General features: G+C 36.5%; 3 protein-coding genes across 4 annotated transcripts; 2 read left to right on the top strand and 1 right to left on the bottom strand.

The window, feature by feature from the left end:
• The first annotated feature begins 1515 nt into the window (after nucleotides 1–1515).
• On the top strand, nucleotides 1516–5225 carry LOC131536813 (uncharacterized). The gene is made up of 4 exons (XM_058769947.1): nucleotides 1516–1655; nucleotides 1839–2115; nucleotides 2198–2524; nucleotides 4330–5225. Exons 3-4 carry the CDS (start codon nucleotides 2464–2466, stop codon nucleotides 5223–5225), a joined length of 957 nt encoding a protein of 318 aa, XP_058625930.1. The 5' UTR covers nucleotides 1516–1655; nucleotides 1839–2115; nucleotides 2198–2463.
• A 30996-nt stretch (nucleotides 5226–36221) lies between these two features.
• Nucleotides 36222–44143, top strand: LOC131542209 (CMRF35-like molecule 1). 2 transcript variants are annotated; one of them, XM_058778669.1, is made up of 6 exons: nucleotides 36222–36318; nucleotides 36499–36822; nucleotides 38803–38898; nucleotides 42781–42885; nucleotides 42974–43008; nucleotides 43105–44143. In XM_058778669.1, the coding sequence occupies exons 1-6, from the start codon at nucleotides 36270–36272 to the stop codon at nucleotides 43441–43443; spliced, it is 948 nt and encodes a 315-aa protein (XP_058634652.1). In that variant the 5' UTR covers nucleotides 36222–36269; the 3' UTR covers nucleotides 43444–44143. The 2 variants fall into 2 exon arrangements, with proteins under 2 accessions (XP_058634652.1, XP_058634643.1); XM_058778660.1 differs by lacking the exon at nucleotides 38803–38898.
• A 2889-nt stretch (nucleotides 44144–47032) lies between these two features.
• Nucleotides 47033–70319, bottom strand: LOC131536720 (B-cell receptor CD22-like). The gene is made up of 12 exons (XM_058769775.1): nucleotides 70265–70319; nucleotides 65474–65818; nucleotides 65127–65375; nucleotides 55760–56014; nucleotides 55481–55671; nucleotides 52776–52847; nucleotides 52572–52652; nucleotides 50702–50773; nucleotides 50535–50615; nucleotides 48667–48738; nucleotides 48500–48580; nucleotides 47033–47044 (listed from the first exon to the last, which is right to left on the bottom strand). Exons 1-12 carry the CDS (start codon nucleotides 70317–70319, stop codon nucleotides 47033–47035), a joined length of 1566 nt encoding a protein of 521 aa, XP_058625758.1.
• Nucleotides 70320–72089: the final 1770 nt, after the last annotated feature.

Genomic DNA, 72089 nt, shown 5'->3' with positions numbered 1-72089 from the left:
GCCTCTTCAAGATTAATCGCTCTATGTATTCCCCAATTGTAAGTCGCTTTGGATAAAAGCGTCTGCTAAATGACTAAATGTAAATGTAAATGTAAATGTAATAATTCATGTACCTTGTTCATGTAAGGGTGATGAACGAAATACTTCATGTTTCATCACAGTTTCACAAGTTAATGAAATAATTCTCTTAACACTTCTTCACTCTTATGCCATCTCAAATAAGTTTTACTGTTACGGTTTTTACAGTTATTGTTGTACTGTTATTGTTGTACTATTTTTACCTTTGATGTTATTTTTTGTTTACAGTTGTAAATACACATTTCATTTACTCGATTTATCAACATCAATTATAATTCCTTGAAATTGGAAAAGTACACAACCGTGAATAAAACAGTGATCCATCTGACATCTTCATGTATCCCTTCATAAATGCAACAATAAAACCTGAATCAATTTAGGATTGCATTTGTCTGAATTCTTTGTTTATATTGGAGTGTAGTAATCCAACTGAAAACATTTTGTCAGAGCATGAATCAGACTAGTATTTACCTGAAGGCATTTAAAGGCACAATTTGTAAGTTTTTGCCGCTAGAGGTCGCATGTTCAAAACAATAACAAAGGCGAAGCTTCAAGCTTGATGACGCTATGAAGAGGGGTGGAAAAAGATGTATGGAATTCATGAATCATGTTCACAGATGAGATAATGAATAATTTTTTTATTACCTGTACACCTTCCAGTTATTCAAACAGCGAATAACTTTTACAGAGAAAGCGAGCAAAGAACATTTAACATTATGACTGATTTCGATCTAGAGCGAGTTTAAGCACTTTAGAAAAAAACTCCCCTTGTTATCAGCAAAGCTCTCTGTACACTGTTTGATGAATGAATCTCTTACTTACAAAATGCATTTGCACTTTTTTTATGATGAGAGAATTTCAGCGTTTCAGCATTGACTCATCTGACGCTTCTGATTGGCCATTGCATTCGTTAGCTCAACTGTGTGATTGGTTATAATGCGCAAAATCATTGATCAGATATAAATTTAATGCTGCTGTCAACACTTTTCATTCCAGCCGTAATGGATTTACTTTAACTGTGCAGCGGGATTTTTGTCCACGCTTGTAGACTTTACAGAGGATAGCGCGGATATTACGTCATTGATAGGCGACCATGACCATGGTACGAACAGGGACGAGCAGATTTTTACAAGGTTGGGAGTTGATATTTCTTTAAAAGTATTGTTAGGAAACGGGCCAAGGCAATCAAGAGTACATGAAATATTTTTGAAATACCTGAAAAACACAGGAACCATAGATAGAATCTAGGTTTTTTTTTGTTGTTTTTTTTTGTTTTTCTTTCTTCCAAATCTATGTACACTCCACACTCCAGATCAGTAGGTGGCGGTAATTAACTTTTTTGTGGGTTTGCCAAACCGCCATAAAACACCAGAAGAAGAAGAAGAAGATGATGAAGATTTTTACAATTGGAATGTTTCTAGATTAACAAATCCTTGGGAAGTTTTGGAATAATGTAAGTACACAACTGAATGAAATACCACAGTGTTTTGGATATTTTATTAGGGGAGGATTCCTTTGAGATAATCAGCAAGTCGGTCAGAATACATCAACAACATTTTTCTGAAGCAATGTAGAAGGTGATGTTTAAATTACAAATGAATGCATGTTTGCTTGTCAGCTTACATCCTACAAAAAGGTCTAAGTCTGACATTTATGAAGAGTCTTAACACTAACGCTAAGGGCGTGTTGCAAGAACAAACACGCTGTATCAAAATTATGTGTCTCAGCCATCTTGTAATATGTTTGCAATTTCTCTGCAGCACGTCTGATACTTAGCGCTAGCATCTGAGATGGTCTCAATTGCCTGCAAAATGTTTTGCTGCTGCTGATGGCTCAGATTGATTCTGGGTTGGTCCACAACTACAGCTGGAAAATGATCTTCGTCGTCATCAGTCACAGGGAAGTTGTCTATGCCATGTTGTGCCAAAAGCTCTTCTAGAGTGTGTGTGCTGTACGGATCTTCACCAAAAACATTGTTGATGGCTCTGCAGTTTGCCTCCATGTTGGAAAGCATGCCTGCAGTCCAGATTTGGACAGGTGTTTTGTTTTTTTCTGTTCTCAGTTTGTGGTGATTCCATCCATTCCTAAACAGATCCAATCTCTTTTGTATCTCTGGCAGGAAAACAATTTGCAGAGACATCTTGTGTACGTCATCATCTGGATCAAGAACCTCAGAATCCTCCAGACTGTGGAACAAATTGTAGAAGTACTGAAGCACATGTAGGAAAACATCTCTCCAAAGGCGCTCTATGCGCTGATTGTGAACAGATTCTCCTGTTATGTGACTCCTCCGTTCCACCCCTTGAACGAGATTCATGAAGAGGGCAATTTGTGAATTTTCCCCCCCATGGTCAGATCGCACTCGCGAAGGAAGCCCATAAAGACATGTTGCCTTCACAAACTGGGTCAGCACAGTGGAGGCACGGTTATTTGTGTTGCAGCCCAGGTAGGTTATAAGGCGAGATTTCCCATCGATGCCTCCATGTACAACAAAGCCCCACCTTGAATAAAATAAAGCATAGAAACAACACGAGGTTAATTAAGCCAAAAAAGTGCATCTATAATAAGTTAAAAAGGACTAGTAGCTCCTAACCATAAATTAAAATGGGGGCAGATCCTGCGTCGTAGCAATAGATAATGATGAAGTACTTGTGTTGTAGATTAGCGGAGTGTGATTTTTGACAAAATTTGACTTATTGACACTTTCAGGGATTTTGTCGATAACAATAATTACACAATATTTGTCGTAGAGTGTTTTTTTTGTGCTGTTACCTGTGTGTTTGGTTTAGGCCTGTCATTGACAGCAAAAAATTAAATATATTATATATTTATATTTTTACACATGTGATTACAAATATTAGAACATTATTATAAACACCTACATTATATTAATTTAAATTGTGAATTTTAACCTGTAATAATAATATCAGCTGACATGGCTCCCTGTATGTTTACAGCAGTATTTGTGAGAATATGGGTGGGTAAATGTATATTTCAGATCTAATGGACAATGGAGACAATGGAAAAACATATGGAGAGCAGCAGCTTTCGTTTAACCCTCTGGACCTCTTCATTTAGGAGGCACACTCGGCTCCTTCGCGGTCAAAAGTGACTGAAGAAATTTTTTCAATCAATGTGATACATTTTTTTTCTGATAATTTTGAGGGGATTTTTTGATACTATGCAATATTTATACAATTTATATTACTATCTTATCCATTACAATTAATGTTTTTTTAAATAATTTATTTATCAATAAATGCACTATTTCACATTAAAACATAGTGAGAGCATTTAAAATCCATTTTTTGAAGTGTGAATTGTGACATCTGGTGGCATTAAATAAAAACATGTCATGTCGTGTAACCGCCATAGCTCCCTATATACATGTATAGAGGCTTTTGGACATGATTTCTTCATTTGATTGGGTTTTGCATTTAAGTATATATTTAGGCATTGTAAAATACTTTTTGTCAAGGTTTAGATCAGTGGTTCTCAAACTTTTTATACAGAGTATCACCTCAGAAAACATTTGGCTCTCCAAGTACCACCATAATCACCAACATTAAAATACAGTAGCATAGTAGGCCTAGCTATTCAGCTACAGCTCTGCACAATTAAAAAATGAGGCAGTTTTATTCCTAATAAGAATATTTATTGTTGTCAGCCCCTTAAACATAGTAAATACACAGTTTGAACATTAACACTGCACAGTGAATGTGTTGTACCTAAAAGTTAAATAAAAACTGTACTGTACTTAAATGTAAAGAGAACTTCACTCAAATAAAAATTTAATTAAAATGTATTGTGTTTTAGCATTAATTTATATTTAACTTAGTGATACCTCTGCGTACGACTAGAGGGAGCCTGAGTACCACTAATGGTACTCGTACCACACTTTGAGAACCACTGGTTTAGATATTTTAGATGTAAATAGAAGTTTTTGCATTATGATTACAATCAAACATTAAAATTTTGTTAGACAGGGAACACATGGGAAGCATTTTTATTTAGATATCAGAAGACCCGTTAGACTAAGAAAAAACACAATAATTATCAAACAGTAAACTGAAGAAAAAGAGGGAAAAAATCTAAAAAGCCATAAATAAATAGAATTGTAATTATTTACATACAAACAGTAATTATTTTATGCATTGCTGCACATGCAACAGATAATAAATCTGTGTCTTTTGCTAACTGGAAGTTTTCACTTTTTGCAAAAACTGCCGATTTTAACATCCTTTGAACCAGCTGTGGACGGACCAGCTCTGGAGGGACCAGCCATGGACAGACCAGCTCTGGATGCACCAGCTCTGGAGGGACCAGCCGTGGACGGACCAGCTCTGGAGGGACCAGCCATGGACAGACCAGCTCTGGATGCACCAGCTCTGGAGGGACCAGCCGTGGACGGACCAGCTCTGGAGGGACCAGCCATGGACAGACCAGCTCTGGATGCACCAGCTCTGGAGGGACCAGCCCAGCTCTGGAGGGACCAGCCGTGGACAGACCAGCTCTGGAGGGACCAGCCATGGACAGACCAGCTCTGGATGCACCAGCTCTGGAGGGACCAGCCGTGGACAGACCAGCTCTGGAGGGACCAGCCGTGGACAGACCAGCTCTGGATGCACCAGCTCTGGAGGGACCAGCCATGGACAGACCAGCTCTGGAGGGACCAGCCGTGGACGGACCAGCTCTGGATGGACCAGCCGTGGACGGACCAGCCATGGACAGACCAGCTCTGGATGCACCAGCTCTGGAGGGACCAGCCCAGCTCTGGAGGGACCAGCTGTGGACAGACCAGCTCTGGATGCACCAGCTCTGGAGGGACCAGCCGTGGACGGACCAGCTCTGGATGCACCAGCTCTGGAGGGACCAGCCGTGGACAGACCAGCTCTGGAGGGACCAGCCATGGACAGACCAGCTCTGGATGCACCAGCTCTGGAGGGACCAGCCGTGGACAGACCAGCTCTGGATGCACCAGCTCTGGAGGGACCAGCCGTGGACAAACCAGCTCTGGAGGGACCAGCCATGGACAGACCAGCTCTGGATGCACCAGCTCTGGAGGGACCAGCCGTGGACAAACCAGCTCTGGAGGGACCAGCCGTGGATGGACCAGCTCTGGAGGGACCAGCCGTGAAGATCAGTAGGCGGGGAGTAGGTGGTCTTTTGTGGCTGTTCAAAGGCATTAAATCACGAGTGTCTACACTATGAAAGCAAACCAGTTGAATGCGTTTTTAACTACCTCTAGAAGTGGTCGTACGTGGACAAGTAAAAAAATGTTTAACACCCTGTTTACACCCGTGTTTAGCGTCATCCACTTCTGATCCAATCAACCAAAACACATCTTAATACCAGGAGTAAACAGGGCCTAGGACACTCTCATATGGACTCACTCCTTTGGGCAATTTAGTGTGTCCAGTCCAACTACCCTATATGTCTTTGTATAGAGTGGGGGAACTATGACATAAGAGCCCGGAAGAATAATTCACAGCAGGTTCCTTTGAGATTTTCATATGAGGTTATGTAATGGTGTTTTTCAATTCATGAGTAAAATTTAGCCTGTGGTAAACATAACTTGACAATACTTTTACTTTTTGTTATACAACGTGAATTACATACATCCATACCCAAAATACAAATTTTTAAAGCGTATGTTTTTTATAAGTAACTAGATAAGAACATTTGGGCTGTGAGTGTGTGCAGTGTACATTGTAGAACAAAACATAAAGGTATTGTCAAGTTATGTTTACCACATGCTTTATTTTATTCATAAATTGAAAAACCCCATTATAAAACCCCATAGTAAAATCTCAAAGGAACCTGTGGCAAATTACAATTCCTGGTTCTGACGTAGTTCCCCCACTCTATTGTGGTGGGGATGAATAATGCATTACCTAATCAAACGCATATTTCCATCTATGTGCCATAAACTGTTTGGATGAGGAACATGGTAGACTCTTCTGGCAATGGCACTACTCCACCTGCGTGCAGCTGCAGTTGGATCGATGTGGGTGAGGACTTCGCGGACCCTACGTCGCTGGACAAACAGCCCTTCTGCACGTAGCAGTCCCCTCATGATCTAAGAAATAATAATAAAAACACATTATTTTGACATTATGGATGCACAATAATGAATTTGACTTTCCTTTGCCTAACACACCTCACTTCCTGTGTTGGGATAGAGACTGTGAAGTCTTGTGACATGCTGTGTGAGCTCTTCCTCAGTCACTTGTGTTTGCAGTTTTCGTAAAGGAATTCCGAGCAGTTTACTTTTCCTATAAAGAAATGAAGACGAGCAGCCCAGAATCTTGGCCATCTGCTTAACGGTGTGACCTTGTTTCATTAGAAACTCTATTTGCTGCTTTGAAACATTAATGGAAGGTCTTCCACGCACACCTAGAGGACACAAGGATACAAATAACAATTGAACAACAATTAACAGACACTGCTGTCAATGAATGGATTAGTGATGGGTGAAACAGATTTTGATAATCCAAAAAAATTATCAGATCGCTTTGCAAGTTCAGTCACTGATTCAAAGTGCTCAAAACACTACACGCTGAAGACATTTTCTGTTCAAGATTGTTTAATTGAAATGAAAATTTGCAAAAATGCAATGAATGGCAAATTTTGTTGTTTTTATGAATTTTTTTTAATTGATAAGTACAAATGTAAATCACAATTAAAATCATTAAATTAAATATGAAGTATATGTAATTTGTAGAGCTTATTTTGCAATCAAGGTCAATGCAATTGAACTCATTTTTTATGTTGTATGTACGGTTGCAAAATTCTAGGAATTTTCAAAGTTGGAATATTTTCATGGTAATTAACAATAATATGTGTGAATAAACTGGAAATTCTCAAAATTGCAGGTTTGCCTGTAAGTGCACTTCAATGTAATTATAAAAAAAATTGTGCAGCATAATCTTGGTTAAAACAACTGGATCTAATGCATATTAAGCTGAATTTCACCCTGTGCATTCCTCATTTACATGAACATAACACTATTACTGCAGGGCTATTGAGGCCACACGCCCTGCACACACACACTGTGCATCCTCCATGTCATGAAAGTTAAACAAATCTTTTTCATGCATGTCTGTTTATCACCAAACAAAATGCTTTTATTTATGTTTGTGTATGATACTATTTGTATAAATTATACAATTAATTCCAGTTTAGTTTCCAACTGGGGATATTTCCAAAACTCCCCAGTACTTCCCAAGAAAAGTTTCTAGAAATTTTCAGCCCTTTTGCAACCCTAGTTATAATACGCATTGTTCAAAATTTCTACAATATAAAAGTGCTCAGAGATCAGGTTAAAATAAATAAATACTGAGTTCAATGAGTTTACTAGCAAATGGCAAAAAATGTAATATAGCCTATTTCAATGTAAGTATGTTAAAATGTTTCAGAGCTTCTAGTATCTAAAACAATAAATAGAGAAACAGAGAGCTGACTTTCTATCTCAAAATATTTATTTTAGTATTCTTCTTGGTTGTCTTGTACTTCTTGAATCACTTCTTGCTCGTTCTGTTTTTTCCCTTCCCTTGCTTTTTAAATGTAATTATTATTATTAATGTTTATTATTATTATAATTTATGGTGGATGTCATTGGCACTGTCATTGTCTGCCGACGAAATCCCGAAACACTCATAGTGGAAAAAAATTCGGGGTGGTAGGAAAAAATATTTGTCACATTTTTTGCGTTCTCTCGCAAAACCAGTTGAGTTCGGACAAACACGTCCCGTTTACTTTACAGCTTGTGGTGGTTAATACAGCGCCGTACGTTCACGTAGCGGTTCATAGAGTTGTATTTTGAACTTGGACTCCAGTATAAAGAAATGCAGTGATTGTTCAAGGCAAGGTTTTGGGACATTCTACAACACATAATATGGCTTAATGTACTAAAACAGTGACATTGGAGGTCCAAATTCGGTATTAATAAATACTATTAATACTAATAAAAATTGTATTATTAATAACCGCGTTGCTTGCTTGTTCATAGGCTAGTAACGTTATATATTTTTAATAAAATCTAAAATTTGGTCTTTTTATATACTGTCGTCTTATAAACCACGTTAAGCGCGGTTTTCTATGGGGAAGAAAACAACACTTTTACTCACCTGAATATACACGCCCGGCAGAGTAGGCCTGGTCTTGCTCTACATTTTGCGCCAGCAAAATCCTCCTTAGGTCGATGAGTGAGTCATTAAGTTCATCCGCTGTCTCTGTTCTTAATAGACTGGCAACTCTTGATAAATTTCTGAGACATGCCTCTATGGCATGTAGATGCCCTTGACCACAAAAGCCATTGTGGTATGCCCTTTCAATGGCATAACATTGTCTTTCAATTTGCCTCAAAACCTCCTCTGCCATTGCCAGTTTGTTCACAGTTCATCACAGCTCTCCAGCACATAAAAACGTCACGCTCTTATTTTAATATTTATAAGCAGTCGTCATTACTATGCACATATCCAAAAAGGAATTCATTACTATGCACATATCCAAAAAGGAATTCCTGATATCAACAATTGAATTGTTGATATCAGCAATTCAATTGTTGATATCAGCAATTCAATTGTTGATATCAGCAATTCAATTGTTGATATCAGCAATTCAATTGTTGATATCAGCAATTTAATTCCTGATATCAAGAATTAATTCCTGATATCAAGAATTAAATTGTTGATATCAGGAATTACATTTTTGATATCAAGAATTAAATTGTTGATATCAGGAATTCAATTGTTGATATCAGCAATACATAGTTTTGTCGCCCTTTTAACATTTAAACATATTACAGATATCAAAAACGCATTTCTTACTAGTTACAATTCTAAATGCACATATCAGAAATACAATTCTTACTAGTAAAAATGTCTATTCTTGATATCAAGAATTAAATTCCTGATATCAACAATTTAATTCTTGATATCAACAATTTAATTGTCACTAGTGACAATGTTCATTTCTGATATCTGAAAATGTATTTCTGATATCAACAATTGGGAGGGTAATTTTTGATATCAACAATTAAATTCTTGATATCAACAATTTAATTCTTGATATCAAGAATTAAATTGTTGATATCAGAAATTATATTCTTGATATCAAGAATTCAATTGTTGATATCAACAATTAAATTGTTGATATCAAGAATAGACATTTTTACTAGTAAGTATTGTATTTCTGATATCAAGAATTAAATTGTTACTAGTAAGAAATTAATTCTTGATATCAACAATTGTTTTTGAATGGCAGCCTATGGTGACATTTAACTAGTGAAAATACAATTACAGATATCAACAATTTAATTCTTGATATCAACAATTTAATTCTTGATATCAACAATTAGCATTTTAACTAGTGAAAATCTAATTGTTGATATCAAGAATTAACATTGTTACTAGTGGAAATGTAATTGCTGATATCAAAAATAACCATTGTTACTAGTGGAAATCTAATTCCTGATATCAAGAATGAACATTTTAACTAGTGAAAATTGAATTGTTGATATCAAGAAGTCATATCCTGAGAATGAATAAAAGTCAAAACGGCTTGCCATAATTTTCACTAGCTCCCTCTAGTGAATGAAATTAATATCACAGGCTTCATCTTCCAGTTGAAATGGCTGATAGTTTAGAATTTGATTTCGGCTATTTGAAAACAGTGAATACATTGAATTCTATTTACAGTAAGTGAAAATTGCATATTTATGCACTAATTAATGATTGTAATATTTTCTTGCAGTAATAGTAGTTTGATGCTGTTTGTACTACTTATTGCAAATAGTGGGCGATATCTGCACCTCAGTACTGTAGTTGGCTACATTATAAAACAGTATACAATAATAGCGTATTGAGTGTAAATGATAATTTGTATTAAAATTATTAATTTTAATAATATCAATTGTTGATATCAGGAATTAATTGTTGATATCAGGAATTAAATTGTTGATATCAAGAATTAAATTGTTGATATCAGCAATTGAATTCTTGATATCAGCAATTGAATTCTTGATATCAACAATTCAATTCTTGATATCAACAATTCAATTCTTGATATCAACAATTCCTTTTTGGATATGTGCATAATTTAATGACGAGTGCCGCCCTTTATAAATGTTTATGGTGGATAGACGACAACGTACAGAGGCCAAAAGAGAACGGCACATTCGATTGCCCTCTCATGAATATTTTCATCATATTTTAGACGGTGATGAAAAATGACTCGCCATCTCCTCATTGGACCTGCCTTTAGAGAGAAATGCATCTTTACGAATTACATAATGAAATAGTTTTCTTTTTGATTTGAATTATTTAGTTTTAAAGTAGTAATTTAAATCTTAGTATAGTTCAAACATTTAAACTAACATTGTGATATGCTTGAACTGTTTATTTCTATAGATTTTATTTTAGGCAAGTCCTGATGATTTGTGAAGGCTAAATTGTTCAAACATAGGCTATGATCAGCTTACTGTGCCGCTGGCCGCTTGGTCGTTACTTCAACAACAACAACAAAAAACTTACATTTAACAAACAAAAAGTGCTCCAAAAGTTTTTATAAATTACATTTATAAAACGACCCCCCACACACACACACACACACACAAAAAAAAAAAATCTGTGCAAGATTACATAATTCTTATTAAATCGTTGTCCATTTCCACTCCGAACCCACTACAATTGTTCATGTCTTAACTTTCAGAAGAGTGTATCAGTGCAGTGTCAAATTTAACGTAACATTGAAATGGCTGAGACAGACATGACAAAGGGGTTCAATAGACTTTATCATTCATCTTGTCCACCGATACTTCAACAGCTGGACAACATGTTATATGAAAAATAATACAAGTATTAGGACATTACAGTGTGTATCACGTTTGGTCCCAATGGTCAAGAAAATCCGAGCCGAATTGGGCAGAGTGCAAATATGTCGGGTCATCAAACGTGTCGGTGTTATAATGCATCAAAATGTACATTAAAAAAAAAAATGTAATAAATAAATAAATTCTGCACCCGCCTTTGCACAAAGAGAATCGCCGGCATGAATTTGGGCACGCAATATGACGACTCGTCCAAGTGGCCTACAACGATATTTAAAAAATAAATAATAATAAATTCCAGCAAAACGTTAAAACTTTGTATGACGCAGTATTATGTTTTATTTTTCATTTTGGTTGTATTTCTTATTTGATGTATTAGAAGAAAGTGTAATGAAACCAAAAATAAACATTTGAAAAAACGACATTATTTTTTTATGTTATAGCTGAATGAATGCCTTGTTCATTTTTCCTTTAATTATCCGAAGGACTTGGTGACCAATAAAAAGAAACAGGATAAAATTACTTAAAAAAAAAAAAAACGATTAAAAATAAATAAATATATCCAGCCGTAATTTCATGTTTCATTGACAAAACAAATAAATAATGGAGCCGTTTCTGCTGGACGTTCTTCCGACCAGAACTCATTAATATTCATTAACTCATTACCATAGCTATTCTTACTAGTAAAAATGGCATTTCTTGATATCTGTAAATGTATTTTTACTAGTTAAAATGTTATTTAAGATATCAGTAATTCTATTTTCACTAGTTGCAAGGGCAATTTCAGATATCAACTGGCTTTGTTGATATCAAGAACTAAATTGTTGATATCAAGAATTAAATTGTTGCTATAATTATATCTATAAAACGCAGGCGCAGTAGCGCGGTGACGTCACGTACCTACGTTACCTATGTATTTACCGTAAATACGCAGGTTCAATAATGGTTCATTCACTTCCAGAACATTTACTTACTTTTGTTTTCTTAAAAATGTGCGTTTGTGTTGGCTTTTAATTGTAAGGATGCTTTGGTCATAATCACAGAGAGTGTCATTGCAAATGTGTGCGATTTCAAACATTTATGACATGTTTTATGATATGTGTTAGTATTCGACGTGACAGGGATTCTGCTGCTGGTCTTTAAAAGTCTTATTTTGCCTAAAATTAGCCTTTAAAGATGTATTAAAATAGAGCAGAAATACTTATATTAATAAAGTAATGAATTGCATGCATTGCAAAAAAAAAAAATAATAATAATACATACATACATATATATATATATATATATATATATATATATATATATATATATATATATATATATATATATTTGTGTGTGTGTGTGTGTGTGTGTATGTATGTATGTATGTATGTATGTATGTTTCTCATATTTGTCATCTTTTGCATTAACATTATCAAAAATTAATAGACACTGTAACAAATTTATTGTTCATTGTTAGCCCAGTCAACAAGTGAGATCACGCGATGCTCACAGTGACATCACACCATTCTCATACGGTGATACTCACAGTGTGAGTAATATATGAGCTCATTGTGAACTCAAAATGTTGAGCAGGTTGAGAGGATGCAGATCAAATATCAGTCGCTGGGGTACATTCTACTTCCTGTTTCTCAACACTATCACAGAGATATCACAGTGCTCTCACATGATGAGCTCATGAGTGCACGCCCAGCTAACAGATTTCTGTTATAAGAACCTTCTCCAAACATACAACTGACTTCCAGACACAGCCTTAGATGAAATCAACTGAAATAAAATAATACATTAAATCTCTCATGATCTCAGCAGAGAAAGATTAAACAACTCCACAAACAGCATCACCTGCTCCACTCATTACTAACCAGACTGACTTTATTTCTGATATCTACAAAAGCGCTTATTGAAAATGAGATGTTTTATTGTTTCGTTTGATGTTACCATCAAAGTGATTAGTGTTTGCTTTAGTTGGGCTCTTGACCCTTGACTTTACAACATTATATTTTTTTGGGCTGCTGTAACTGTGTTTGTAAAGCGCATTTGTTATTGCAAGGAATACCAAAGAGAGACTGCAACCAGGTGATATTGGTTTGTTGTTGTTGATAAAATCATCATCTAGATTTAGCATGCAGTCTTTGTGAAGTGTCATTAATCTGAATGTTTTAATTATAACAGCTCTTTTTTTATACAGCACAGGGTCAAACTATAAATGTAATATTTTATGAATGATTTTAGAAGCATAAGTCATAAACATTTTGAACTATAGTGTCATTTAAAAAGAAATAGAGACATCAAGAATCGGTGTATGAATCTCAACAATGGTGACAATCAAAAGCTTCATGCTGCAATGCATGCTGGGTATCTAGTCTCTGTGCAGTGAGTGCACTTTGACCTTACATTGTGAACATAGTATGACCTCACAGTGAGGGCGCTGTGAAGTTACACTTTTAGCTCACTGTTACCTCACATTGTGACCTCATCACGAGTATCCTGTGATATCACTGTGAGATCAAATTGTTGACTGGGTCATTATAATGTTATGTATATGTATGTATGTTTCTCATATTTGTCATCTTTTGCATTAACATTATCAAAAATTAATAGATACTGTAACAAATGTATTGTTCATTGTTAGTTCATGTTAATTAATACATTAGCTAGTGTTAACCAATGACACCTTATTGTAAAGTGTTACCTCTTAAATTTACCTTCATTTTCATATGACTTTTTAGGGACATTATCAGTGAGACGAAATTCAGAGAAGAGGCTCACTTCATATGTCTAGACAGATCGTTCTTTAACTCCTTAACATGTAGTGAATACTGTAAAAAGTATTTGAGTGTCTGTCTCTCTTCTCATCTTTCTGTCTGTCTCATCGCAACTATCTGTTTTTTTGTTTTGTTTTTTTTCCTGATAGACTGTATTGCCCTCAACTGTAAAACTTTCAAATTGTTTCAGGCTATGCTTTCTCAAGCCAAGCCAACCTAAATTTTGACTTGACAAACTTTTTTAATTTATTTGGTTAATGCTGATTATAAATTAAATCTCTTAGGTACTTTACAGACAAAGCAAACAACACTCTTTTTCTAACACCATCCTATAATATTTAAAAATACATTTAAAATATTTTCCTTGTATCTCTTTTGCCTTTCCTCAAAATGATTGAATATTGTTTGTTATTTTATGTAAATTAGGTGTTGTGAACTGGAGTGCATTTTCTGCACAATACAGACAGGAGTGCCGGCTGCCGTATTCACAGACCCAGTGCCTACGGTGCAGTGAGATACTGTATTTAAAAACTGCACACCTAGGTATGTCAGGAATGACAGGATGATTAATTGATTAATTTCAGAATGAGTAGATGCAATTTTTTTTTCTTTCTCCTGTGTCATGTTTATAGTCTAAAGTCTTAATCTATATTTGTATATTCAATTATATTTTCTGTTTTGTTCTTTGAAATAATAAAAAAAAAAAAAAAAAACTGTTATCAGTTTGGTTTTTTTGGAGGCACCATGCATAAAATGGGATGCAGACACTGAAAATATACTGTATGTAGTCAATTGAATTTAAAACTACTTTATTGGCTTAAATATTTCACATGCAGAATTGCCAATGCAAAAGGAAAATGTCCAAAATTATCCAAAATAAATAAATAAACAAGAACTATGACAGAGGACAGATTAAAATAAGAAAGGCAGCAGCTATTTGCACTAAGTGATAGCAGGATTTTCTGCTATTTAAACTACTTATTGCAAACAGTGGTAATTACCTGTACCTCAGTATTGTAGTACATTATAAAACAGTATGCAATAATAACTTATTGAGTGTAAATTATAATTTTAATTCAAATTATTAAATGGATATCACCTTATTGGGACAATAAAGCCCTCCCTCACAACTTTTTGATTATTTCCTTAATTTTTATTGAAAATAAATGCTTTTTTGATGTGATTTGAAATTTGAAAAGGGAGAAGAAGCTTTGCTAAAAGGCGGATTCGAACCTGAGTCGATTGCGTCAAAATGTGAAAATCACACGTTTTACCATCCTGCGCCACTAGAGGTGAAGACTGATGGTATCTTTTGTAATGTTGACTAGCCTAATAAGAAATATATAAGGCGCCGTTAAAGGGTAATATTACAATATACACAGTGAAGTAAAGTGCAACAGAATGTTAATAAATTGTAAATAAAATACTATACAGATATTACAGAATAAACTCTGTAATTCCGTATCATTTTACCTGAGATGAGACATGGTTAAAATCATGGATATGTGCTGTATTACATTTTATTGTTTTATTTTTTTTCCACCTTAGGGTTCTTAATACTTTTACATTTTATTAGAGTATTCTGTTAAGTATGCGCATGCGTTTTTATGACGTGTTACGTCACGCACGACGCAAAAACACCTACCGTCACTACGTAATGCGCACGCGTGTCATAGACATACCATACGTCACTTTGCGCATGCGCGGTAAACATATACATGATGTAGATACCTGATGTCACCGCGCTACAGTCTGCAGCGAGGGGTGTCTTGATATCTCTGTGATAGTGTTGAGAAACAGGAAGTAGAATGTCCCCCGGTGACTGATATTTTAACTGCCTCCTCTCAACCTGCTCAACATTTTGAATTCACAATGAGCTCACATCTTACTCACACTGTGAGTATCACTGTATGAGAATGGTGTGATGTCACTGTGATCACCGCGTGATCTCACGCGTTGACTGGGTTGTTATTCTGGCAATTTGAGAAAATTTTTGTTACTACAGCACTTTAAAAGCTTTTGAGTTGTTTTACTCCAGCACCTAAAAGGCATTGCAAGATTTAAAGGATTAAGATTTTTGCCTCTCTTTTTGCCTTTCATTTTATTAAAATTTTATATATAATATTTTATTTTAATGAGTGGCGTAGAACTATAATAAGTCCGATTTTTGCATTGCATGCTGACAGAAAATGTGTTGCTTGGCAGAATTGTCAAATAAATATTTTCCTGTAAAAATGACAGTCTTTTTTATTGTGTTTACAGTATGGTTTGCAATCTCTGTTTGATTTTTAAAGTGAAGGCCATACAGGAATCTGTGAAAGAAGTTTGAATGCAAGATTTAAAGTTGTAAATTAAAAGATGAAAATTAAGTTGAACCAACTTAAAAAATTAAGGTAATTCTCTGCAAAGCTTTTTTGAGTTTACTGAACTTCAGGTCTGTAGTTTCTTAACGTTCAATCAAAACCCTTTTTAACTTTAACCCCTTAACTGTCACCCACAGTTTTGAACAGAGACATTATAGTGCACTATCCAAACTTAATTTTTTATAATTCATGAATGAAAATATTTTGTAACATGATTTTAATGTACCATTTACATGGTAATGCAATGTCTGATTTTAAAATGGGTTTCAAAGGATGAATTTTGAAATTTTAAGTTTTTTACTGATAAATAATTTCTTATGATTTCTAATTCGTGATAGAGAAAAAGGCAACTAAGAAGACTTTCTGTGACAAAGGTCAGAATTCATGTCATGATGTAGATTTTTTTCAGGTGCACTTTTGTCATAAACAGAGGTGTCAAATCCAGGGTCAGAAAGTAAAGTCCTGCCATGTGTTTATTCCACCCATGAACTCAGCAGCTGATTTCACCAGAGGAGGAACCAACTCATTCCTTTCAAGTCACAAGCAAGTTTCGAGTCAAATCCCAAGACCTCAACGAGTTGAGGTAATTAAGAGATAATTGAGAGACTAATTAAATGATGATTGTGCATTAGTGATGAACACCTGCTGTTACTGTGAATCACAGAGGATCAGATGTTGATGTTTTATTGGTTAAAATGATACCACCATCATGTAGATCAGTGTTTGCTTTAGTTGGGCTCTTGACCCTTGACACCTGTGTTAGATCTCTCTGTAGCAATGCATGTGCTGTTGTAAAGCGGAGAGATCAGTGCTGTGCAGTGAGCAACTGTTAGTTGTTTTCATATGATGAGGTAATCATCAGGTGCTTACCTGTTTGCTTCCAATATACTGTGTATATATATATATATATATATATATATATATACATACAACATTTTTCATTTTTTTAATTTATGTTCTGCTTTTGAATAAACAACTCTGTGAAACCACAGTACGCAATGAATTTACTGCTGTAGTAGTTATAGAGAAATAATTTTAAATCTAATGCATTTAAATATTTAAACTCCAGTCCTACTCAGACACACACAGACATCAAGAACCAGCGTATGAATCTCAACAATGGTGACAATCAACAAAATGCTTCATGCTGCAATGCATGCTGGGTAACACCACAGTATGAATAATTATTGTCACCACTGTTGAGGATCGTATGATAAGTGTTCATGTCTAAAAGCCTGAGCAATATAATTCTTAATTTTTCCAATATTTAATATTACGATGGCATTTGTTTAATAGTAAAATGCTGCAGTTCTGTAAAAGCTGAACGTCAGTAAATAAACCAAAGAGAGACACCTTCATGATGTTCATTCAAGTGACATAAAAGCCAAAAGTGTAAGCTCATCTGCTTCCTCAAGCTTTTAATTCAGCAATGTGCAAATGTTTGTTGTGAAGCAAGATTGCAATTGCTTAAAAGCAATCCATTCTCAGTTACTAAAAGGGTCAAGAGCCCAACTAAAGCAAACACTGATCTCCATGATGGTGGCATCATTTTAACCAATAAAATATCAACATCTGATACTCTGTAATTCTCAATAACAGCAGGTGTTCATCACTAATGCACAATCAACATTTAATTAGTCTCTCAATTATCTCTTAATTACCTCAACTCGTTGAGGTCTTGGGATTTGACTCGAAACTTGCTTGTGACTTGAAAGGAATGAGTTGGTTCCTCCTCTGGTGAAATCAGCTGCTGAGTTCATGGGTGGAATAAACACATGGCAGGACTTTTACTTTCTGACCCTGGATTTGACACCTCTGGTCATAAATTAATCTATTACTTTTCCTACATAATTTTTTAACAGAAAAAGTGGTAAAATACCTATTTAGGAGTCTTAGACCTTTCCAACGATATATAGTTTGTCATGATTAGATTAGGATTTAATTGTAAAATAGTGAAGTAAAGGTAGGCGTCCCACAGGGTGGACGGTGACAGTTAAGAGGTTAAACAAACTCATGATGACTAGTTAGATGTACTTACTGAGGAAGGTTAAATGTGCTTACTGAAGAAGGTCCCAGCCAGCAATCTTATGTGGGGCCCAGATGGGTGGCACCTGGGCTATCTAACTGGGCCCCAGCCAGTTTTGTCCTCGGTTTCCATGAGGGCCCCACATGGCTCAGCCCAGATGAAACAATGAAATGAACACTGCTCAGTATGCATACTACAGAGTGCTAAAAATAAGACTGAAGCAGCACTGCAGTTCATTAGATAATTAAGTGATTAATCTAGTACTGATTGAGCATTAGTGACGAACACCTGCTTAAGAAAAAAGAGACGAGCAGAAACACAACAGCTACTATTGACTTCCAGCCACAGCCTGCAAAACAACTGAAATAAAATACATTAAATCTCTGAAGATCTCAGCAGAGGAGGATTAAACAACTCCACAAACAGCATTACTAGCATCATTATTACTAACCAGACTGACGTTATTTCTGTCAGATTGTCTAGAGAAGCTCTTATTGAGGTTCAGATGTTGATGTTTTATTGAAAGTAAGAGTTTGGTTTGAAGTCACCATTATGGTGAATAACGTTTGCTTTAATAGAGGTCTTGACTCTTGTGCCCCTCTATATGCTTGTTTTCTTTGCACACAACGTGTTTTCTAAATACATTATGGCAAAGACAGTTAGACTCAAAGGTTATCAGTTGATAGTAGTTGTTCATTGATGGTAGTATACATTTTAATGTTATAAAGCAGTTTTTCTCATCAAACTCATCACTGTTTGGAAGTGGCTTGTTATGATCAACAAATTTTAATTTTCACATTGTTAACCCTGAGAAAAAAAAGAAAGAAACTCTGAATAGTGATGGGAAGTTCGGATCATTTTCCTGACTCGGACCTTTGAGTCTCGTTCAGCAAAATGAACGAATCTTTTTTTGAGTCATTTCGTTCATTTTAGCAAAATATAATTAAAATGTTAAGTGCTACTTCCCTAACACATCTACTACTTATGCAAACGTTGATCACACTACAAACAATACAAACTATAATGCTATAAGAAACAGAAAAGATTAATTCATCGTTTACCTGGGTCTTGATTAGCTCACCTCACCTCTTATCTGACAAGCATTCGGGTTTGAGTCGTTCGTTCATCACGTGACAGCCCCATACACTAACCTATGCAGTCAGAGCCGGAAAGAGAATTGATTAGTTCACCTCCCGAGTCATCGGGTTTGAGTCGTTCGTTCTTTTGTCACATGACCACTTGCCGGATCAGTAAAATACTATAAAGTAAAACTGTATTTTTTTGTATGTTGGATCATATTTAAGAATTATCATAAAATTATAAAAATATGTGTAATAAGTATTTTCCCAGAAATAAAAATGGTCTGGGGAGTAATGTTTCCCTCACATTGTGATATTTAGGACACATCAGCAGAAAGTGCTTCTCGTCCTCTATTTGCTGTAGATCACAGTGTCTACAGATCCTCTGCTCTCGCTCTGTCCATGTTTGTTTATGTCATCCTCTCTCTATTTCTAAATCATGGTTACTTAATCTGTATTTGGAGAGGATTTGTATTTCTTTGAATGGTTTGATCAATGAATAATTGGCAAATTTAGTGGTTCTGTTTAGGGTTGAGTAGCATTGGAGTTTATTTTGAAGGTCAAAGTGTATTTTTAGAGATTCATCATGAGTATCTTTCAGATTTTTGTCAATTTCTTTAATAATGGCTTTGGGGTTGTAGCTGTAGTCGGTGAGGAGCTGGGTTTTATGGACTAGCTGAAGAGTGAGCGTGTTCAGAGGATGAGATTCTGCTGAGGTTTCATTGGCGAGGAGGGCTTTATATCGGACTGAATCAGGATCAGATCGATGGAGGTGATGCCAGAACTGAACACATCTCTTCTGGATCTCAATCTTCAGTGGGTATAAGCCTAATTCAGCTCTGCAGGCATCATTGGACGTACCTCTATGGACCCCTAAAATGTTTTTGATAATTTCTAGTTGTAGTTTTTCTATTGATGTTTTATCCCAATTTTTAATTTTTAAAATTTATTATTGGTTCCCAAATTTCACTCCCATACAGTAGAATTTGTTTAATGATTGCGTGATATAATTTGATCCATGTTTTAATTGGTAGTTTTAATTGGCCAAACCGTGATTTGATGGCATAAAATGCCCTCTGGGCCTTCTCATTCAAGGCCTTCACAGCCAGACCGAAGCCCCCTGATGCAGAGATCTCGATGCCCAGGTAAGTGTAGCTGCTGCTGTGCTCGAGGACTTCTCCTCCGTAACTGAACTGGTATCTACTTCCCTGAGACCTGGCCTTCTTCTGGAACACCATGACTCTGGTTTTGTCCAGGTTGACCGTCAGTGCCCATTCCTCACAGTACTGTTCCAGCAGGGCCAGGCTGTGCTGGAGACCCTCGGCTGTGGGGGACAGTGTGGTGTCCTGTGATTCAATGTTATGCGTAATAAGACACAAGAGGGGGATAGTACAGTGGAGAGTGAAGGGAAGGGGAATGAAGAAGAAAACGAGATGGATGTGTGTTAAGGAGGATTATTAAAGGAGTGTTATGTGATCGTTCAACTGCTGTGGCCTGGCTTCATATTGTTTCCTGACACAACATATTGGCGACGAGGATGGGATCGGCTGCACCATTTCCTAACTTATTCTTACCTACTCCGGGCGATCCTGCGATTCCCTTCAAGACATGGGAACGGATGTTTCAAAATTACCTGCTTGTGATTGACGTCCAAGGACAAGAATGGTCGGAAGCCAGGAAAAGAGCCCTACTGTTGCACTGCCTGGGTACAGAGGGGCAGAGAATATTCTACACGTTACCTGACACGGGCGATACAATGTCCGCTGCAATTACTGCTTTACATGCTCATTTTACACCCAAGTTGAACGTGGTTATGGAGCGACACACATTCCGAAAAAGAATTCAACAAGCTGGTGAGTCTATAATCCAGTATGTTGCTGCACTGAGAGAACTTTCATCCATGTGTGAGTTTACAAATGCTGACGATATGATTCGTGACCAGCTCGTGGAAAACGTAACTAATTCACGTATCCGAGAGAGACTTTTGCTGCAGGACAAATTAACATTAGTCGATGCTGTTACAATTGCACAACAAGTTGAATCTGCTGGAGAACATGCTAAAGCAATAACGAATACACATAACTTTTCTGTACAGACTGTGAGCATGCAACGACATGCAAAAGTTCATGGACGCGGCGCTGGGGGATCTAAAAATAGAACGACTAGCGCGCGCTTGACTGCTCCATTCACATCGACTCGGACTGTGACTTCAGCTACTCGTACCTGCTTCCGCTGCGGATCGGATAAACACCTCGCAAATGCAGTAGAATGTCCAGCTGTAAAGGTAACCTGTAAAAATTGCAAGAAAAAAGGACATTTTGCACGTGTTTGTAGAACGTCACAAACTCATACAGTACAGGAAGTGCTAATGCCGGAGTACACGCTACTGTTAATAGATAAAGACGTAAGTGCCAAACTCCAGTGTACTGTTCGTGTTGAAGCTGGTGCAATTCAGAAGCCTGTTTCACTTACTGTTGATACTGGGGCCTCTGTTTCAGTTCTTCCTAAGAGCATGTATGATGCTTACTTTGGTGAAGTACCTCTACAGCCACCTGCAGCGTGCTTAGTCACTTACTCACGTACTCCAATTAATGTGATTGGCTGTCTGCATGCAACAGTAGTAAAAGACTGCCGCAAATGTTCGGTGAATTTCTATGTGGTGGACAAAGGAACTGCATTAATGGGCATGGATCTCATATCAGCTCTAAAACTGTGCATTAAAGGAAATGAAATCCCGCCAGACCCTGCCACAGCCTCCACGCCCTGTCCTCCGGAGCCAGTGTTACAGCTCTCTACTCAAGTGGACTCACCCTCAGTAGGCTGTGCTGTAGGGTTTATGCATGAAGTCAAAGTGACCGATTCAGTCGTTCCGGTACGACAGAAATTACGACGCCTGCCCTTTTCTGTGAGAAAAGCTGTGTCCGCTGAGTTGGACAAACTACTTTCTGCAGGTGTTATAGAGCGAATTGATGCATCCCCATGGGTGTCACCAATTGTGGTCACCATGAAAAAGACGGGTGGCATAAGACTGTGTGTAGACCTAAGGGAACCGAATAAGTCCGTAATAATCGACAGTTACCCTCTGCCTCACATGGAGGAGTTATTGACTGCTTTAGCTGGAGCTACAATCTTCTCAACAATCGATCTGGAAAGTGCATATCACCAAGTGCCTTTACATCCAGAGAGCCGTGATTTAACTGCTTTTATCACGCATTAAGGACTGTTTCGCTTTTGCAGGGTACCGTACGGGTTGGCTTCAGCACCGTCGGTATTCCAAAAGATGATGGAGTGCATACTCAAAGGAGTACCAAACGTGCAGAACTACCTTGATGACGTCATTTGCTTTGGACAGACGGAAGCGGAACATGACGCTGTGTTGAACACAGTGTTGAACAGACTAAAGGAGGCAGGTCTACGGTTGAACGAACAAAAGTGTCAGTTTCGGCAAAAGAGCTTGCGCTTTCTGGGACACTTGGTTACAGCACAAGGAGTTCAGCCAGATACTGAGCACTTGCAAGCAATTGTACAAGCTCCAGCTCCTAAAGACGTGCCATCTCTACGTTCATTCCTGGGCATGCTCTCATGGTATAATAAATTTATACCCAACTATGCTACCGTAGTCGAACCATTACGCGCATGTCTCCGCCAAGAGGGAGTATTTCAGTGGAGTGAGGAAGTGGAGAGTTGTTTTTCTACTGTGAAGCAATTGTTAGTGGCAAGTCCAGCATTGGCTTTGTATGATCCTGACTTACCATCCATTATCTCTACAGACGCGTCAGATCACGGTCTGGGTGCGGTGTTCACTCAGATTCATCCAGACAACACAGAACGGACAATCGCTTTCGCCTCCAGATCCTTGACCCCAGCTGAGAGGAAGTATGCTATAGTGGAGAAAGAGGCGTTAGCATGCGTGTGGGCAGTGGAAAAGTGGAGGACCTATCTGTGGGGGCGTAAGTTTACATTGCGAACTGACCATCAGGCACTAACGACATTACTCTGTACAAAAGGAGCAGACAGGGCTGGAATGTGCATAGCTAGATGGGCTGCTCGCCTGCTATGCTTTAATTATGACGTGGTTTATCGCGCAGGCTCATTGAATTGTACAGCTGATTGTCTTTCAAGACTGCCCTTGCCAGCTACCACAGATAGGGACTCAGACACAGAACCTGAGCTGGTGGCATTGTTGTCAATGTCTCTTACGTCAGTTACTCCAAAGGAGTTTGAGTCTGCTTCTATGGCCTGTACTGAGCTGTCTGCCCTGCGGGTTCAGATTGAAAAGGGTTGGCCAGCTTCAGCAAAAGCCCTGGATTCTTCACTGCAGCCGTACTTCAAAATGAGACATGAACTGTGTGTGACCAACAATTTTGTGTTCCGGGGTTCACGGTTGGTGGTTCCAGTGAACTTGCAGAACCATGGTCACTTTAGCACATGAGAATCATCAGGGCATAGTAAGGACCAAACAGCGGTTCTTGTGAGCTGTATTGGTTTCCCGGAATGGACGCTATGGTTCAAACTCAGATTGCAGCATGCTCGTTGTGCCAAGAGTCAGACAGGACTGCAAAGACTACTGCTTCTCCATTACAGCCAGTGCCTCTTCCTGCGACTCCATGGTTGAAGTTGGGCTTGGACATAGTAGGACCCTTTGAGACAGCTGCTTATGACTGTAGATACGCTATTACGCTGACAGATTATTACTCAAAACCCAGTCAACAATTTGATCTCACAGTGATGTCACCATGATCTCACAGGATACTCGTGATGAGGTCACAATGTGAGGTAACAGTGAGCTAAAAGTGTAACCTCACAGCGCCCTCACTGTGTGCTCATACTAAAGTGAGGTCAAAGTGCACTCACTGCACAGATACTAGGTACCCAGCATGCATTGCAACATGAAACTTTTGATTGTCACCATTGTTGAGATTCATACACTGATTCTTGATGTCTCTCTTTGTTTTTAAATGAGAGGGTAGTTAATAATGTTTGTGTCTTATGCGTTTAGCCTTCATAACTGATGAGACTGCTGGGTCCTATACTGTATAATCACAGAGCTTTTATATTTAGAAACTGTTGATTAATAAAACCTCACCAAAACTGCATATTGAGTGTAGGTGATGACTGTGTTATCATCAATAACAAACCAGTATCACCTGGTTGCAGTCTCTTTTTGGTTTTTCTTGCCATAACAAATGTGCTTTACAAACACAGTTACAGCAGCCCCAAAAATATATAACACTATAAAGTCAAGGGTCAAGAGCCCAACTAAAGCAAACACTACTCACCACGATGGTAACGTATGTTTCACTTGTATCTTATAACAGAAATCTGTTAGATGGGCGTGCACTCATGAGCTCATCATGTGACACCACTGTGATATCTCTGTGATATTGTTGAGAAACAGGAAGTAGAATGTCCCCCAGCGACTGATATTTGAACTGCCTCCTCTCAACCTGCTCAACATTTTGAGTTCACAATGAGCTCATATATTACTCTCACTGTTAGGATCACCGTATGAGAATGGTGTGATGTCACTGTGATCATCGCGTGACCTCACGTGTTGACTGGGAATGGCCTGAGGTGATGTTTACGCCTTCCATTACGACATCTGTAGTAATTGGATTCCTGAATTCTGTTTTCAGCAGACATGGAAACCCAGAATGTCTGGTAACTGATAATGGACCGCAACTTACTTCTTCATTCTTTACTGCTTTCTTGGATGAACGGAATGTCACACACATCAAGACGTCTGTGTACCATCCTGCTGCTAATGGGGCTGTGGAAAGATTCAATAAGGTCCTTAAAGATTGTGTGCAAATGGCCATTCTTCAGAAGCGACCGTGGAAACAAGCTGTCTTGGACTTTTTGCAGACCTATCGTTCTACCCCACATGCAACAACTGGCGTCTCACCATTTGAACTTTTGTACGGTAGAAAAATGAGGACCAAACTCACTGTATTTACACCTCACTCCAAGAGCACACTGGACAGTGAAGTTCGACAGCGAGTGTTGATTCGTCAAAATAGAATGAAGCAATACTCTGATGCGAAACGAGGGGCTCGGATGCCTACATTTCAGGTGGGGAATAGAGTGCATATCCGGAAACAACACACGTTCCCAAAGGATATCCGAAGTTCACGCAGCCTGTGGAAATAAAGGAACAAGTAGGCCCAAGCACGTACAGATTGGCGGATGGACGACTGTGGCATTCTTCTCACTTGTCCTTGGTTCCACTGGTTGGGAAGCCAACTTTAGATCAGCCGGCTGCTGATGGTCCTGAGGCAAATGTTCTGAACACTGATCAGGGCTTGGAAAGACATTCTGTTAGACAGCGTAAACCACCGTTTTGGCTGAAAGACTATGTGAGCAAGTAAAAGTATACAGTGGTTTGGATTACTGAATGCATGTACATAACTTGAAGATGGAGATTGAGTATAACCATTGCTATGTGTTGTTTTTGTTCGATTCCTGAATGTAGAAGTGAAATGTCCTGAGAGTGAGAATTTAAGGGATGCAGTTACAGTTCCTTAGTTACTTTAAAGGAACTTTGTTATAAGATGAAAGTTATGCATGCATGTTCCTATTGAAGTTACTAACCGTTTGAGTAAGTGGTGCTAAGTGAAATTGTTACGTAACAGGGGAGATGTGGTGTCCTGTGATTCAATGTTATGCGTAATAAGACACAAGAGGGGGATAGTACAGTGGAGAGTGAAGGGAAGGGGAACGAAGAAGAAAACGAGATGGATGTGTGTTAAGGAGGATTATTAAAGGAGTGTTATGTGATCGTTCAACTGCTGTGGCCTGGCTTCATATTGTTTCCTGACACAACAGACAGCAGCACCAGGTCGTCCGCATACAGCAGGCATTTGACTTCAGAGTCGTGCAGAGCGAGGCCCGGGATGCTGCCGGAGCGGTCCAGAGCTTCTGCAGCTCGTTGATGTAGATGTTAAACAGGGTTGGGCTCAGACTGCATCCCTGCCTCACTCCACGACTCTGCTGGAAGAACGCACTTCTGAGATTCCCAATTTTGACCGCACATTTACTGTTTTTATACATGGATTGTATAACATCAAATGTTTTTCCCCCAATGCCAATTTGTAATAATTTGTATAGTAAACCATAATGCCAAATGGAGTCGAAAGCTTTTTTAAAATCAATAAAACATGTAAATATTTTTCTTTGTTTGCCCTTTAGATTTTTGTTAATTAGAGTGTGGAGAGAACCCAGTCAACACGTGAGATCACGCGATGATCACAGTGACATCACACCATTCTCATACGGTGATACTCACAGTGTGAGTAATATATGAGCTCATTGTGAATTCAAAATGTTGAGCAGGTTGAGAGGAGGCAGTTCAAATATCAGTCGCTGGGGGACATTCTACTTCCTGTTTCTCAACACTATCACAGTGATATCACAGTGCTCTCACATGATGAGCTCATGAGTGCACGCCCAGCTAACAGATTTCTGTTATAAGAACCTTCTCCAAACATACAACTGACTTCCAGACACAGCCTTCGGTGAAATTAACTTAAATAAACAAATCCACAGCTTCACTCATTATTCACTCATGATGTTTTATTGTTTTGTTTGATGTTACCATCATAGTGATTAGTGTTTGCTTTAGTTGGGCTCTTGACCCTTTACTTTATAACATTATATATTTTGGCTGCTGTAACTGTGTTTGTAAAGCGCATTTGTTATGGCAAGGAAACCCAAAAAGAGACTGATATTGGTTTGTTATTGATGATAACAACACAGTCATCACCTAGATTCCATATGCAGTCTTGGGAAGTTGTGGCCTAATGGTTAGAGAGTCAGGCTCATAATCCAAAGGTTGCGGGTTTGAGTCTTGGGCAGGCAAGGATAGTAGGTGGGGAGAGAGCATGTACATCGCTCTTTCCACCCTCAATACCATGACTGAGGTGCCCTTGAGCAAGGTACAGAACCCCCAACTGCTCCCCGGGCGCTGCAACATAAATGGTTGCCCACTGCTCTGGGTGTGTGCACTTTGGATGGGTTAAGTGCAGAGCACAAATTCTGAGTCATGTCACTTTCATAATCATTTATGGATAATTATAAAAGCATAACAAACATTATTAACTACTCTGATTCTTGATGTTTCTCTGTATTTAAATGACAGTGTATGAATCTCAACAATGGTGACAATCAAAAGCTTCATGCTGCAATGCATGCTGGGTACCTAGTCTCTGTGCAGTGAGTGCACTTTGACCTCACATTAGTATGAGCACACAGTGAGGGCGCTGTGAGGTTACACTTTTAGGTCACTGTTACCTCACATTGTGACCTCATCACGAGTATCCTGTGAGTTCATGGTGAGATCACTGCACTGTAAAACCTAACAGTTAGAGTAACTCAAACCGATCGAGTAAACCGATTGCCTTAAAAACCTGACAAGTTAGGTTAACTCAAACCGTTTGAGGAAACTTATTGTCTTAAAATATTTAAGTTTTTTAAAACTAATAGTTATGAGTACTCTGAACTTATTTCAGTTGAGTTCACTAAATAAGATATATGCCCAACAAGTCACGGTAACTCAAACCGTTTGAGTAAACCAATTGCCTTAAAAACCCAAGTTAGGATAACTCAAACCATTTGATGAAACTTATTGTCTTAAAACTTTTAAGTTTTTAAATCTAACAATTATGAGTGCAATGAACTTATTTCAGTTGAGTTCAGTTAATTGATTAATTAAGTGCTAATTGAGCATTAGTGATGAACACCTGCTGTTAACAAACAGAATCACTGACAGAAAGAGAAACACAAGAACAACAACTGACTTTAGACACATGCTTAGATGAAATCAACTGAAATAAAATGCATTAAATCTCAAAATCTGATTAAACAACCCCACAAACAGCATCACCAGCTCCACTTATTAATAACAAGACTGACATCTACAGAAGATCTTACTGAGAATTAACTAAGGTTTAGATGTTGATTTATTGTTTCAATTGAAGTAACCATGTTAGAGATCAGTGTCTGCTTTAGTTGGGCTCTTGACCCTTGACTTCTGTGTTAGAAGGTTTTTTGTTTTGTTTTTTCTCTGGTTTTTGTAACTATGTGTTTCTCAAACATATTTGTTATAGCTCAGAAGCCCAGAGGAAATGGTCGGTAGTTGGTTGTCATATATTTATAATGACAGTCATCTGTAAGTGAACTGATCTCATTGAGAGTGAGCACAGAGTCGTTGTGTGTCTAATCTCTGGTTAAGTGAATGTTGCATTGATTATAGTAAAAGTGTTTCTGTGACAGTCAGTTAACAAAGGAGTTTCTAAACAGTTTGATCATATTTACCAAGGGTGGCAATATTTTTGGCCATGACTATATATACAGGTGCTGGTCATATAATTAGAATATCATCAAAAAGTTGATTTATTTCACTAATTCCATTCAAAAAGTGAAACTTGTATATTATATTCATTCATTACACACAGACTGATACATTTCAAATGTTTATTTATTTTAATTTTGATGATTATAATCAAACAACTGACTTGACAGTTGTCCAAAAGACGACCATTGACACGTTGCACAAGGAGGGCAAGACACAAAAGGTCATTGCAAAAGAGGCTGACTGTTCACAGAGCTCTGTGTCCAAGCACATTAATAGAGACGCGAAGGGAAGGAAAAGATGTGGTAGAAAAAAGTGTACAAGCAATAGGGATAAATGCACCCTGGAGAGGATTGTGAAACAAAAGCCATTCAAAAATGTGGGGGAGATTCACATAGAGTGGACTGCAGCTGGAGTTAGTACTTCAAGAGCCACTACGCACAGACGTATGCAAGACATGGGTTTCAGCTGTCTCATTCCTTGTGTCAAGCCACTCTTGGACAACAGACAGGGTCAGAAGCGTCTCGCCTGGGCTAAAGACAAAAAGGACTGGACTGCTGCTGAGTGGTCCAAAGTTATGTTCTCTGATGAAAGTAAATTTTGCATTTCCTTTGGAAATCAGGGTCCCAGAGTCTGGAGGAAGAGAGAAGAGGCACACAATCCACGTTGCTTGAGGTCCAGTGTAAAGTTTCCACAGTCAGTGATGGTTTGGGGTGCCATGTCATCTGCTGGTGTTGGTCCACTGTGTTTCCACTGAGGTCCAAGGTCAACGCAGTCGTATACCAGGAAGTTTTAGAGCACTTTATGCTTCCTGCTGCTGACCAACTTTATGGAGATGCAGATTTCATTTTCCAACAGGACTTGGCACCTGCACACAGTGCCAAAGCAACCAGTATCTGGTTTAAGGACCATGGTATCCCTGTTCTTAATTGGCCAGCAAACTCGCCTGAACTTAACCCCATAGAAAATCTATGGGGTATTGTGAAGAGGAAGATGTGATATGCCAGACCCAACAATGCAGAAGAGCTGAAGGCCACTATCAGAGCAACCTGGGCTCTCGTAACACCTGAGCAGTGCCACAGACTGATCGACTCCATGCCATGCCGCATTGCTGCAGTAATTCAGGCAAAAGGAGCCCCAACTAAGTATTGAGTGCTGTACATGCTCATACTTTTCATGTTCATACTTTTCAGTTGGCCAAGATTTCTAAAAATCCTTTCTTTGTATTGGTCTTAAGTAATATTCTAATTTTCTGAGATACTGAATTTGGGATTTTCCTTAGTTGTCAGTTATAATCATCAAAATTAAAAGAAATAAACATTTGAAATGTATCAGTCTGTGTGTAATGAATGAATATAATATGCATGTAGCATTCCCAGCTGAACAGATGCACTTTACTCTCAGGAACTGATGTTTATAAAGGATTTAATCTTCAAAAAACACTGTAAGAGCTGAATAAAAACAAACAAACAAAATAAGACATCTGCTTGCAAATTTTATATAAATATCCATAAGCCTATAAATGAATGAATACACATTCTCTGAATTACAACATTAGCAAATTAAATGGTCATCACTGATATTCGAAACTTTCATATATGCTAACGACTCGCTAGACATTAGTTAATAGCTTCAGAGAAGATCATTAAAATAAACACTTCAAAGACTTTCAAAGTTGACCACACAGCATGAAATTAAAACGGTACCATGTGCCCTTCATCAGCCAGGAGCTAAGAGATAGGGAGACACCTTTTAAACTTATAACTGTACAGCGTGTACCCAAACATGAACCTTTCTTCTCTGGTAACCTTAATCAGAATGACGCTTCACGTACGAAAAAGTGCGCCAACATACACACACAGCGTCGCTGCACTTCCTTTTCCAGATTTCAAAATAAAAGCACGTGGCAAGAAATGCAGACACTCTTGTAAAACAAATAGAAATACAATGTCCACACTACCCAGTCAACAATTTGATCTCACAGTGATGTCACTATGAGCTCACAGGATACTCGTGATGAGGTCACAATGTGAGGTAACGGTGAGCTAAAAGTGTAACCTCACAGTGCCCTCATACTAATGTGAGGTCAAAGTGCACTCACTGCACAGAGACTAGGCACCCAGCATGCATTGCAACATGAAGTTTTTGATTGTCACCATTGTTGAGATTCATACACTGTCATTTAAACACAAAGAGAAACATCAAGAATCAGAGTAGTTAATAATGTTTGTTTCTTATGCTATTATAATTCTTCATAAATTATTATGAAAGTGAATTTGTGCTGTGCAATTATCCCATCCAAAGTGCACGCACACAGCCGTGAACACACACCTGTAGCAGTGGGCAGCCATTTATGCTACAGCGCCCAGGGACTCAGACGTGGTATTGAGGGCTGTACATTCACTCCCCCCACCTACAATCCCTGCTGGCCTGAAACTCAAACCTGCAACCTTTAGATTACGAGTCTGACTCTCTTACCATTAGGCCATAACTTCCATAACTCATCATGTGAGAGCACTGTGATATCTCTGTGATAGTGTTGAGAAACAGGAAGTAGAATGTCCCCCAGCGACTGATATTTGATCTGCCTCCTCTCAACCTGCTCAACATTTTGGGTTCACAATGAGCTCACATATTACTCACACTGTGAGGATCACCGTATGAGAATGGTGTGATGTCACTGTGATCATCGCGTGATCTCACGTGTTGACTGGGTAATCACTCTGTGAAAATCACCAGTCAACCAAAACATAAACAAATAAATAGTTATTTAGAAACATTTGGCTCAATTTAATAATAAAGTCCTTTCTTGACTATTCCATGGCAACACCGCCCCCTATGGCTGGAAGTAAAGGTGTCGATCCACTTCAATGATTGGGGGATTTAATGGTCATTTACAATACAAGTTTCACTTTTTGAATGGAATTAGTGAAATAAATCAACTTTTTGATGATATTCTAATTATATGACCAGCACCTGTATATATTTGAGAAAAAGGTTAGCGATTTCTAATTATTGAGGGAACTAGCCCCTCAATGTCTATGGTGGTTATCGCCCTGATCAGACATGAAAATATGTTGTGGCACTATCGTGCAGACGTTAGGAAACTTTAGCGATTTTTTGCAAACATTTCTTTGAATAACATGACTGTAAATATGAACTCACGATTAAATGTAACATAAAACAAATGATTACTTTTCATTAAAGTCTTTATTAATGCCAATAATGCTTACATTTATGTGTCTTATTGTTCGCTCGTGCAGCCATGTTGCCGTTGTTGTCGGTTTGCGCTGAGATAATTCATACCCCTTCGTTTGTGGTCCCGAAAAATCTTCGTTTGAAGGACTATCTGGCCCTTCCTCTTACCCCTACCCCTCCAACCAAAAGACAATCGAGACAGGGGAAGGGCTAAGGGTTAGAAATGGGACTGGGACTTAGTAACCTGGGTGAATTGATGTTTCGCCAAAAAACAGCCCTCGTATACTAGGCATTATGGTAACTGAGTCTTCATGTAATGTGTCTTCTTGTCTTTTATAAACATTTTATTTCAGGAATGCTTTTAATGAATTATTTGTTCATTTTTTTATTTTTTATTTATATTTAATCTATCTGTTTTATTCCTAGCTGTTTTTGTTTTTTTGTTTGTTTACTTTTGTTTTAAAGTACTTTGAGAAAATAACTCAAAGGTGCTGTACAAAATAAATTTATTTATTATTATTAGAATTAGTATTATTATTACATCAGAATTATGTTGATATTTATTGTGTCAATATATATCATGTAATTATGTGAACCAACTGAGTGGTTTATTTTTTGTTTTGTATTTTCAGGTTCATTCGTCATCATCATCATCACTGCAGGAGGATTGGTTTTGCTCCTGATTTGTGCTGTATTGCTTGTTGTGGCCGTATGAAAGAAAAAGACTTGTGGTAATTAGGAATGGATATAATCTACATTTCTGGTGTGTCACCAGTGAATTCAGACATGTCTTCTTCTTTCTAGTCTCTAATAACAGAATCTACACTGCAAAATTATTTTTACAAGGTGTAAATAAAGTAAAAGTTATTGGAGTATGTTTACAAGATACTATTTCAATCTTTCTACTTAAAAATGTAATGTTCAATTAAATGTGTTTAATTCAGTTCAGTTTACTTGAAATCAGATCTAATCATTCAAAATAATTATAAATAAAACAGTTGGGTTTTTAAATTTGGATTTAATTTTTTCTTTGTTTTCAGAATTATTTTAGTCAGACTCTTGCTGGACTGAACAAAATATCTGAGACTGTGATACTATGTTCAAGCTAGCATGGAAGTTTTAAGAGTAATGTAATATTCATCTATTACAGGTTTGGTCTCCTCTTCTGCTGAAGGGCTTCATGTTACAGAAAAGAGAAGAAAAGAGGTGAGTCAGGATCATCTTCACTTAACATTTCTATACTTAACTGTGTCATGAACTTTAGTCAAGTCAGAGTTCACGTCCTTGCTCAATGATGATGAAGCAATCATTTCCTGTTTCCAATTCCAATACAGAATGCCTATGAGAATGGAAACCCAACTGCCATCTCAAACCTACACACAGCTCAAAGTGATGATGGTTTTATAGTGAACAAGTTTCACAGACCTGCAAACACAGAAAGAGTCGACACAGACCTCGACTACATCAATGTTGCTGCTGCAGTGAGAAGCAGAATGAATCCAGATCAGATCTACACAGAACTGAACACCAGTAGACAGAGTGACATTTATCAGATTCTCAGAACAGATTCTGTTCAGGAAGAGTCCATTTATCACAGTACTGATCAAACGCCGTACTGAATACTGAAGTATACACTTTTTTTTCTTCTTTTTTTTACTTTTATTGAATATGAATAATGCATTAACTTTGAAAATGGTACAGTAGTCTTAAATAATCTTGTAGGTCTAACAAATGTAAAACAGGGTGTAAATATGATCACTTTATCTGTAAAGGGTGATGTTCACTAATTAGGGAGTGGCTAATCAGGGAAATGACATCATCACGGCACTGACTAGCTGATGACATCACAAGAAAACAATCCGTCTCAAACCTTCATTGCAAAATTATACATATTTTGTTAGGAAACACACTGAGTGGTCATCAAGGACAAATATGTGATTCTGATTAGATTTTGGCCAATCTGTTCAAATTGGGTCAATTCTTGAAAATGGGTACTTCAACATTAAAAAAAAAAAAAAGGATTCTAAAATTGGATTACATCACTCTTTTTGGATCAAACCATCAGTATCTGTTTTTCAAAACCTGAGATACCTTTGATAAAAGTAATAAAACTTTATCAGGAAAATACACTATTTGTATCTTGCAGTGAGTACACAGATTTATATTTTTATTTTGCTCTTGACTCATTTAACCATTTTAGTACACAGCAAAATCCCCAGTGTCAAATTAACTCCGCTCGGTGTCTGTATGTGTCCACACTACAGAGTGTTAAAAGTAACACTGAAGCGGTGTTAAAATCAATGAGGTAATTAAGACATCCATTGAGTGATGATTGATCATTATTGAAGACACCTGATGTTAACAAGCAGAATCGCCAAAGAAGAAAATCACAAGTGTTTAAGTCACTATTATAGTGGTCAGTGTTTACTTTAGTTGGGCTCTTGACCCTTGACTTTTTACATTTTAATTGAATTATAACAGCCAGACTTTTACAAAGAGCAAAAGTCATCAGGTGTTGGTGACCTAACATAATCATTTTATTTGGCCTGAACTCATTTAGAGTTTAATATTTGAGTTAAATTTCCTTTATTGATTACAACAGCCTTGTGACTCCATGGTGAAAATTCTGTATTTTCTATAAACCTTAATCTATGAGCTGTTCTGATATATATATATAAAAAACCTTCAGAAAAGTATTTATTTTAGACACACACAATCACCAAGAACCAGCGTATGAATCTCAACAACGGTGAAAAACAGCATACTCAAATAAACAGTGTCAGTGCCTGTTTTATCTTATCATACGAAAACGCATAATAGCTGTTCAGCGCGCAGCACTGATTTCTCTGCTTTATAACAGTACATACATTGTTTCAGAGAGTGATCTAACAGAGGAGGTCAAGGGTTAAGAGCCCAACTAAAGCAAACACTGATCTCCATGATGGTGGCATAATTTTAAGCAATAAAACATCAACATCTGATCCTCTGTAATTCTCAATAACAGCAGGTGTTCATCACTAAAGCACAATCATCATTTAATTAGTCACCTAATTATCTCATTAACTCTTTGAGGACTAGGGACTTGAGATTTGACTTGAGACTTGCTTGTGACTTGAAAGGAATGACTTGGTTCCTCCTCTGGTGAAATAAGCTGCTGAGTTCATGGCTGGAACAAAAATATGGCAGGACTTTTACTCTTTGGCCCCTGGACTACCCACCTCTGCTCAAAGTAGTCATTGGTTTGAAATACACAGTAATCTTATGCTTGGAGATAACCCTTCTGAACTTTTTTTGGAAATTATGTCTACTTGGTTCTAACTGTTTCACCTCCCTTTTCCGTTTTGTATGAGTTTTGATAAATGTCTCCGGCCTCTGGAAACGTCGGTATGCTCTCCGCTAGCGATGGGCAAATGAAGCTTCATGAAGCTTTTCAGCTTTTCAGCCAAGTGGTTCATAAAAGGGTTAATTTCTGGAGCCTTCATTTGCTCACAATACCACCTGGTGGCTAAAGAGTGTAAAACAAGCAGATATATTACAGACAGAGGTGTAAAGTCCAAGGATCAAAAAGTAAAAGTCCTGCCATATGTTTATTCCACCCATGAACTCTAATGCACTAATGCAGTGCCGTTCCAGAAAACATGTGATTGTGTCTGCGAATATTTTTTCTGTTATTCGGATAAATCCATTATTCGTTTTGAAGCCATTATCCGTGCCTTTCCGAATAAGGTATTCGGCTTCGGCCACATCCCTAATTAAGAGACTAATTAAATGATGATTGTGCATTAGTGATGAACTCCTGCTGTTATTGAGAATTACAGAGGATCAGATGTTGATGTTTTATTGGATAAAATGATACCACCATCATGGAGATCAGTGTTTGCTTTAGTTGGGCTTTTGACCCTTGAATTATTGTGTTAGATCTTTCTCTGTAACTGCATGTGCTGTTATAAAGTTACTTACTGTTAGTAGAATGTCTAAAGTGGGTTATTGAAATAAAGTGTTATCAATATTTTTACTCAAGTTGTTTTAAAATCGGTGGTTTGTAACTTGTAGTGGAGTAATTTTCACTGTAAGGTATATGTACTTTTACTCATGTATTGTTTTCAGGTACTCTTTTCACCACTGTTAATAAGTCCAATAAAAATGTAAATTTGTATTTTGTTTACCCTAAGCATGCAGTTCAGAAAGCTGCGCTAAAACGCGTGCTCTACAGGTGGTGTGTGATAACACACAGATTCGACACACACCTGTGACTCTTATTATGTAAGAAATCATCAACGACTATGACTTACATTTGATTGAAATCAGCTGCAAACTTATGGTGAATTCATAAAATAAATGAACAAAACTATTGAAGTTTAACTTAAACTGAGAACAGTTACAGAACCTAAAATCTTGATTTTGATAAAAATTACATGTAAGTAGTGTGCTGTTTAGATTGGTGTCATTAGTGTGAAGATGTTGTTTAAAGATGGATGTGGTTATAAAGAGACAGAAAGGGGAAGGAAATACGATACTGCAATTCTTCGCTCAGTACGGAAGAGACTTTGTCACAGAATTTGGTCTCATATTAAAGTAAAATGTTCAGTGTGTGTGTTGTTCTGCTCGTCTTTTCCAGTATCTGTACAGGTAAGTTTAAGACTCGGAGGTCTTTTGTACAGAGTTTGACATGTTTTCATGTTTTTTATTACTGCATGGTGAGTCTCATATGGATTATATTTATACATTATTATTCTGGTCTGATAATGTGTCTTTGTCACATATAACTCATAACATATAACTCTGTATAATGATTTTTTCTGTTTTCAGTTGTTGTTGGTGCTCCAGAAACAGTCACAGGACACAGAGGAGAGAGACTAGACATCAGATGCAGCTATGAATCTGGATATGAGTCAAATTCAAAGTATTTTTGTAAAGGCGAGTGTATCTTTGGGTTTAGAAACATCATGGTTAAATCAGGATCTCCAGCTAAAGACAAGAGATTCTCTCTGACTGACGACACGACGACCAGAGTTTTCACCGTCAGCATCACTGACCTGAGATCAACTGATCAAGGACAATACTGGTGTGCTGTGGAGAGGACTGTATATTTTAACGATGTCTATTCAGAGATTGTGTTGCTTGTTAAACAGAGTAAGTGATTAATTTTATTAGAAAGTGTGAGTGAGTGACCAAGTCATTAAATCTTGTAAGTCGACTCATATACTGTTGAGCTGATTGTCTGCTGAGTGTGTTTGGTATAAAATATATTGTTAAACCAGAGATTACATGAAAGATTTAAAGTGTATTTAAAGTTAAACTTTCCTGTCACTGATCAGTGAAGAAGACCACTAAAGTTTCAACTATCAGCTCTTTTTCAACTGCACTGTAAAAAATGATTCACTGTATTTACTCAATAAAATTGTGTCAACAGGTTACAAGCAATATTATTAAATTCAACACATAAAAAATAATTAGAATTAATCAAATGAGATGATTACAAATTAACCATTCAAAATGAGTAAAATAGCACAAAAAAATTAAGTAAAATTTAAACAAAAATATTGGTTTCATTGGACAAAAAACACTATGCTAATGATACTATGTTATGCATGTCAGGCCAGTAGTTGGCGATCAAGAAACACTGCGCAAAAACGTAATATGCATGCACATGATGTCACCTTTTTCACAAATTCATGTTTTTGTTGTTTACATGGAGATGATACAGGCATCTTGTTCAAAAGCTTGTGTTTCCAGGCCCCCAAAACTGAATTATTGAAGACACCTGATGTTAACAAACAGAATCACTGAGAAAGAAAATCATGTTTTACCATTGGGTCACCATCACGGTGGTCAATGTTTGCTTTAGTTGGGCTCTTGACCCTTGACTCTTTAACATTAGACATTGTTTGGCTGCTGTAACTAAGTTAGACATCAGTTAAGATAAGCCAAGAAAAAAGGAGATCGGGTGGTGTTGGTTATGTTTTGACATCATCGTCATCTGAATCTCTGAGTTGGATTTACCGTATTGATTTCTGCCATCCTGTGATTATACAGTGTAATAGCTGGAATTTTCAGCATAAACAGATTTTTAAAAGCTCTTCTGATCAAATAATAAAAAATAAAAAAAGCTTTCATCTAGGCACACAGACATCAAGTATCAGCGTGAGAACCTCAACAATGGTGACCATCAAATGTTGCAGTGCATTCTGGGTGCCACCAATCAAAACTCATCAATAGCTCCCATCATGCATTGCATATTTTTAGTAGTTTGTTTTGTGACGTTCAGAGTTGATCTGTTTATCACCGTTGTTGAGATTCATACTCTGATTATTGATGTCAGAGTGAGCCTAAAAGAACAACTTTTTTTTCTTTGATCAGAACAATTTTTAAGAAACCCTTTGAATTATACTGAAAACTTCAGATCTTATTCTGTAGAATTACAGGACTGCTGTAAGGGCTTAAAAGTAAATCTAATTCAGAGATTAAGCTCTAAAAGAGTACAGAGATTCAGGTCAAATGATGATGGCAATACATAAACAACAAAACCAGACCACCTTCTCATTTGGCTTGTCTAACAGTTGTTTAACTCTGTAACAGCAGCCAAACAAAATCTAATGTTAAAGAATCAAGGGTCAAGAGCCCAACTAAAGCAAACATTGACCACCGTGATGGTAACCTAAAAATTCAGATTTCCTCCTTCAGTGATTCTGTTTGTTAACATCAGTAACTGTTTTGGAAACACAAGCTTTTGAACACGATGCCTGTATCATCTCCATGTAAACAACAAAAACATGAATTTGTGAAAAAGGTGACGTCATGTGCATGCATATTACGTTTTTGCGCAGTGTTTCTTCATCGCCAACTACTGGCCTGGCATGCATAACATAGTATCACTAGCATAGTGTTTTTTGTTGTTGTTGTTGTTTGTTTTTTGGCTAGTGAAATCAATATTTTTGTTTAAATTTTACTTAATTGTTTTTGTGCTATTTTACTCATTTTGAATGGTTAATTTGTAATTATCTCATTTGATTAATTCTAATTAATTTTTATGTGTTGAATTTAATTAATAATATTGCTTGTAACCTGTTGACACAATTTTATTGAGTAAATATAGTGAATCATTTTTTACAGTGTCATATTTCAACACAACAGAACCGAATCCACGATCCACCAGCATCACAATCACAGAAAGAAAAGAAACAATCACAGATCAGCACGAATCAGCAGGTCAGTTCATCTGTCTGTCACTGCATATGACTCTTATTTCTTGAATATTTGAATAGTGTGCTTATAAATATACTTGAATGCATTTCTATATTAGATGATTCCTTTGAGATAAAATGTGTTTAATGTCTTGCTGTACATGCAGGGTCTGGAATCTACATCTGTGTTCAAGACTGAAGGTTCAGTCCCCAGATATTTGATTCCTTGTAACACACACACACACACACACATATACATACATACATACATATATATATATGAAGAGTTTGGTTCCAAAACGCTATAAATCCATTTTATTAATAAATCCATTGATTAATTTGAGTTAAAATGTGTTTTCTTTACCAAGAAAGTGGCAAGATGAAAACCACTATTTTCTGTTTCAAACTTTCACACACCATCTTTAGGTTTAATAATATTACACATTCAAATCCAAATTTAGATTTTCAAAGCTTTATTATAAAAAGAGATTTTTGTTTTTCCCAAAATTCAATAAATCCATGACACGTTTTTTTTTTTTTCCCCAAGTTATTTTTCATATTGAAACTTGTTGAAAATACACAACAAAGCAAGTTGATCCACATACGACAGCCTCTGAACTTGGTCAATACTAATTTTATACAGGCACTGGACTAAAAATGTATTCAATCAGTCATCGCTCCTAAAATGAATTCAACGGGTCATCTTGTTAATTCTATAAATTAATTACAACAATAAAATAAAATTTCATCATGAACAAGAACATCACATTAGACCACAGAAATTCCAAAATGACATTTCCCTTTGTGACAAAGTGACCTGTCCCTGTCGGTTAGCGCAGCACATATACACTGCATTTTACCTCACTCCTCCTCTGTACTCTGTCCTCTGTACTACTCCTCACGCCATTAGCATACTGGTTTCACATACACGCAAACATATCCACTCCATCTCCATCCCCGACAGTGATCCACGCTGCGCATAACCACACATACACATACATATATTTTGGAGTTATTCTTCGTTTTCTTTTGGTTTTGTTTTGTGTTGTAAACTTACCTGTGTTCAGTGTTGGTTTGTGTCTGTGTAGTCGGTCTTTCGCGTTGCTCTCCTTCTATCGGCCGGCTAACCTGAACGCCACCCAGTGGCCTGGCTATATAGTGCCAGAGTTCAATAGTGGCGCTGGTGTGAAGCAACCGGAAGCCGACTCGTCCAATGTTTGTCCCTTTTGAGCGGTACGGTCCCACATATGGGATTTAGAACTTTCGGTGACGTCGCATAACTGCCAAATTCAAACTGCGTTTTCGCGCGTTGACTGACGCTGAGATGCAGCTGCACTTGTCATATAATCGCATCTATGCAGTGTTTTTAACCACATAATGTTTATTTTATGCTTTAGACATTTAAATACACATAAGTACTAGTAAAACAATACATTTAGAGTTCGTAAAATACACTCAGATGTTTATGGAAGCAGCAATAACAATCCATTCAAATATAATTTTCAGATATGTTTTATTAATATCAAATACACATAGTGTAAGTAACTATAAAGTTCACTGTATTCTCCTCCCATCTCACCCGCCACTTACTTGCATGTATTTCGCGAGAAATTGATGAATTTATGTGATGTAAATCGACTGACCGGACTCTCTGAACTGCAGCGAACAAACATGGCGGCGCCATATCTCACATTACAGATCACGATCAAGATCATTTAGAACTGTTTTTAAACGATAAAACACACTCATTTGCACATATTTGTGAATCGGAATATCAGATAGTTGATTATATGGTAAGCAAGTTTATGAATATTTTGAATAAGAAAGGAAAAACGAAATAAAAGCGATCCATCTGTCATACAGTGTTATTGTGGCCGCGGTGTGTCACGTGACAATCATGACGCGTCGCCATGGAAACATTAAGGCAAAACGTTCTAAAATAACGGTCGCCTAAAAAAAACTCACTCTGGGGGGACCGCTGGAATATTTTAAACTCACCACTGAAAAGGTTAAAGGGGAAGTAGGAAATGTTGTGTTGTTGTTGCAATCTGTTTATTTTTGTTATTTTTGTATATATTCTTTTATTTAACATCTGAAAACATGGAGTGGATGTTATAGTTATGTATATTTGTGCGTTATTGTAAATATGTACATACTTACCTTTTTATACTTACCTCGACCTGGTTTAATCCGAGGGGGCGGGGCTTGGGTTATAAAAGGGAGCCCCAAACCAGGGTAGGTTGTCAGTTTACCTGGCGAGCGAGCGTGCAACTGTGGTGCCGTGAGCAATTTCAAAGTTTGCGTCTGTATATGTACACATATTTATCCGTTTGTTTTGTTCTTTTGTACAGTGTTTCTTTGTTACTTTGTATATAGCTTTGGTCATTTTTCTACTGGGATCGTTTCACCTCTCGAGCACTGTAAATAAATTGTCATCTTTTTTTTCACTTAACATCTCTGCGAGTATTGCCATCATTTTGTTTTGGGGGAAATTTTTTATATTTTTTGTCAACTTTTTTGGGTTGGGTGAACCCTTTCTCCTGACGACGGGCCTGCGAATACCTGTTGTCTCACACCCTTACATTCAACTTCCAAAAGTGCATTCATCTTTGCCCTGTTACATTCATTTAGTTGACTAGTGCTATACTGGTATGCTATACTAATACAGCTATAAGCTGTATTAACAAAAACATTAATGGCAGTAATAAAAACACTTTCACTGACAAGCTACGCAATATCGTGTTCATAATCGAATGCGATTCATCTGAGATTATGAATGCGATATTGCGTAGCTTTTCAGTGAACTACGGCTCTGTGTATTAAATGCCACTCCATTTGAAAGCACGTGATGGAGATTTGCTAAAAGATTTGCTCACACAAATCAGCTTTACTGACAAGATGCGCATGACAATCACATGCGATTTATCGTGCAGCCCTTTTTGTTTGTATGTCGATCAAAAAATACAAAGTAGATGAGGAAAACTCGGATGCCGGGTGTATTCAAAGCACAGACATTACTGTCTACAGTGCGTGGAATGGTGCGCTGTGATTGGTTGAGCGGATATATCGCGTTCTGCAGAGAAGGGAGACTGGCGTTTGTCGCGGTTTGGAAAAAAAAAAGGGAGAAAACATGACAGAATAACTTGACGGATATTGTATTTTGCATAAAATTAAAAATTGACTTTTCAATACCGACCAGATACAATATTGATTTTGGTGTTAACTCAATTTATTTATTTTTTTTTAATGGTGTTTATTGCGTTTTGGAACCAAACTCTTCATATATATACATATATTTATAATGTACTTTTATACTGCTTTGGATAAGAAAGTGTCTTCAACAGAAAATACAACTTCTCTTCATATTCACAAAATATGAATGGTTTGTGTATGTACATGTAGTGCTTCATTTCTATGTGTTCATGTTGTCAATGTCGTCACAATGTTCTTATCGCATGAACAGCACATTCACATTTAATTGTTTTTTTCTCTGTCTTTGACTCGTCAAAAAGAGAGTGAAACAACAAGAACAGGAAGTGCAGCAGTTCAAATCAATCAGACAAACACTCGTAAACACACAAACTACACTACCCACAATGCAACAGTGCCCTCAATGATTACAAAAAAAGAGACATTTTGGAGAAAAGCGATTGGTTTGAAAATTTGTGGACTCAGATGAAGCTGATCAAAGTGATGCACACATCAGATGTGGTTAATCTGGTTTCACATCAGCTGTAGACAGAAGCGTTTTCCTCGGAGGACTGAGGTTCACCATCGCGGTTTCACTTTGGTTACACAATATAACAGCAACACATTTCCAATATTGTACTCTTAATTGCACAATAACTAAAACGATTTATATCAACTATTGTTCATTTGACAGTTGTTGTTTTAATGTTGTGTTCAGATCTGTCTTCTGTCGCTGGCGGTCTGGGTTCGGTTCTGCTGGTTCTGGTTCTGTGTTCTGGAACGTTCCTCGTCCTGAAAAAGAGGAAAAGGAAATCTGGGACAGGTAACAGTTTATTTGTGATTATAAAGTCCTTTTTGAGGGTCTGAATAGATTTGACTTTGACTTTTCTCTCTTTTCATTGTCCCTTCAGCTTTATTTCAGCAAAATGTGCAGCATAATACGGAGGTGGGTGATTAAATCTTTACCTGTAGAATATCAGAAATGATTATCAGTATTATCTATATAAACTAGTAAATTATTAATGTATATGTTGTTTTTCAGAGTGTCCACATGTATGAGATCACAAACAGTGACCCTGGACCATCTGATATCATCACTCCAACATCCTCGTCCAATCAGACGCCTGCATCACACCTCAACACCCGCCCACAAGACTCTACTGTTTATGCCACAGTAACCAATCAGCAGCCTGATTCAAACCCCAGTCACACCCACTCCACCAATCAGGTGACAGATACAGACTGTGATTATTATGTTAATATGAAGCCGCCTGAACCAACAACAGACAGCAGAACAGAACTGATCTACTCAACAGTGACACATCCACAAAACATCAAGACAAACGACGGACCGATATATTCAGTGATCAAACATAAATAAAAAAGACTGTCAAAACTTCAACACACATTTGCACTGATGTTACAAGTGAAAAAAAAGGAATACAATTGGTACAATCTACATATTTTTAATGGATATTTTTCTTTTTTATGAGTTTTTATGAGTATTGTGTACATAATGTTACTAATAAGGAAAATTACTTAGAACTTAGAAAGTTACTTATTACATTATATTTAGTACACCTCATCTACAGTTCAATAAATCTAATAAAAAGTAACTAGTGCAGTTCAGAGAGCTGTGCCATATCGCGTCCTCTATAGTTGATATATAATAATACACAAATTTTCTACACATCTGTGACTCTTATTATGTAGCAAATTATCAACTAGAATGACTAGGTGAGTTTCAGTCTATGGTTTCATTTGACTGACGTCAGCTGCAAACGTACAGTAAAGGCATGGAAATTGAACCAGAATTATTGAAGGTTAACTTAAAGAAACTGACAGAGGTGGAAAGAGTACGAAAATGTTTTACTCAAGTAAAAGTACCATTACATTAATTAACTTTCCCACTGGGCAAAGTTACGTCCAGTGGACGTCTTTTTATGTCTTTGCAGACGTTGAAAAGACGTCCACTGAGGAGCCAGAATGAAAGTTTTTATGACGTCTTTTTTTGACGTGTTCTGAGCGTCCGATATAGACGTTCAGTGAACCTCCATACAAGGTTAAAAACTAGTTCAAATGTGGTAAGTGGACATATTTTTAACATCATTTAAGGTTCATTTAGACACAATTTATACTGTTTCTGGACCAAATAAACACTCTCAGGAAGCATTAGATTTAAACTCATGTTATTTCAATGTAATTTACATTTGTAATTGCAAAGCAACTCACAGACATTGTGTTTGTCCAAAAATCAACTTCAATGAAACAGTGTTTAATTAAATGATCAAATAACTAATGCTTAAGCATATCAACTGCAAATCAAAGACAATAAATCTCTCAAGATCTCAGCAGAGGAGGATCAAACATCTCCACAAACAGCATCACCAGCTTCACTCATTAGATTGACTCTATTTCTGTCAGACATCTATAGCTTTTATTGATAATTACCAGAGGTTTAGATGTGTATATGTTTCATTTGAGCTCACCATTGTGGTGGACAGTGTTTGCTTTAGTTGGGATCTTGGTCCTCGTACTTCTTGTGTTAGCTTTTTTTATGCCCCTGTAACAGTGTGTTTGTAAAAGCACGATTGTTGTGGCAGAAAAAACTGAAGTCAAGTGTTAATATTTTCCTGTTAATGATGACAAAATTAACCTTTCATGTTGTGTTTCAACTGTTATGTATATACTTACTGATGAAAAGAAAAAATTGAGCAAGACCATCATGTAGTCACACACAGACATCAAGATTTTGTGCATGAATCACAACAATGGTGACAATCAAAACAAAAAAACTCAGGAATTAAGGATGAGTTTGTTCTATGAAGCCACCCATCATGCATTGCAGCATGAAGCTTTTTTGTTTGCTTTGATTGTCACCGTTGTTGTGATTCATGTGCAAAATCTTGACCTCTGTATGCGTTTCCTCAAAATGTTTCATGCACATGCATTTTCACAATAAGCGGTCATTTCAATGCTCTTGGTACAGCTTCATAAGATTTGGTGGCTATGAACGCTAAAATATAAAACAAAACTTAAAATAACATCAGATGCTCAATTTGTGATGATTTTGCCATCATCAAACAGAAGCTAATAACATCTGATCTTGCTTCATTTTGGCTTTCTTTGCCACAACAGTTGTGTTTCACAAAGACACAGCCACGGCAGCCAATGAAAAGCAAATGCAAGAAACGCGAGGACCAAGATCCCAGCTAAAGCAAACACTGTCCACCACAATGGTGAGTTCAAATGAAACAAATACCAACATCTAAACCTCTGGTAATTATCAATAAAAGCTATAGATGTCTGACAGAAATGGAGTCAATCTAATGAGTGAAGCTGGTGATGCTGTTTGTGGAGATGTTTGATCCTCCTCTGCTGAGATCTTGAGAGATTTATTGTCTTTGATTTACAGTTGATTTTACCAAATGCTTAATCATTAGTTATTTGATCATTTAATTAAACACTGTTTCAGTGAAGATTCTTTTATTTTCATGATTTTTGGACAAACACAATGTCTGTGAGTTGCTTTGCAATTATAAATGGAAATTACTTTGAAAAAACATGAGTTTAAATCTAATGCATCCTGAGAGTGTGTATTTGGTCCGGAAACAGTATAAATTAAGTCTAAATGAACCTTAAATGATGTTAAAATTATGTCCACTAACCACATTTGAACTAGTTTTTAATCTTGTATGGAGGTTCACTAAACGTCTATATCGGACGCTCAGAACACGTCAAAAAAAGACGTCATAAAAACTTTCATTCTGGCTCCTCAGTGGACGTCTTTTCAACGTCTGCAAAGACTTAAAAAAGACGTCTTTTGGACGTAACTTTGCCCAGTGGGTTTACTTAAGTGCAAGTACCAGTCTAAAAATCTACTCAAGTAAAGGTAAAAAGTAACTCATTTAAAATTTACTATAGGCCAAGAGTGTCAAACTCAGTTCCTGGAGGGCCACAGCCCTACACAGTATAGATATAACCCTAATTAAACACATCTGATCCAGCTAATCTATTAATTTAGGTTCCTTTGAAAACTACATGGTATGTGTGTTGGAGCAGGGTTGGAACTAAACTCTGCAGGGCTGCGGCCAGGAACTGAGTTTGACACCCCTGGGATAGGCCTATAAATCTCAAACTAGTTGTTTTTAATTAAAGGAATCAGTTATTTAGAATAATAAGACATGTGGGCTGTTACCAGGCAAATTAAATCAATATCAACAAAATTCATCTTTGCAGTGCAGAAGAAACACAGAAGCTTCATCTGAAGTGGCATTTAGATGTACTGTTTAATGCAGGACATGAATGCATTTAACCTGCAGTTACAAATGCAGAAATAATGTTTTGATATATAAGACATAATATTTTAAATACTTATTTGAAATTATATTTAAAAAAATCAAGATACTTTAAATGTGAAACGACAGTAGGTGTCACCAGGTCACTGTTAATAAGTGAGTCATTGAGACTGAACCGAATCATTTAAACGGTTGATTCATTCAGGAACGAAACACCGTTTGGGATTATTTTTGTTGTCGAAATAGAGCAAAAACAGGCAATATGGTGTCTAAAATGCAAGTCTCTTAATTAACTTCTTGTTTTTTGAACTGTTGGAAAAAAATCTATATGTAATTATGCTGATTTTTGGAGAAAAACGACACTCTTTGTGTGATATTGATTCATTATATGAAATGATATAAATATACATTTTTCTGCCCCTATATCTTCAATTTTGTTACCATTTTAAATGCATTATAACAGACTGAATCACGCAGTGAAAGAATGCACTCTAAATGCGCGTGCGCACTAGTCTGATCTACTAGACTTCACGGCACTCCGTTTTGTTTGGTTTTTGGCTATGTACTGATAACTAGGGATGGGCAGATGAAGCTTCATGAAGCCTCATTAAGCTTTTCAGCTTTTCAGCCAAGTGGTCCACAAAAAGGTTAATTTCTGGAGCCTTCATTTGCTTACAATACCACCTGGTGGCCAAAGAGTGTAAAACAAGCAGATATATTACAGACAGAGGTGTAAAGTCCAGGGGTCAGAAAGTAAAAGTCAAAGTATTCACAGTGTGAGTAATATATGAGCTCATTGTGAATTCAAAATGATGAGCAGGTTGAGAGGATGCAGATCAAATATCAGTCGCTGGGGTACATTCTACTTCCTGTTTCTCAACACTATCACAGAGATATCACAGTGCTCTCACATGATGAGCTCATGAGTGCACGCCCAGCTAACAGATTTCTGTTATAAGAACCTTCTCCAAACATACAACTGACCTCCAGACACAGCCTTTGATGAAATCAACTGCAATAAAAGAATACATTAAATCTCTCATGATCTCAGCAGAGAATGATTAAACAACTCCACAAACAGCATCACCAGCTCCATACATTACTAACCAGACTGACTTTATTTCTGATATCTGCAAAAGCATTTATTGAGAATTAGATGTTTTATTGTTTTGTTTGATGTTACCATCAAAGTGATTAGTGTTTGCTTTAGTTGGGCTGTTGACCCTTAACTTTATAACATCATATTTTTTGGGCTGCTGTAACTGTGTTTGTAAAGCACATTTGTTATGACAAGAAACACCAAAAAGACACTGCAATCAGATGATATTGGTTTGATGCTGTTGATAACAAAATCATCATCTAGATTAAGTATGTAGTCTTTGTGTAGTGTTATTAATCTAAGTGAACTAATCTGTAATTAATTTTAATTACAGCAGCTCTTTGATTATACAGTATAGGGTCAAACAGTGTAAAAATTTATGAACAACTTTAAAAGCATAAATCACAAAAATTGAACAATGGTGTTATTTAAACACAAAGAGAAACATCAAGAATCAGTGTATGAATCTCAACAATGGTGACAATCAAAAGCTTCATGCTGCAATGCATGCTGGGTACCTAGTCTCTGTGCAGTGAGTGCACTTTGACCTCACATTAGTATGAGCACACAGTGAGGGCGCTGTGAGGTTACACTTTTAGCTCACTGTTACCTCACATTGTGACCTCATCACGAGTATCCTGTGAGCTCATGGTGACATCACTGTGAGATCAAATTGTTGACTGGGTAAATCAATACATTAATAAATAATACACTTCAAATATCTGGTCGGTATAAAAGGAATTGAATTACTTGATCGTGAACAGTGAATTATATTGTCTGCACCAGGGGTAGGCAACGTCGGTCCTGGAGTGCCGATGTCCTGCAGAGTTTAGCTCCAACCCTGAAAAAAAACCTCACCTGCCTGTAGCTCTAGTAATTCTGAAGACCTTGATTAGCTTGTTCAGGTGTGTTTGATTAGGGTTGGAGCTAAACTCTACAGGACAGCTGCACTCCAGGATCGACGTTGCCTACCCCTGGTCTGCACCATATACTTTTTCAACAGATATTTGATATTCAAGAAAATGAGTGAGAACACTTACCATTGTATTCTCATACACAGGTTCAGTCATCTCAATATCACAAACATTGAGTTTCTCATCATGAGGTCTGGAATCATTCATCTTCGCCATTAAAGAAAAAAAAAAGAGAAAATTTAATAATTTAATAATTATATTAGCATTCACATCCACAGACTATAACAACTTACTTTCTCAAACAAAGGTTCAGTCGACTCCACATGAGCTGTACGTCTGTCATGATCAGGTCTGGAATGATTCATCTTTGAAATTTAAGAAACAGAGACAAATGTAGAGACAAAATTAATCAAAGAATATGAAGGAGGACTAAAAGCCCCTGATATTGAATGTATTAATGATACAATTAAAACAAATTTTCTAAAATCCTTTTTGAAAAATGAAAATAGTTTTTGGTTTCATATCCCCAGCCAAATATTTATGAAATTAGGAGGTATCCATTTTTTCCTTAGATGTGATTATGACCTTAAAAAACCTTTTAAGTTATCAGTGTTTCTCAGCAGGTTTTACTTTATTGGAAAATGATCCATAAGCATAATTTCAGTCCCCATAATGTCCCTTTATGGAACCATAGATATGTTGTATTTAGGAACAAATCTTTATTCTACAAAAACTGGTGGTCTGTCATGCAAATATTAGATACCGGAGTAATGTCTTTGAAACTTTTAGTTCTAAATGTAATTTATTTGACAGAAAACAATATGATAACATCATCAAAGCTAAATCCCACAATCTATAATTCAGATGTCTTGTAATTTATCTGAAAGTAATGTAACACCTTGTCTTCCTCAGCTTTTGGTGAATGAAGTTTCAATTACTAACATAAATTTATCCAATACTGTATTTCTGAATGTTTTGTTAATGAACTATATCCCTTTTCTTCTTCAAAATAAATAAATGATTAAATTCCAATATTTCCCTAAGGATGAAGTTAAAATTTTAAGAACAAAATATTAACATAATAGAGTATATCCTTCTAGAGAATATTTGAGATGTCGATTTGGTCTTGACGTTAACAACTGTGATGATCAAATTGAAACTACAGAACATCGTTTTTTATGATTGTAATTTGCCTGTGCTTTTTGGGAAGATATGCATTACTGGTTATTTCCTAAATTTGAAGATTTACATGTTTTAACAAAGGAAAATGTATTATTTGGTTTATTTTTGAGAGATGAACCACATGATTTAGCAATTAACACTATTATTATTCTTGGGAATTTCCTATTGCATAACAACAGATTCCTGAAAATTCTTCCAAATTTCTACGTATTTCACAAGGAACTATGTCATTACTTTTTTGTCGCTGAAATGAATGAAGAAAAAGAATGCCTTAAATTTCTGTAATTTAATAGAAAAGCTTAAACTTGCTGAAAACCCTAGTATTTTATTTTATTATTATTTTTTTATTTTTTCCCTTTCCTCTTCATCTTCTCCTTATGTTATGATGCTTGTCTGTTGTCTGATTAAGGAATTTTGCATTTTGTACCAGGCCATTTATGGTTGTAAAAAAATAAAATAAAATCAAAGAACATTTACTTACCTTTGTTTTCTTAGAAATGTGCGTTTGTGTTAGTGGCTTTTAATTGTAAGGATGCTTTGGTCATAATCATAGAGAGTGTCATTGCAAATGTGTGCGATTTCAAACATTTATGTCATGTTTTATGATACGTGTTAGTATTCAGTGACAGGGATTCTGCTGGTCTTTAAAAGTCTTATTTTGCCTAAAATTATAAATGGAATTGAATTACTTGATCGTGAACAGTGAATTATATTGTCTGCACCAGGGGTAGGCAACGTCGGTCCTGGAGTGCCGATGTCCTGCAGAGTTTAGCTCCAACCCTGAAAAAAAACCTCACCTGCCTGTAGCTCTAGTAATTCTGAAGACCTTGATTAGCTTGTTCAGGTGTGTTTGATTAGGGTTGGAGCTAAACTCTACAGGACAGCTGCACTCCAGGATCCACGTTGCCTACCCCTGGTCTGCACCATATACTTTTTCAACATATATTTGATATTCAAGAAAATGAGTGAGAACACTTACCATTGTATTCTCATACACAGGTTCAGTCATCTCAATATCACAAACATTGAGTTTCTCATCATGAGGTCTGGAATCATTCATCTTCGCCATTAAAGAAAAAAAAAAGAGAAAATTTAATAATTTAATAATTATATTAGCATTCACATCCACAGACTATAACAACTTACTTTCTCAAACAAAGGTTCAGTCGACTCCACATGAGCTGTACGTCTGTTATGATCAGGTCTGGAATGATTCATCTTTGAAATTTAAGAAACAGAGACAAATGTAGAGACAAAATGAATCAAAAAATATGAAGGAGGACTAAAAGCCCCTGATATTGAATGTATTAATGATACAATTAAAACAAATTTTCTAAAATCCTTTTGAAAAATGAAAATAGTTTTGGTTTCATATCCCCAGCCAAATATTTATGAAATTAGGAGGTATCCATTTTTTCCTTAGATGTGATTATGACCTTAAAAAACCTTTTAAGTTATCAGTGTTTCTCAGCAGGTTTTACTTTATTGGAAAATGATCCATAAGCATAATTTCAGTCCCCATAATGTCCCTTTATGGAACCATAGATATGTTGTATTTAGGAACAAATCTTTATTCTACAAAAACTGGTGGTCTGTCATGCAAATATTAGATACCGAGTAATGTCTTTGAAACTTTTAGTTCTAAATGTAATTTATTTGACAGAAAACAATATGATAACATCATCAAAGCTATATCCCACAATCTATAATTCAGATGTCTTGTAATTTATCTGAAAGTAATGTAACACCTTGTCTTCCTCAGCTTTTGGTGAATGAAGTTTCAATTACTAACATAAATTTATCCAATACTGTATTTCTGAATGTTTTTGTTAATGAACTATATCCCTTTTCTTCTTCAAAATAAATAAATGATTAAATTCCAATATTTCCCTAAGGATGAAGTTAAAATTTTAAGAACAAAATATTAACATAATAGAGTATATCCTTCTAGAGAATATTTGAGATGTCGATTTGGTCTTGACGTTAACAACTGTGATGATCAAATTGAAACTACAGAACATCGTTTTTTATGATTGTAATTTGCCTGTGCTTTTTGGGAAGATATGCATTACTGGTTATTTCCTAAATTTGAAGATTTACATGTTTTAACAAAGGAAAATGTATTATTTGGTTTATTTTTGAGAGATGAACCACATGATTTAGCAATTAACACTATTATTATTCTTGGGAATTTCCTATTGCATAACAACAGATTCCTGAAAATTCTTCCAAATTTCTACGTATTTCACAAGGAACTATGTCATTACTTTTTTGTCGCTGAAATGAATGAAGAAAAAGAATGCCTTAAATTTCTGTAATTTAATAGAAAAGCTTAAACTTGCTGAAAACCCCTAGTATTTTATTTTATTATTATTTATTTTTTTTTTTTTCCCTTTCCTCTTCATCTTCTCCTTATGTTATGATGCTTGTCTGTTGTCTGATTAAGGAATTTTGCATTTTGTACCAGGCCATTTATGGTTGTAAAAAAAAAAAAAAATCAAAGAACATTTACTTACCTTTGTTTTCTTAGAAATGTGCGTTTGTGTTAGTGGCTTTTAATTGTAAGGATGCTTTGGTCATAATCATAGAGAGTGTCATTGCAAATGTGTGCGATTTCAAACATTTATGTCATGTTTTATGATACGTGTTAGTATTCGAAGTGACAGGGATTCTGCTGGTCTTTAAAAGTCTTATTTTGCCTAAAATTATAAATGGAATTGAATTACTTGATCGTGAACAGTGAATTATATTGTCTGCACCAGGGGTAGGCAACGTCGGTCCTGGAGTGCCGATGTCCTGCAGAGTTTAGCTCCAACCCTGAAAAAAAACCTCACCTGCCTGTAGCTCTAGTAATTCTGAAGACCTTCATTAGCTTGTTCAGGTGTGTTTGATTAGGGTTGGAGCTAAACTCTACAGGACAGCAGCACTCCAGGATCCACGTTGCCTACCCCTGGTCTGCACCATATACTTTTTCAACATATATTTGATATTCAAGAAAATGAGTGAGAACACTTACCATTGTATTCTCATACACAGGTTCAGTCATCTCAATATCACAAACATTGAGTTTCTCATCATGAGGTCTGGAATCATTCATCTTCGCCATTAAAGAAAAGAAAAGAGAAAATTTAATAAAAAATGGACAAATGTATAATAACTATTAGATAATCTATAATAATAATTATATTAGCATTCACATCCACAGACTATAACAACTTACTTTCTCATACAAAGGTTCAGTCGACTCCACATGAGCTGTACGTCTGTTATGATCAGGTCTGGAATGATTCATCTTTGAAATTTAAGAAACAGAGACAAATGTAGAGACAAAATAAATAACTAGCAGACATGTTCACACATTTCTAAGGTCCAAGTCAAGTTCATTCACTTCCGGATGTTCCAAAGGTATGGTGGATTTGAGATTCAGTAGCAGTAAGTCAAAGAACTTTGGCAGAATTTTTCTTACAAAAATGGAATGTATTTCTAGATTTATTTACCCAGCCTATTCATTCTCTTTTCCTAAAAATACAATAAAAGCTAAAAACCAAGCTAACTTTAATTTGATCTGGAAAAGACAAACACACTACATTAGAAAATGAATGTTGGTCAAAGAATATGAAGGAGGACTAAAAGCCCCTGATATTGAATGTATTAATGATACGATTAAAACAAATTTTCTAAAATCCTTTTTGAAAAATAAAAATAGTTCTTGGTTTCATATCCCCTGCCAAATATTTCTGAAATTAGGAGGTATCCATTTTTTCCTTAGATGTGATTATGACCTTAAAAAACCTTTTAAGTTATCAGTGTTTCACAACAGGTTTTACTTTATTGGAAAATGCATAAGCATATCTATAAGCGTAATTTCAGTCCCCATAATGTCCCTTTATGGAACCATGGATATGTTGTATTTAGGAACAAATCTTTATTCTACAAAAACTTGCGGGAGGAAGGAATCAATAATAATCAGTAATGCACAATCATCACTTAATTAATCACATAATTATCTCATTAACGTCACTGCTTCAGTGTTACTCTAACACTCTGTAGTGTGGACTCACTGTAAGTGTTCATTTAAAACTGAGGATTTTGCTGTGGGGTTTATAGGGTTAAAGATGTAAGATGAAAAAAAAACTGCATGAAATGTAAATTAACAGTAATAAACTGTAATTAATTTATGGCAGCAAACTGTAGAAAAACAGTAACATGCTGGCAGTCAGAGCTGCCAGTAGATTACAGTTAATTCAAGGAAAAAAAAAACAGCAATATACAGTAAAACATAACAGTCAGATTTACCAAACAAAAGTTAATTTCACTGAAATATTAGTGAATGTTCATAGAAAAAAAGTTATGCAAAGTCAACTGATAAGGAGAGTAAATATTAAACTGAACTCTATTAATGTGTTTTTGTACAAGAGAGATATGTTAGTTTAATTTAGTTTAGTGGGTCACCATTGTGGTGGAGAGTAGAGCCTGTGCTTCAGTCAATGATGAGCCATGAACACTGATGTTCTGCTGCTTTATTTAAAGGCAGTAAATGTGGAATTATTGATTCAGTGACAGTCTCTTTACTAAGCATTTTAGTACATAAATGTTTGTTATTGTTAGTTAATGACAATCTACAAAGATCTGAGTAAAAGTCAGGTTTGGTTACTTTATTATTACACTTTAAGTGTTTGTGGTTTTATAGTAAGACATATTTCTTAGTGGACTCAAATTAAATAAGTTCACTGTACTAACACCATATAAGCAATTTTTTTTTTTTTTAACTCGAATGTTCTGAAGCAATCGGTTTCCAAAATGAAACGAGTTACCACATGGTATAATAATGGTAACATACTGTAAAAATGAAGAGTTGTAAATTAACGGTTGAGAGCTATAAATTAACAGTACAATGCTGGCAACCACAGCTGCCAGTAGATTACCGTTATTTTACAGCACAATTTTTTACAGGGTGGCAATCACATTTTTTTTTTTACAGTGTATACTTCAAAGTATACTAAAAATGCTACTACAAGTATTTAATTAGTGAACTATCAGTATACCTATAATTTTGATTTTAGTAGAGTTGCAGTACTAGCTAAAAACTTTGATGTAAACTAGTCATGTACTCAAAGTTTACTACTGTTATACTTAAAGTATACTTAAAAGTATAATTTTATATACTAGAAAGTGGGCCAGTTTAGTCCCAAGGAGTATTTAAATAGTACACTTATGAGTATACTACTAGTACACTGATATTTGTATACTTACAACTTAAAGTATACTTAAAAATATACTTGAACTTTACTTAAGTATACTTAATGAAATAAACTCAAAGTATACTACTTTTTGGTAAGGGTAGAGATGAATTGTTGTGACATTTGCTAATGCAGGACACATTGATAGGGAATGAATGGATTAGGAAAGAACAGAACAATGTGGTGTATGATGCTGTCATATGGTGTAATAAAGGGAGAATGTGAATGGAATATCATATCAAAATTACTTGCATTTTTTACGAGTCTCACGAGTTACGAGTCCAAGTCAATTCGCAAGTCCAACTCAACTCATTTTCCAACTCAAGTGCAACTCGAGTCCAAGTCACAAACTCGAGTTTCCATCACTGATAACTAGTGCTTATAAAGGCACCATATAAAATCACAACTGCATTTGGACTTTCAGTCTTTTAGTTACTAGATTTTTTATTGCTGAGACAATTAATTACTAAAATATTTTTTCTCACCTGAGTTTCGAGTGTGTCTTTTATCTTTTTCATTCTGCTTCTCCTTAAAAAGAATGAATATGTTACATAAAAGAGTACAGAAATAATATGTTGTATTAGAACAATATTGGACTCTGATGCATTTCTACTATGGCATACTATTTTATTGGACAATAACAATGAAATTGTATTCCTCTCTGAGATCCATGCTGATTGTGAGCCTCACAGTAGAAGCGTCCACTCTGTAGTGCACTGAAACTCTGTCCAGATCCAACGGCTGAGCTTTGATTCTCCTTAAACCAGATGATTTCTGCAGGTGGGTTTGAATCACTGCTGCAGATCAGAGTCACTGAATCTCTCTCCCAGAACTGACCTGACTGAACGATGGACACTGAGACGTTCCTGGGAGGATCTAAAATTGATAAAAATCAAAATTCACAATAAATATTAGAAAATGTTGGATTTGGATGTGAACAATGTGCAGATGATCATTAACTCACACATGATGTTTAAAGTCACAGCATCAGAGTATTTCTCTCCATGTTTATTTCTGGACTTGCACTTGTATTCTCCACTGTGATCAGAGCTGATCTTTGAGATGCTGTAGATTCTTCCAGATCCTACAAACGTTTCTCCTTTAAACCAGCTGATTTCTGCAGGTGGGTTTGAATCACTGCTGCAGCTCAGAGTCACTGAATCTCCTTCTACTATTTCACCAGATGGACTGATGGACACTGAGACACTCTTTGGTGCATCTAAAGAGGACAAACATGAAATGCAATTCACGCAGTTAGGATACAGAAAATTCCTGAAATAACAATTTTGAACCATTTATGTGACTGAATTCTGTTTTTAGGCTAGCTGTGATCATGTCTTTAAACAGTGCTAAAAGTGCTAATAAGCAATACCATGCACACTTAGGCTGTCTCATTCTAGTGTTTAATGCTGAGGAGGACTCTATAGCTGACATGTCTCTGAAGGACTAAACTAGGAAGGACGCAGCCTCGGTGAGTAGCTCCAGAGTGCACCCTGGACGAGTAGCATCTGCCTGCAAAACCGGAGGCTGCATTTTCAGGAACGCAGTCCTAGGACCGCATTTGTAGGACCCTAGGTTTTTAGTGACAGCGCCACCTACCGAATTAGAGGACCAGCGAAGATGGATGACAGTCAGAGTGTGAGTATCAAATGTGAATACATTTTTATTTGTTTAACATTAAAAACAATTGTGAAGCATTTCATTGGAAAGTTAACGTAGCCGAAGTGATCGTGATTTGCTAAATAGTCTTGAATTCATAGCCAGCATATATTAGCGTCTAATGCTGTAAAATGAATTGAAAGCTTGTTAATTACTCATTGTTTTTCCATTTTAATTAAGCTAAAATAATCTTAATGTTTTAACTGTCACGTGCTCATTCAGCCTGTTTAACATTACCCCAATATACATGTTATGAGTACGTCTCTTCATTTTGACATGGTTTCATAATGTTGGTTGAGACATATGACATTTTAATAGACAGACATAACAGAGAGGCCATCATAATAATTGACTGTTAAAATACCACGTGTTAGATTGTCATTTACTGTGTACTGTACTCTATATGAAGTGTTTTCAAGGACACAGCTCAGGGCAGGCAATAGTATGACAAAAGATAAATAAATAAATTGGTCAAGTATTGGAATTGTTTCTACACAATGTCCAATGTATCCTTTTTTTTAAGTGTTAACAGTATTTCTGTTAACCTAGCAGTGATTATGTTCTCCATTTACTGTTTCAGTGAAGAGGAAGAATTGAATAGGGTGCTAGAGAAACAACTGAGAAAAGAGGGGAGAGCATCCAGGTGGAAGGTAGTGCTGCTGCATACATCACAACGTGTGCTTTAAATATTTAAAGTCATGTCAATAATATGTTGTTTCTATTCAGATTTCTTGCATCTCTCTCTATTATTTTTTTTCTCAGTTCAGATGGGCTTTATTGACATGAATGTTTCAAGAACCTTTGTTCCCACAACATCAAAATAAAATGTTTCCAAATCTTTGAACAGTATGCAGTAATAGTTATGAACATTAATTAATTATTTTTGGATCATATATGTGTGTGCGCTCTGTGGTAACTAAGATCTTTTAAATGTGAAATTTAAAATTAGAGAGTAGAACATGTTCAACTAAATGTTCCTTATTTCATTCACTTCTCTCTCTTTCTCTCTCTTAGGAGTCAGTGAAGACGTTGTCAATGAAGTTCTTTCTATGTGGTTCACGTCATGAACAAATTTGTTTTTGTGTGTGTTCAAGTTCAACTGTTGTAATATATTATTTTATCAAATATACACAATCTTAAATCTACCCCCAGAGTCATCCTTGTGTCCCTCTGTACTTGAAAATGTGGTTGATCTAGTGACTGAAAAGACTATACCATGATTCCTTGTTTATTTTATTTGAGTTATTATATTATGCTACTTAGACCCAATAATTATTCAACATTCCTAGGAACCTGGTTTAATTGTAATAAAGAAAGTAGTATTTGGGTGTAATAAAACTTTAAAAAAAACTCTAAAATTCTAATGTAGTTAAAACTGGGTGGAAATACTGCCTTAGTGGCACTTTTTTCAGTCCTCCAAAACTAGGGTCCTGGAAATGCTTTCCTGGGACTGCGGTTCTCCAGCTCGGTAGGTGGCGCTGTCACAAAAAACTAGGGTCCTAGAAGTGCGGTCCTACAACTGCGGTCCTGAAAGTGCAGCCTCCGGTATTGCAGACAGATTATATTGCCCTGGACGATGGGGCGGGGCGACACATTAAGGTGGAGTGACACGTGTCGCTCCGCCCACCTTCAATTTCATTGGTTTATAATACAGCGGAGCTTATTGGTGTAGTAGACCCATCGTCCTGATTGCACTCTGGAGTACTTGGCCTCGGTAGGATGCAGCCTTTCATTTGAGAAACACCCTTGGAGTAGGAACTCTGACTTGGGAGGGCTATCCAGTTAAAAGTTCCTACTGGGAACAAATGGAATGCACCATAATAGTTGGGAAGATAAAACTACTTAGGCTACACACTTTTTGAGGGGTAATTTCTCTCTCTCTCTCTCTCTCTCTCTCTAGCTTTTTTCGGGCTTTTGCTTACCTACATAAATTTGAAACATACAATAATTTTTCATTATTTTATAATTATGAAATCAGTTTTGCGTAGCTTGTCAGTGAACTACAGCTCTGTGTAGTAAATGAGTGGCTTATAAAATTAAAGTAAATAGACTTTATTATAACGAAACTTATAATAAGAAAAACTCAGATAAACCATATATTCATATATTGTCATAGACGTGTTAGTTATGTTGAATCAATAAAAGCAGTTCAATATTCTGATAATTCAGCTACCGCTATAGGGATTTCCTGGAACAATGTGGATTTCCTTTCTTCTGTGGGGCATATTTGGATTTTCAGCATGAGAGCACTCTAGCCTTTGTATGGAGATTTACTACTGATCACAGAACTGTGCTCCACTGACAAGCTGTGCATGAAGTCACATTCGATTAATGGTGCAGGCCTAGCAGTCACACAAGCCACATGTGAAATTTATTCAAGAAATCACCACCAGGTGGCGCAGTGTGACAGTTTGTAAAACAATTATTTATGTGTCACTGCAGGATCTGACAGTGATACCCTCCAATAAGTTTAGAAGTCATCAGATTAGTTTCTGCTATTTTTGAGACATTTCACTGTATTTTGAAGTCAAAAACGGTGTATGGGGTCCCCACATAAAACTTGACTCAGTTCAAGCACTGCATAAACACTCAACAATTATCAATCTGTACTCACACATAGTGTTGCTTTCGTCAACGAAAATTATGACTGAATATTGTCGTCAACGAACCTTTATCACCTGACAAAAACGAGACGAGACGCAAGGTAAATGCTGGTCATGTGACGATGACTATAATTAAATGTATAATGCAATATTGTTGACGAATAAAAACAAGACTAAATGTGGTTTACAAAATAAAAACTATGCTAAAATGTCTCTTCATTTTCGTTGACCAAAACGAGACAAAACGAAATGTTATAACGTTATTTCGTCTCATTTAGTCGCGTTATTATTATTATTATTTTGCAGTATTTCTGTTTCCTGTATCTCACTTCCCGTGTCCGAGAGCTTGACAGAATCTCAAGATCGCCTAAGTGAAGATCACATGATCACAAACGGAAATCACTTCCGTGAAGTGACCATGGCATGTTCCCTTCACTGACAGACTTCTGGAAGGGCCCTTCGTGAAGGGAATCAGTTGCTCACTTTCGTTTGGAACGTCCCTACAAATGGCGTCCCCTTCGTGAAGTGCCCTTCAAGGGCGTAAAAAAGCCGTTTGGAATTCGCCCAGAATTACCAGCCTGAGTCCCTAGCCCGTCTTTTTTCCTCCTTCTTCCAAATCAGATTATACTGTTTCAGCTATTCAAATAGTTCAGTTTTGTATGTAATGGCAAAGTGATTATATTCCGTTTGTTTTTTGTTTGTTTTTTTAAGTTAATTTAGAAAAACGTTTGGAGCATTTTTTTTGTTTGTTAAATAAGTTTTCTTTCTTAAAGTAACGACCAAGCGGTCAGCGGCAGACCAGCAGACTGATCATAGCCATGTTTGATCAAATTAACCTTCTCAAATCATCATGAATTGCCTAAAATAAAATCTATAGATATACTAAAACAGTTCAAGCATATAACAACATTTAAACGTTAAACCTGCACTGAAAAAAACAATAAGTAAATTTACTTAATTTTTATTTGGCAAGTTTTTGCACAAATAAATTTTAAGTAAAATGTAAGTACTGAATTAAGTAAAATCTACTTGGCTAAGTTAGGTAAAATTAGCAAAGGAAATAAGCAAAATTAACATGGCCAGTTAGTAATTTTTACTTGACTATTTTATGTTAAACCTGCAATACTTAAGTATTTCTCACTCAATCATGGCTTCTAAAATGTAGTCAAAACAACATAGTATTGGGAAATAGTGATGGGTCGTTCTTGAACGATTTGTTCATTTTGAACGAATCTTTAATGTGACTCGGGAAGAACGAGTCGTCTCAGGGAGTGATTCGTTCGGTCGCGCATTCGCAACATCCTATAGGTTCTGTACTGGAATTAGTTCACCTGTTTCGAGTCATCGGGTTTGAGTCGTTCGTTCTTTTGTCACGTGACCACTTGCCGGATCAGTGAAATACTATAAAGTAAAACTGTATTTTTTGTATGTTGGATCATATTTATCAAAATATGTGTAATAAGCATTTTCCTAGAAATAAAAATGGTCTGTTCATTTCTGTCACTATGTTTTTGTTACTCTTTCTTGAGGATCTGTGTTATTTTATAAATAAATAAAACCCTGTTATAAATAAAATATTGATTGATTTGTCCTTTCACTGTCTTTGTCTATCAATAAACATATAATATAACTATATAATAAAAAAATCCAAGCCTAAAATTACAAAGCACATATAGTTTGTTCATTTTTACTCCAATTTTGACTTTGCTGGTATAATTGTTTTTCCTAAGCAGACTTGACATATTGGTCTAATGTTTGTATAAGAAGATTGGTCAAAAAGGACACAATGACATAAAGTGAAAGCAAATAACATTTTGAATATGAATGATTAATGTTAGTTTAAAATATTAAGGTTATGATCTGGCTCTGTGGCTTTAGTATATTTTATTTTTCTTGTATTTTTTGTTTAAATTGTTTTAATTCATTTTGGAATAGTTATCCTCTTTGCTAAAGCTTTTTCTGGCACAAAAATAAACAATAAAAAAACAATTCAAGAGTGTGTACACAGTGTTAATGTCTAAAGTGTCATATGTTACAAAAGTATAACACTATAGTCTAATCTAAAGGGTTAACTCAAAAGACATAAATACAACAATGTATTGTATTTTATGAAGATTAGACTCCAAAAAAAAAAAAATAAAAATTAAAGCATAACCAACTCTTTATTATCTTTATTATTGTGACAGAGATTAAAAGCAATAATTTGAGACCAGAAATGCATCACATAACTGTACGAGTAAATAATAATAATAATAATAATGACTATGCACCTGTTTGTAAGGAAGGTTGTAAATTAACTAATTTATCAGCCCAAAGCTGTCACGTGACAAAAGAACGAACGACTCAAACCCGATGACTCGAAACAGGTGAACTAATCAATTCTCTTTCCGGCTCTGACTGCATAGGTTAGTGTATGAGGCTGTCACGTGATGAACGAACGACTCAAACCCGAATGCTTGTCAGATAAGAGGTGAGATGAGCTAATCAAGACCCAGGTAAACGATGAATTAATCTTTTCTGTTTCTTATAGCATTATAGTTTGTAGTGTGATCAACGTTTGCATAAGTAGTAGATGTGTTAGGGAAGTAGCATGTAACATTTTAATTATATTTTGCTAAAATGAACGAAATGACTCAAAAAAAGATTTGTTCATTTTGTTGAATGAGACTCAAAGGTCCGAGTCAGTAAAATGATCCAAACTTCCCATCACTACTGGGAAACAACCATGCTATTAAAACATGTGATTCACTTACAAACATGTAAACAAGGAAATAGACCACCTGTTATCTTTTTAAGATAATATGTCCACTCCAACAGATTATTACCCAATTGAACACAGAGACCTCAATACTTGGTACACCATACACAATGACGGTAACAATCAGTGAATAGTGTTTGAGTATGAATGGGTCATTTTGAGTAGAAAATCAACTCCAGATGTCACAAAACAGTACGTTACTAAACCTAACAACAAAAGCAACCATAAAACAGTGTAAATATAACTAAAAAAACAGTGACAAATTTAACCTTTTTAATTATTCATGCCCCAGTGCATGATGGGAAAAACGTACGGAGCCCTTTACAGGACATTGTGGTGGGAAAAATTCGAGGTGAGTGGAAAAAATTCAGGGTGGGAGGAAAAAATAATTTTCAAATGTTTTGCGTTCTCTCGAGAAACTTTGCGCTTTCTCGCAAAAATATTTGCGTTCCCTCGCAAAACCATTTGAGTTCGGACAAACTCTTCCTGTTTACTTTACAGCTTGCAGTGGAGCTCATATGTTCACAATGGAGCGGTTCATAGAGTTTTATTTTGAACTTGGATTCAAATAAATTAATAAGTCAGTGCTTAGTTCAAGGCACGGTTTTGGGACATAATAAAACGCTTAATGTGGCTTAATGTTTTAAAACGGTGACTTGGAGGACTAAATTCGATAATAATAAAAGCTGATAAAATTATTAGGCTAATATTAATAACCTTAATAATATTACTAAGCAGAATAGCCCAGAATATGAAGGCAACGGCCTGCACGTAGCCTAAGCTTTTTCTCCCTCGTAAAACGCTTAAGGTAGGCTGTAATGAAAGCGGTGATTTAAAAATACCAAATCCGTTGCATTCATATTCTGGGCTATTCTCCTTTATTAATAGTAATATTATTAATAAGGTTATTAATATAAACCTAACAATTTTATTAGTATTTATTATTATTATAGAATTTGGTCATAATGTCACTGTTTTAATACATTAAGTTTTAGAATGTCCCAAAACCGTGCCTTGAACTAACCTGACTGTATTTCTTTATACTTGAGTCAAAGTTCAAAATAAAAACTCTATGAACCGCTCCATTGTGAACATACGAGCTGCATGAACCTTTCATTATAGCCTACCTTAAGCGTTTTCTATGGGGAAGAAAAGGCTTAACATGCAGGGCGTTGCGTTCATATTCTGCTTTATTAATAGGAATATTATTAATAAGGTTATTAATGTTAGCCTAATAATTTTTATCAGGATTTATTATTATCGAATTTAGTCCTCCAATGTCACTGTTTTAAAACATTAAGCCACATTAAGCGTTTTAGAATGTCCCAAAACCGTGCTTCGACATAAGCACTGACTGTATTACTTTGAGTGCAAGTTCAAAATAAAACTCTATGAACCGCTCCATTGTGAACATACGAGCTCTAACCACTGCAAGCTGCAAAGTCAACAGGAAGCGTTTGTCCGAACTCAAATGGTCTTGCAAGAAAACGCAAAAGTTTTGCGAGGAAATGCAAAGTTTCTCGAAGGAAAATTCAAATATTGTGAAAAGGTTCAATATTGAAGACACCTGGTGCCACACTCTAATCAGCTAATTAACTCAAAACACCTGCAAAGGCCTTTAAATGGTCTCTCAGTCTAGTTCTGTAGGCTACACAATCATGGGAAGACTGCTGACTTAACAGTTGTCCAAAAGACGACCATTGACACATTGCACAAGGAGGGCAAGACACAAAAGGTCATTGCAAAAGAGGCTGACTGTTCACAGAGCCAGACCCAACAATGCAGATGAGCTGAAGGCCACTATCAGAGCAACCTGGGCTCTCATAACACCTGAGCAGTGCCACAGACTGATCGACTCCATGCCACGCCGCATTGCTGCAGTAATTCAGGCAAAAGGAGCCCAAACTAAGTATTGAGTGCTGTACATGCTCATACTTTTCATTTTCATACTTTTCAGTTGGCCAAGATTTCTAAAAATCCTTTCTTTGTATTGGTCTTAAGTAATATTCTAATTTTCTGAGATACTGAATTTGAGATTTTCCTTAGTTGTCAGTTATAATCATCAAAATCAAAAGAAATAAACATTTGAAATATATCAGTCTGTGTGTAATGAATGAATATAATATGCAAGTTTCACTTTTTGAATGGAATTAGTGAAATCAACTTTTTGATGATAGTCTAATTATATGACCAGCACCTGTATACTATATTCACTGGGTTAAATAGAATAGAATTACTAAAAAGAGACTAAAATACATACATTTTTCATTGTCTAAAACTAGACTAAAATGACATCAGTTTTCGTCAACTAAAACTAGACGAAAATACCCAGTCAACACGTGAGATCACGCGATGATCACAGTGACATCACACCATTCTCATACGGTGATGCTCACAGTGTGAGTAATATATGAGCTCATTGTGAACTGAAAAAGATGAGCGGGGTTCTTATTTCTGTCAGACATCTACAAAAGCGCTTATTGAGAATTAACAGAGATTTAGATGATGATGTTTTATTGTTTTGTTTGACGTTACCATTGCGGTGAGTAGTATTTGCTTTAGTTGGGCTCTTGACCCTTGACTTTACAACATTGTATTTTTTGGGGCTGCTGTAACTGTGTTTGTAAAGCACATTTGTTATGGCAAGGAAACCCAAAAAGAGACTGCAACCAGGTGATATTGGTTTGTTATTGATGACAACAACACGGTCATCACCTACACTCAATATGCTGTCTCGGTGAGGTTTTATTAATCTAAAATTTCTAAATATAATATCTCTGTGATTATGCAGCATATGATCCAGCAATCTCATAATAGTTTACAAAGAATTATAAAAGCATAAGCATCAAACATTATTAACTACCCTCTCATTTAAACAAAGAGAGACATCAAGAATCAGTGTATGAATCTCAACAATGGTGACAATCAAAAGCTTCATGCTGCAATGCATGCTGGGTACCTAGTCTCTGTGCAGTGAGTGCACTTTGACCTCACATTAGTATGAGCACACAGTGAGGGCGCTGTGAGGTTACACTTTTAGCTCACTGTTACCTCACATTGTGACCTCATCACGAGTATCCTGTGAGATCATGGTGACATCACTGTGAGATCAAATTGTTGACTGGGTAGTCATGGATGATTCTGACTAAAATAAGACTAAAATGCTCAGACTTTTAGTTGACTGAAATTTGACTAGACTAAAAAGAGTTTGAACGTGACTAAAACTAATAAAAACTAAAATGACAGCTTCACACAAAGACTAGACTAAAACTAAAATTAAAACAGGCTGCCAAAAACAACACTATACTCACACGTGACACTGAGCTGAACAGCAGGAGAGATGTAAGTGTGTCCATGTAGAGCACAGCTATATCTGCCTGCATCCTCTCTTCTGACTGACTGCAGCAGGAGTTGATTGTTTCTGTCTCTTCTCTCAGTTAATGGCTGTGAGTTTCTGTACCAGATGAATGTTGCTCCTTCAGTCAGAGCGCAGCTGCTTTTACATGTCAGACGGACTGAATCTCCCTCTGTCACTCTCTCAGGAGACTCCACCTGAAGATCTGAACACAACACACACATTATATCTAGTGCTGCTGTCATACACTGATTATTATTCAACATAATGCACAGAAGAAGAGTGAAACCTCATGAAAGTCACCTGTGACAGTAAGATTCACTCCTGGATAACCAGTCCATCTTCTTTCTGTTAGATTAGTAGTGAATCTGAAATGGTACTCGTGTGAATCTTTCTGTGTCACATGACTCAGTCTGATGGTGCAGTTCTGCTGTTTATTTCCCAGATACTGAAGCCTCTGACTGTATTCAGGGTCCTCAGACAGATCTGGAGTATCTTTACCCTTTACAGGGTTTTTGGTCCAGAACACTTTCATGATCTGGCGTCCAGTAGGGTATGTATAATTGCAGTTCATTATCACTGATGAGTTCTTTAGAGCACAGATGTGTGAATGACTGTAACTCACACCCCAACCAGTACTAGAAACCCCTGAAACGCAGAATTCATATAGTGAACAAAATAACAGCAGTTTTTGTATCAAAGACGTGTTTCTGAAGTGTTGCAGTCACTCACCGTGAATCATGAGCATAAAGATCAGAGGAAGAGCAGACATTCTGGCTGACATCACCATAGCAACACCTACAACAAATGAACAGTCGCTTATTTCAGCTGTCATGAATCAGGAGGTTTATTTTTTGAAGCTTGTTTTAAACTTGTTTTTACTGTAATTTTATAAGACAAAACCCAGTAAATGTAATTACTACCATTAGTTCATTGTCTGTTTAGATGACGGTGTTTGTTGAGGTCTAGTCAGACTCAGAAACACTGTGGTTAAGATAGTTTAGCACACATACTCTTCACTTCCGTTTTCTGCCCAGTGCAAATCAAGCCCAATCTACAATGCTAAGAGCACCTCATACACATAATTTAACTCACACAATCCTGCTCTATTGACTGGTCACTATCAACTAGTAGTTCTAGTAGTCCTACATACCCTAAAAAACTAAATACTTGTATACAATCACTCTAAAAAAAAAAAAACTTATGCTTGTCCTTCCTGCTGAAGACCAGCTTAAACTTTTTAAAGTTATATTGTTGGCTCTTTTTGGGGAAGGGCTTTTCATTGACTAGGACGGAGTAGAGATCAGACAGGAGAGCACAGCAGTGGGATCAGCAGTGAATGTCAAGCCAGGAATCTACACCGTATATATGGGAATGTACTGTATATAGAGAGAGGCAGAAGCTTTAGGCAGAAACATTCTAAAAAAAAAAAAAAGAAAATGGGCATTTAACCCTTCACATTCCAAAATCAATTTATTTTATTTAAACATTGATTGTCAAATTATGACCTGCTAAATTAAAATTAGAAATGATGATCTGTTGGAGTGCTGCCCACAAGAATATCGGCTGTGACAAGAATTTCAAATGCTGTTTATGCTGGGGCTGGTTAAGTTGGTTAACTTATGTCTTATAAAGATAAAGAGCTGTATTTACACACAGAGCTGATTAATTATGTTAAATATATTGTTAAACAATATTGTATCTCCAAAAATCAGACCGTATACTGTATTTAGACCAAATTGCATTTGGATTTATATACATATATGTGACCCTGGACGACAAAACGTCTTAAGTGTAAATTTTTCGAAATTGAGATGTATACATCATCTGAAAGCTGAATAAAGCAGAATAAGCTTTCCATTGATGTATGGTTTGTTAGGATTGGACAATATTTGGCTGAGATACAACTATTTGAAAATCTGGAATCCGAGGATGCAAAAAAATTAAAATATTGAGAAAAAAGACTTTAAAGCTGTCAAAATGAAGTTCTTAGCAATGCATATTACTAATCAAAGTTTTGATACATTTACGGTAATAAATTTACAAAATATATTCATGGAACATGATCTTTACTTAATATCCTAATGATTTTTGGTATAAAAGACAATTGCCTTGGTATAGGCAATCACTACGGCTGCATGATTAATTGAAATTAAATCGCATTCACGATTAGGCAAAAGCTGCGCAGCTTGCCAGTGAAGCACGGTTCTGTGATCATTAGTAAATCTCCATCTGAAGGCCAGAGGGTGCCCCCATGTTGAAACTCCAAATATGCCCTGCAGAAGAAAGGAAATGCACATTGAATCCAGGAAACAATGTGCAGAAGATTGAAAATTTACATGCTCTGTGAAGTAAAAGCTACTCCATCTAAAAGCATGGCGAGTTTGCGTCGCTTATAACATAAAGTAAATATGCTTTATTATAATGAAAATTATAAAAGAAGAACTGAGATAAACCATATATTGTCGTAGTCGTGTGTTAGTCACGTTGCATCAATGAAAGCAGTTCAATCTTCTGTTTCCTGGAACAACATGCATTACCTTTCTTCTGCAGGGCATATTTGGAGTTGCAGCGCGAGAGCGACCTCTGGCCTTCAGTTGGAAATTTACCACTGATCACAGAACTGTGCTCCACTGACAAGTTGCTCTTGAAATCACAGCATTAGAAATGTAAGTGTGTCCATGTACAGCACAGCTATATCTGCCTGCATCCTCTCTTCTGACTGACTGCAGCAGGAGTTGATTGTTTCTGTCTCTTCTCTCAGTTAATGGCTGTGAGTTTCTGTACCAGATGAATGTTGCTCCGTCAGTCAGAGCACAGCTGCTTTTACATGTCAGACGGACTGAATCTCCCTCTGTCACTCTCTCAGGAGACTCCACCTGAAGATCTGAACACAACACACACATTATATCTAGTGCTGCTGTCATACACTGAATATTATTAAACATAATGCACAGAAGAAGTCACCTGTGACAGCGAGACTCACTCCTGGATGACCAAGCCATTTCTTGTAACACTTTATTTTGATGGTCCCTTTTGAACATTCTGTTGACACTGAGTAATGTTGCAACTGCATGTCAACAAATTTTCATAAGAGTATTAGTAGACTGTCTGCTTCATATCTGCTAACTCTTTATTATGATGGTCTCCCAACAGACACTCTATTGACTGGATGTAACTTTTCAAGTACATGTCAACTTATTCTAACCCTAACCCTACCAGTCTACTAATACACTAACACTATAATCAGAGTTAGTAGAAATAGGTGCAATGTTACTTATAATCAACAGAATGTGTAAAAGGGATCATCAAAATAAAGTGAAACCCATTTCTTATCAGGTTTATCAGTGATGAATCTGAAATAGTACATGTATTCAGAGGCGGACAATCCAGGGGTCAGAAAGTAAAAGTCCTGCCATGTGTTTATTCCACCCATGAACTCTGCAGCTGATTTCACCAGAGGAGGAACCAAGTCATTCCTTTCAAGTCACAAGCAAGTCTCAAGTCAAATCCAAAGTCCTCAAAGAGTTAAAGTTAATGAGATAATTAAGTGTCTAATTAAATTATGATTGTGCATTAATGATGAACACCTGCTGTTATTGAGAATTACAGAGGATCAGATATTAATGTTTTAATGGTTAAAATGATGCCACCATCATGGAGATCAGTGTGTGCTTTAGTTGGGCTCTTGGCCTTTGACTCCTGTGTTAGATCTCTCTTTGCAGCATTACATGTGTTGCTGTTAAGTAAAGAGGTCAGGGCTGCACAATGAGAAACCATGCTTTTACAGCTGTACTGATTGTTTGTTTTCTTATTCTTTGTGTTGTATGTTTAGGTTTTGAAAAATCAATCTTGTGAAATAGCGTGCAAGGAACTTGTTCTAATAGTTATGATGAATTCATTTGAAATCAACTGTATTTAATGCATATAAACACTTAAACTCTTCTGCTATTTAGACGCACGCAGACATAATGAACCAGTATATGAATCTCAACAGTGGTGACAACCAACAAAATTCTTCATGCTGCAATGTATGCTGGGTAAGACCATAGTAAAAACTCCCATCATGCACTGCAGTATGAATTATTATTGTCACCACCGTTGAGGATCATATGATAAGTGTTCATGTCTAAAAGCCTGAGCTGATGCTGTTCTTCCTCATATGTAATCACTACAGTAGCATTTGTTTGGTAGGACTTTTTTTTCCTGAAATTCAGTAATAGCTGAATATTACTCAATAAACCAAAGCAAGACACCTTCATGATGCTCATTTAAATGATTTAAAAGCAGAAAGTGTAAACTAAACTGCTACATCAAGTTCTTGATTCAGCAATGCACAAATGTTTGTTGTGAAACAATATTGCACTTGCTTAAAAGCAAATTACTTTGATTTACTAAAAGGGTCAAGAGCCCAACTAAAGCAAACACTGATCTCCATGATGGTGGCATCATTTTAACCAATAAAACATCAACATCTGATCCTCTGTGATTCTCAATAATAGCAGGTGTTCATCATTAATGCACAATCATAATTTAATTAGACACTTAATTATCTCATTAACTTTAACTCTTTGAGGACTTGGGATTTGACTTGAGACTTGCTTGTGACTTGAAAGGAATGACTTGGTTCCTCCTCTGGTGAAATCAGCTGCAGAGTTCATGGGTGGAACAAAAATATGGCAGGACTTTTACTTTCTGACCCCTGGATTGTCCGCCTCTGCATGTATTCATCTTTCTGTGTCACATGACTCAGTCTGATGGTGCAGTTCTGCTGTTTATCTCCCAGATACTGAAGCCTCTGACTGTATTCAGGGTCCTCAGACAGATCTGGAGTATCTTTACCCTTTACATGGTTTTTGGTCCAGCACACTTTCATGATCTGATGTCCAGTAGGGTATGTATAAGTGCAGTTCATTGTCACTGATGAATCCTTTAGTGCACAGATGTGTGAAGGACTGTGACTCACACCTCAACCAGCACTAGAAACCCCTGAAACAAATAGTGAACAAAATAGCAGCAGCTTTTGTATCAGGGTTGGTGGGAAAAACCTCATGCAAAATCTCTGAGTGTTTCTGAAGTATTGCAGTCACTCACTGTGAATCATGCGCACAGAGATCAGAGGAAGAGGAGGAGCCATTCTGGCTGACATCACCATAGCAACACCTACAACAAATGAACAGTGGTTCATTTCAGCTGTCATGAATCAGGAGGTTTATTTTTTTAAGCTTGTTTTAAACTTTTTTTTACTGTAATTTTATAAGACAAAACCCAGTAAACATGTAATTATTACCATAAGTTCACTGTCTGTCTAGTCAGACTCAGAAACACTGTGGTTAAGATAGTTTAGCACACATACTCTTCACTTCCGTTTTCTGCCCAGTGCAAATCAAGCCCAATCTACAATGCTAAGAGCACCTCATACACATAATTGAACTCACACAATCCTGCTCTATTTACTGGTCACTATCAACTAGTAGTTCTGGACCTACACGCCCTAAAAGACTAAACACTTTTATGCAATCACTTAAAAAAAACAAAAAACAAAACAAAAAGAAGCATAAAAAAAGATTAAAGGGGTGGTTTACTGCGATTTCACTTTTTTCATTTTAAATAGTGTGTAATGTTGCTGTTGGCGCATGAACAGTATCTGCAAAGTTGAGGCGCTGAAAGTTCAACGTAATCGGAGATATCGTCTTTTAAAAATCAGGAAGTTTAATGCCTACAAAAACGACTCCTGTGGGACTACAACGAGATACTTCCCGGGTTGCATACGTAAAAAACCCATCAACCCCTCCCTCCGGAACATGCAAAAGAGGGGGCAAGGCCATGTTCTGCGGCTTTGTCGAAGAGGAAGAGTTATAGTGGAGAGTTGTAGTCATGCCGTCGAAACGGTGTTATTTTCACCCAGCTGTCAGGTCTTCTGTGTTCGGGCTTCCTACGGACGCTGTAGTTCGTCAACAGTGGTTAAAATTTATGTTTGATTATGTTCCTGACAATTACAATCCTAATTTAGCTCTCTGTGCTGCACATTTTACGGAAGACAGCTTCCAGAATCTACACGAGTTCAATGCCGGATTCACACAGAAACTATTACTAAAACATGGAGCGGTTACAACTTTAAAACCAGAGGCAGCAGTTGTTGGGCCACAACCTGTAAGTAAGATTTCATCATTTTAAATGTATTTGCATGTATAATTTCAGACATAATGTTTTAGTTTTATCAAGGACGTAAACAAATGCCAACGCTGGCTTTAGTAGCCAGTTAGTTAAATGCTATTTCGTGTGTCTTTGACAAACGCGTACAAACATTTTGGACCCGAATTTGTAATTATGTACTAATTTTGTAAATGTATTTTCCATGTATACTTTATGACGTAATTTTTCGATTTGATCAAGAACGTAAACACAAGCCAACGCTGTTTGGTTATAGTAGCCAGTTAGTTCGATGCTATTGTGTGTGTATAAGACAAACGTGTACAAACGTCAAAAATTTATATGTAATCACAACAGCAAACTTCCATTCAGAAACGTTTGTAAGAGCCGTGCTTGCAGAAGTTCTGCTTGACTCTCTTCACCGCTTTCTGGGTCTGATTCTGGCTCAAACTGATATTGACACCATTATTTACATTTGACCGGAGCACATGCAACTGTCGCCCGTGAAGGTAATGGGCGTGAAGTTTCTGGACAATGTGCAGCACGCAGTTTAGCCAATCACAACACACCGGCCCAACTAACCAATCTGAGCCCATCGCCTGTTTCTGAGGGAGTGGTTTCAGAGAATCAGGAAGTCAACCGGTCGTTCAAATGACAGAGGAGAAAGCGGCTTACAATAAAGGTGAAATATATGAAAAATAAGGCGTTTTTTAACAAACGAAACACGAAGACATGTTATATTGCACAACAGAAGCAATCAGACCAA

The sequence above is a fragment of the Onychostoma macrolepis genome, chromosome 01 (assembly GCF_012432095.1).
Source record: "Onychostoma macrolepis isolate SWU-2019 chromosome 01, ASM1243209v1, whole genome shotgun sequence".
In the NCBI taxonomy this organism is placed as follows: Eukaryota; Metazoa; Chordata; class Actinopteri; order Cypriniformes; family Cyprinidae; genus Onychostoma; species Onychostoma macrolepis.
The sequence above is the reverse complement of the archived record's forward strand: the minus strand, read 5'-3'. Positions and strand labels throughout refer to the sequence as shown.

What these genes read in the sequence shown, in the direction of transcription:
- LOC131536720 (XM_058769775.1), bottom strand. Translation starts at nt 70,319, where the DNA reads ATGTCAGCCAGAATGGCTCCTCCTCTTCCTCTGATCTCTGTGCGCATG. An exon ending in GTGGACGCTTCTACTGTGAG is followed by an intron (nt 52,848 to 55,480) that starts GCTCACAATCAG and finishes TAAATTTCAAAG; the next exon opens with ATGAATCATTCCAGACCTGA. An exon ending in CTGTGTATGAGAATACAATG is followed by an intron (nt 48,739 to 50,534) that starts GTAAGTGTTCTC and finishes TAAATTTCAAAG; the next exon opens with ATGAATCATTCCAGACCTGA.
- LOC131542209 (XM_058778669.1), top strand. Translation starts at nt 36,270, where the DNA reads ATGTTCAGTGTGTGTGTTGTTCTGCTCGTCTTTTCCAGTATCTGTACA. An exon ending in AGATCAGCACGAATCAGCAG is followed by an intron (nt 38,899 to 42,780) that starts GTCAGTTCATCT and finishes TGTTGTGTTCAG; the next exon opens with ATCTGTCTTCTGTCGCTGGC. An exon ending in ATGTGCAGCATAATACGGAG is followed by an intron (nt 43,009 to 43,104) that starts GTGGGTGATTAA and finishes GTTGTTTTTCAG; the next exon opens with AGTGTCCACATGTATGAGAT.
- LOC131536813 (XM_058769947.1), top strand. Translation starts at nt 2,464, where the DNA reads ATGTTGCCTTCACAAACTGGGTCAGCACAGTGGAGGCACGGTTATTTG. An exon ending in TTATTTGTGTTGCAGCCCAG is followed by an intron (nt 2,525 to 4,329) that starts GTAGGTTATAAG and finishes CCTTTGAACCAG; the next exon opens with CTGTGGACGGACCAGCTCTG.